Source organism: Dipodomys spectabilis, unplaced genomic scaffold, assembly GCF_019054845.1.
Source record: "Dipodomys spectabilis isolate Male_0828 unplaced genomic scaffold, ASM1905484v1 ptg000148l, whole genome shotgun sequence".
Classification (NCBI taxonomy): Eukaryota; Metazoa; Chordata; class Mammalia; order Rodentia; family Heteromyidae; genus Dipodomys; species Dipodomys spectabilis.
Window position 1 is genome coordinate 2293781 of NW_024870825.1, and position 71332 is coordinate 2365112.

The following is a 71332-nucleotide window of genomic DNA, read 5'->3' on the forward strand; positions in this document are numbered from 1 at the left end:
TGAGTCATCTGCAGATCTGAGAGGTAGGTGTCAGGAGGGAGGGAAATAAAGGGACATCCGTTGTCCTCTCTCATCCAAGAGAAAGTTGTACTTTGGTGAGCTGGTGCCGGCTGGTGCCAGCCTGGGCTCTGCGGGGTCACATGGTAATTCGAAGGGCCCCGTGGGTGTGTTTACACTGCAGAAAGCGACAGGTGCTGTCAATTAGGGCTCCCCTGCCTCCCCCCTCAACTCTGGAGAGGTTGTCCCCGACACTCAGCAGACTTTTTATCTTCCACCTGCCTCCTGTTCGTGGCCAGGGCTGACACTAGCCTTGAAGCCAAACCCTGGCCTCTCCATGCAGACACGGCCAGCACCTTGCCCACCAGGCCCACGGTCAGTGCATCTTGGACCCTGGGCCACCTTCTGGGATCCTGCCCTTCCCCCCCACCCCCATGCTGACCCCAAGCCTCGCAGAAAGGCCCTGTTCATGTGCCTCCCCGCCGCCTCCATGCTACGATGTTTATCAACCCCATGGGACCCCAGGGGTGGATCTCCAGTCAAGCTCTGACCCCCCAGGAATTCAGGGCCAGGCTGAGGCTGCCAGGGTGCTCTGGGTACCACAGGCAGCCGAGGCCCCTGCTTCCAGGGTCTGTGCAGGCTTCAGAGCACGGAGGAGCAAGCCTAGGGTCAGAGTGCCCAGCACTGGGGAGCAAGCCATGCGGGCTGTGGCGGGTAGACAGGAAGGCCACCCCCTGGGATGCCCCTGCCGCACCGGTGGCCGATGGCATTGCCCTTTCGGATCCTCTCCCGAGCCCCGCACACCTTTGGCCAAACGCAGTGATGGGAAGGTGTTGGCCAGCCAGCCTGCAGGTCATGGGGCAGCAGACAGCCTGAGATGGATCACAGGGCTGCAGGCTGTGCCCTGGGGATGGCCACTAGCAAAGGGGGCGAGACGGGCTGTGGGCACCGATCACGGCCGGGCACACATGCATCTGCCCGGGAAAAGGGACTCACATGCAGCCAGCTGCAGACTCAGCCCCAACCTGAGTGTCCCAAAGAAGCCCAGAGAGGGCAGGAGTCCCCGGAAAGGGACTGGGCACTCAGGCGGGGTCACAGCAGGGTCAGCCCTGGGGAAAGGAGACGAGAGGGCCCATAATTTGTACTTAACGTGACTAGGGCCAGCGCCGAGCCGCTGGCTACTCCAGCAACGTGTTTGTGGTCTGGAGATGAAGGGATGTTTTCTTTATTAACATTGAACTAATTAGCTTGTTTATGTCACTCCATCCATTGTCTATAAACATTGTTCAATAAACTGTCTTATGGCTGATAATTATCCAAACATTACCACAAACACGGGGCTTCTGCCAGGCGAGGATGCAATGCCAGTTGGGCAGAGATCCGCCGGTGTTTACCTGGCTGTCACTCGGTCCCGGGGACCCCTGTCCCCTGGCTGTAACCTGCTGCACTGTCCCAGGTGGAGAGATCCCAACAAGGAGCAAATTACCCCCACCGTGTGGGTGCTGAACACAGTGCCTTTGTTTCCTTCACTGGGGCTTGTTCTCCATGCGTGGGAGGAATTCCAGACTTGCGAATTCTGAATCCAGACCTCATGGATTTTTTTCTTCTTTCTAATGGAGACAACATGGCAAATGATAAAGAACAATAGCAGCCTGGATTCTACACTCCAAAAGGCTTGGGTCAAAACCTGACCTCTGGGGCCCTGGAGAGGATCCAACAGCAACTATTGTCCTGTGTTGCGAAGCTGGACCACAGGCCTCACCGGCTGACCTCTGCGGGCTTCTGGAGCCGGGAACAGAGCCGATGCCGGCCCACTGGTTTGCTATGGGGTAGAGTGGCTCTTCCAGCTTATTGAAGTCAGATGCACGGTGCTCAGATCTGCCCTCAAAGCAGATGGCAGCTCCACGCAAGCACCCTCTCATCGGAAAATTACAAGAGCCACAATTCCTCACAAATCCTCTGTGCCTGCAGACTGCATTTTTACCAACTGGGCCAGAGAAGAGCCTTCCTTCCCTTGCCTGGCCCCCGTGCTCTCAGGGGCCCGGCCCTGAGCCACTCCAACAGAGAGTTGAAAAAGCACAGTGCTGTCCCCTTATCCACACTCTCAGTTCCCTGAGTTGAACCAGATCGGACCATAGTAAGTGGAAAATTCCAGAGAGATTAACAACCCAGCTGTGATTTGCATGCTATTCTGCATAGCTTGATAAATCTGACTCCTTTCTGTCCCTCCAACCAGGCCACGAACAGTCCCTTTGCTCGGTGTATCCATGCTACGTGTATTTCCCACGTGTTTCTCATCCCTTTCTTTAACGAATCCTTTCTGTGAATGTTACCCACCCCCCATTTTAGTCATTTAGCAGCTGAGTTGCATTATCAGACTGACCACCAAGTTAGTGCTTGTGTTTAATCAACATAACGAGAAAACCGAGTGCTGACCACACTGCACATCCAGGCACTGCCCTTCCTGTCAGAACACAGGCTTTGTACCCACTCACATCACCCCCAGGAAAGAGTGAGTGCACACTCACATAACTTTTATCAGAGAGGACTGTACTAGCTTCTCTGTCATTAGTCACTTTTGCTGAGATCTTACTGTGCCTCATTTGTAAGTTTGTCATTGGTATTATCATTGGAATAGGAAAAAAAATAGGCACAGAGGATTCAGAATTTACCTATGGCTGCAGGCATCCCCTGGGGTGTCTTGGAATGCAGCCCCCATGGGTAAAATTTGCATAGTAACTAATTCTCTAGGAATTATCCTCAAGGAATCATCCTGAACATTAACACTGATTACCTCTGAGTGCATGAGTAACTAAACATATGAGTAGTTGAGTGTAGTAAGTAGTTCAACGAGATTGTATTCAGTCTTCAAATAGTATTTGACTTGTCATAAACAAATCCATAATTTTTAAGTGCGCAATATACTTCAAGAAAAACACTTTAAATCCTTAAATGCTACATAGGTAACTGCTTCAGTGGGTCCAAGTTTTAAAAATGTAATCTAAATTGCATTTTCTTTTAGATCTTCTGAATTAAAATTATGTAATCTGGCCAAAACATGAAGTTAGGGTAAGTTTGTTGGTTGGTTAACTTTTGAGATTTATATAAGTAAAGACAGATAGAAGATAAGTAATCTTCACTTTCCTTGGCTATGTAAAAAAAGAATCAACCTTACTCAGAGCTATTAAGAGCATGAACTGAGATTATTCATTTAAAGTACTTACCACAATAACACATATGATTCTGGATAAATTTTAGCTATCAGAGTTCTCTCTATATCTATCATCTAATCTATCATCTCTCTCTCTCTCTCTATGTATTTATATATATATGTGTGTGTATATATATATATATATATATATTTCAAGATAGTATCAAGATGTCAGATCAAGAAAGACAAATGAGTAGATACTAATTTTTTGGTATTGGGTTTGAACTCAGAGCCTCAGCTGGGCAAAGGCTCTGCCACTGGAGCCATTACCCTAGCCAGATACTAGTTCTATTTTCCAAACTTACCAAGGGTAGATGTGAATGCAAAGAAAATTTGAGAATCCTCCACCTCCACCAGCTCTTTCATGTCCTCACTGTGGTTAATGTATCCTCTGGGATGGCAGAAACTCATGGCTGGATGGGGCATGAGTGCAGGATGCTGGACAGCTGGACGGCCCAGTGAGGGGCAGGCAGCAAAGACAAGATGAGCTCCAGGACCCCGACTTCACTGCCAGTTCTCTTTCTTGAATTTTTAAAATTATTGTTAAGTAGTTGTACAAAGTGGTTTCAATCCAGTGCGCCAGGCTGAGTACAGCACACCTTGATCAGTGCCACCCCTCCGTCTCTCTCCCTGGCTGACGGTTTTCATCTGGGGAGAGGTCTGCGTTTCTCTACTTGCCCGAGTGCGCAAGCCCCATTCATCGATTCCGATTCCATCTCTCCCACTGCAGCTCAGGCCTGTGGTGGGGCAGGCGTTGGCTCCGAGGGCTGCTCCACCCTCAGATGTGTGGAGGTGGAGGATGGGAAGCCATTTGTCCCTACCATCAAGGAAGCTTCTAGATTCTGACCAGGGAAGACACATCAGGGCCTCCTCAGCCCGACTCTTCAGAGGGGAGACGTGTTTAACTTCATCCACGAAAGAATAAAGATCGGAACTTTAGTGAGCCAGTTCTCTGGGATCCAAATACTTCCCAAAGACAATCACCCCCTTAACCCCAGCTTACTCTGTGCTTAATGTCCAGAGCATGAGATGGATGACCTCAGATGACACACTCAAACCCGGACTCATGGTTCTACCCATCCTCCCCTCCTCCCCCCCACAAAGTGACCTCCAGCTTGGTATGATGCCCCTGCATCTAGCTAAGTGCCAAAATCCCTGGACTCTCCCTTACCTTCACCGCACAGCACACAGTCCTGAGTAACTCCTTTAATAGATGCCAGTTGTGGGGCCCCCACCTCTCCCACATTGTCCCACATCATGTACCACAGGCCAGACCATCATCAGCTCTCGCTTACATTTTACAGGAGCTTCTTAACAGGTAGTTTCCACTATTGATACTTTCGTGTGTGCTTAGCCAGAGTGCTATGCGGCTCTCTTTATGCACATATTTGCACGTGCCTGTGTGCGTGTACATGCACACCAGTCCTAGGGCTTGAACTCAGGGCCTAGGTGTCATACCTTAGCTTTTCCACTCACAGCTGATGCTCTTCCACTTATACCATATCTCCACTTCTGGCTTTTGGGTGGTAAATAAGAGATAAGAGTCCCATGGACTTTCTTACCCAGGCTGGCTTTGAACGGTGATCCTCAGCTCCCCACCTCCTGAGTAGCTAGGATTACAGGTGTGAGCCATGGTGCTGGGTTAGCAATGTACTTTTGTCTCACATTGGAGTTGTTTGTCCACCTCTGGATCCCCGTGGCTCTGAGCACTAGGAATGGGTAAGGAACAGGTACCGCTGCATGTTTTCTGAATCCAACAGTCATACATTTTGGGCATCAGTCCACAAGGCAAGAAGCATTGTACTCAAGGATCTGTTGATTTTTCAGAGACAGTTCTAACATTTTGTGAGAACCTCAGCAGAGACTCTTGGGAGAAGCAACAGCACAAGTAGAGCTTTGAGCAATGGAGAAAACAGAAATGACAGGGTACACCCACTCTCAGGACTGTTTGCCATGACCTTTTGCCAGGCGTGAGCGTGCCAAGTTCCAGGAAAGCACCAGAAGCAACTTTACTGGGAGACTGATTGGGCCTGAGCCACTCAGGTCACAAGGGCTGGCCTGTAGGCTGGCTTGTGCTAGTCATGCTCTCCTTTGGCTGTTGTTTTGAAGGCTGGAGCTCTACTACCTGAGCCACACTTCTACTTCCAGCTTTTGGCTGGTTAAGTGGAAATTAAAATCTCACCCACTTTTCTGCCTAGACTGGTTTTAAACTAGGATCCTCAGCTCTCAGCCTCTCGAGAGACTAGGATTAGAGTCATGAGCCGCCAGTGCCTACCTTGCTCTGCATTTTAATAATAATCCTTGATTCCCCAAGGACTTATTTCAAAAACCAATTAGAAAAAGAAAAGTAACTATCCTCGAAGATTTTATGTTTAAGGTAAAGAAACCTAACATGAAGGGCATTTTCCCTTTAATTTTTTTCTTGGGTTGCCTATCCTTATCATTGGATTATGCCAGGAAACCTACCCAACCCAATTCAAGTTCAGCTTTACAGAGGAAAAAAAGGCTACCAGCTGTCTGAAATCATTCAGGGTGCTGGGCTGAGGACTCATCAAGCCCCATTGAACAGTTCAGGGGAAAAGGCACTTGAAAAATAAAAATATAAGTTCATTGGGCATATTAAGAAAAGACTTGTCCAGATTTCTTATAAATGTGCATTGAAGGCTAAATATATTGCAGTGGAGCAAAGCAGTGTTCTCTAAACCAGACCTGCAGAGAGACCACTCACCACTGCAACTGAAAAGCCGGGCATCAGTGGCTCACACCTGTAATCCTAGCTACTAAGGAGGTTGAGATCTGAGGAACCAGGTTTGAAGCCAGCCTGGGCAGGGAAGTCCATGAGACTGATTTCCAAGTAACCAACAAAGAGTCCGTGGAGCTGGCTCCAGTGGTAGAGTGCCAGTCTTGAGTGGAAAAGCTCAAGGATAATGCTTTGGCCTTGAGTTAACCCCCCAAACTGGAACAACAAAATTTTTTAAAGGCCACTTAAGTGAGACATACGAAGTATCTGGGTCTTTTCTGCACAGAGGACTGTCTAGAAAAATCTCCAAATCACAATTCTATGGGCTCTCTTACCCTGCTTTCCCAAGCAGGGGTCAATTTGAGAGGCCATTTTCCTTGGGTGGTTTAAACTATTCTCAATGAGAACTTCTTGGTAGATTGATTCAACTATCTGTCACCATCCTTCCATTTCATCATGGAAACAAAATGTTTCATTTCCATAATGAAATCAGTTTGACCTCAGAGTCTGCACACCTCCTGGCCAGCACACAGAAAGCCCTGAGTTAACAAAAGCTCTTGAATTCAGTAGTTTCCAAATACATTCAGCCCCGGACACTGTGTTTGCTACCTTTTCACTGCTGTGACAGAAGAGGAGGACACAGGCAGGTCACGATGGGTTGATCCACTGCTTTGGACCTGAAGCAGGAGCAGACATCAAGAGAGCCGGAGCATGGGGTAGACAAAGGACTCTGCTCACTTACAGCCCAGAGAGGGGACCTGATACAGGACCTGCTCTGATGGTCTCACTCCTTCTAGTTAGGTTTCTCCCCCATCTCAATCATGCTGTCAGACTGTGAATCAGTCTGTAGACGAAGATGGCCAACCACCTCTCAAAGACTGGTATTCCTACTGGGGATCAACCCGACAACATGCAAGCTTCTGGGAGCACTTCCTGTCTAACCCATAACCTTTGCTTCACCCAAACTTGTTTCCACACTCGAGGTGTGGCATTTATTTGCCATCTGTATCCCTGAGGGAAAGGCCTGCACAAGTGCCAGCATTCCCTACCACCTAGCATGGGGTATACGCATAGTAGGTCTTCTTATGGATGCTGGTTGCTTTATTAGAGACTAAGCCAGGTGATTCCTTGCTTCCCTTCTGCATTTTGCAGTTCGAAGAGTCATTTTCAAGCACCGAGACAGTCCAGTGCCTATAGGATTAGGGTGAACCACAGAAATGTTGAATAACTCATCTGTTCCTAGCTGTCGGGGTGCCATCCTGATGCCACAGAAGTAGCAAAACCAGCGTGTGCCACCCCTCCAGATGACAAGCCACAAGCCAAAGCAACTCACTTTCTGCTGATGGACACAGCTGAAGTGTCAGAGTGGAAAACTTAGTGAGTTGACCTTGTTGTCGGAGACCAGCCGGTTTTACATACGGCATCCTGGGAATCAAATGAACGCTCGGCGATTCACCGCAGGATTGAGTGCAGCTTAGGGCTAGCCACAATTGCTAACACTTGGGGAGCTGTTAATTTCTTGCTGGCAATCGCACTGTAAACTCCCTTCATAAATTTCAGACGTGAGCTTGGCATTGCTTTCCAGATTGTACGCACACTTATTGGAGTACTGTATGCTGAGCAGGCTTACTAGGATGTAAATGGGTGGGAAGTGTACTCAGTGGGTTGTTTTATGATACGGCAAGGTTCCTTAAGCCCTGTGCTGCTGATGTGGGGGGCAGATGATTCTTGGTGTGGGGAGGAGGGATGCTGTTGGCACTGGGTGGGTAGGGACTAAGGCTACTGCAAACATCCCATCCCCAGAAGATGACAGTCAGTGTCTTGAGACCTGCAGTGTCCCCAGGGCAGGGGGCCATCACAGAGGGGAAACCAGTGGAGCCCAGTTGAGAACCACTAATGATCAAAAAACTCTTGGTAGCTGAAGTTCATTCTACACCATCTGTCAGAGTGAGTGGTCACTTATGGGATCAGACAATAGAAAGCAACGCTTCTTGCTCTGAATGTAGATAAACATTCCCTCTTTCCAATCTGTGTGGCAAGGGTCAAGGGACCCATCTCCCCCCGGGAACATCACCCACAAGTGGCTGTCACAAGCAGTAGTGAGGCGCATCCTGGAAACCAACACTCCTGCTTCCTTTCTTCCTCCTGCTGTTCCTGCCCCTCCTTTCCACTGCACCTCTCCCACATCTATATGGTGGGGGTTCCCTTCCCCTATGTTCTCCTTCTCCAGCACAGACCTCGAGGAGCCAACCTTCTCTCCAAACCCTTCAGGTGCTTTGGCAAACAGGACAGCAACAGTCAGCAGTGGATAAGACGGGGGCTGAATCCACCGCCCACTGAACTGTGCCCACACCACAGCAGGGAAAGCCCTGCCCCCCCCCACCATGAGTCAGGCCAGTCACAGCTTCTCCTTCAGTGTCCAGCCTGGTAGGACTGGACTTTGGCCAGCAGGGATAGGGGGGCCCTGTCTAGTTTTACAGTGTGGTCCACCTGCCTCCTGAGCTGTTAAAAGACCAGGTCCATATGCCCTGGCACTGCCAAGGCCTCTGCAGGGTGCACAGCCCTGGCTAGGCACAGAGGGTTACTATTGTGAGCGGGAAATGTATTCGTTGCAGGCTAAGCATGGAGGGTCGACAGAGGACAGATGGAAAGGCTTACGAACTGTATTTTCATTATAAAGGCATTATAAGAACATTACAAGCCATTTAGAAAAGCTGGGGAAGTTTGGGATCACCCAAGGTTCTAACACTCAGGACAAGTGGTTCCATTTATGTGTTCACTCCCAGGCCGGGGTCCTGCTGGGGGCTGTGGCTCCACTGTGGGGACTTCACGCGCCCTCTCAGCCTGAGTCCCTCCCTGGGTTGCATTGTCTTCCTCTTCTCATGTTTGCTGAGTGTTCAGCCCTTGAAAACAGTTTTCCACAAAGGAACTAACTGCCTTGATTAAGGAATACTTGGCTTCTGGTTTTGTGATTGTAAATCATCGAATGGGCAAAAAAGGTCCAGCTAAGTTTTTGTTTGGTTTCACCCTCAGGATCATTTTCTTGAGACAAAAAGCTCAAAATCTAGTAAGGCACTAGTATCTCATGTCTGTAATCCCAGCTACTCAGGATGAGATATGAGGATTGTGGTTAAAAGCCAGCCTGGGCAGAAAAGTCCATGAGTTTCCTATCTCTTATTAATCAGCAAATGCTAGAAGTGAAGGGGTGGCTCAAGTGGTAGAGCACCAGCCTTCAGTGGAAAAAAGCCAAGTTAAGAGCATGAGGCCCTGAATTGAAGCCCTAGTACCAGCACGCAGCAAAAGAACCTCAAAAAGTAGATTAATAAGTAAAAACTATGGGTAATTTCTACAGCTTTAAACATAATATTGTCAAATTATTTTAGAACGTATTTTTAACCATAAAGGCTATTTCTAGGTTATTACAACAAAACGATTATAAAATACGAACAAGTAGAAAGAAAAAGGCATTTGTAATCGTTTAACTACTACAAACATTTATTTCCTTCCTGCATCTGTATTTAATATATTCATGTATGTAAGTTCAGTCTTAATTATATTATCAAGACTTGGCTTCCTTAACGAGCAATTACACTGGGTGCCATCTTGACCTAAGGTGGTCAGAGGCGGTTCTAGTCAGCAAAACAGAAAGGTCTTGTTAGAATGCAAAGGTTGGATGTCTCCAGGGGGCCTGATTGGTCCCATACCCCCAGCAGAACGTACCACATCCTCCCATTCCAGCCTCCCCCACCCCAGCTCCCACCAACGGCATTGTCTCCCCTAGCAGGCCTCCACTGGTAACAGTGTCCAATCAGGATGAAGAATGGCAATGGCCCTGGTTATAAGAATATTAAACTTCTATAGGTTCAACTATAAGCAATAACAAAAGATAAAAACAGGGAGAAAAAGAAGACAAGAAGGATGAAAAGGAAAGAAAGAACTAGCATGAATAATGGGAAGAGAGAAGCAAGACACTGGTGGCTCACACCTGTAATCCTAGATATGCAGGAGGCTGAAACCTGAGGATCATGGTTCAAAGCCAGCTAGGGCAGACAAATCTGAGAGACTCTTATCTCCAGCTAACCAGAAAAAACTCTGAAGTGGAGATGTGGCTCAAGTGGTAGAGCACCTGCTGGCCCTTCCCTTTGCAATGTCTTTGCTCCGGCCCGTTCATCTCATCTAGTTATGTCTCCTGAGTGAGGGAGAATGGCTCTTCCCCTTCCCTGGGAGGCTTCCCCTGGCTCCAGCCCAGGGAAAGGCCATGGATGAGTGGGGCACACCCCTGGGCCAGCCTGTCTGCAGCTCCAGCTCCGACGGCCTGCAACCCAGATTTATGGATGACACCTGGTTAGAGCAGTGATGTAAACCCAATGTGAACTCTAAAGGACGCTGTCGTTTCTCTCTGTTTGGATTTGGTTTGGGGGTTTTATTAGTGACAGTGGATTTGATTAAACAAAGTTTTCACTGTAACCAACTCCAGCTGGACCCAAGCATCAATGGGAAACGAATTCCCCGGTGTCGTCTCTTTCATCCTGTCTACTCATGCTGACTTTCCAAAGCGTTTCCTCTGGCTGCCCGGGGTGAGGTCATGCAACCTTATTTACTTTAAGGACCATGCTGGCGCATCCAGCCAGCGATTCAGTAATGAAGGACTTTTGTATTACAGATGCTCCCGGCCTCTGTGATGAAATCATGGTAGCATTTTGCCAAAATCATGTTGTCATTGGGTTTGGGCTCAGCTCTGGAATCCACCCAACAGAATCAGAGCGAACAGACGATTGATACATCACCAGGACTGTCTTGTACAGTCACCGGAAGCCGGTTCAGTGAGGTCTAGGTTGTCATTCAGTGTAAGTGGCTATCCCCGTGGGCTTTGTCTCTAGGCAGATCTGGAGATGCCATCTCGCCAGCACAGGCTGAGGACTGCCAGGGTTGATTAGCACAGTGACTTCTTCCTCTCTCCAGCTCTGAGGCTGCGTTGTCTTTTCCCACTCTGGGCCTGCTCCATGTCACTTTCTCTCATTCTGCTCAGGCTTTTCTCCCCCTGGATGCTCTTGCTTTTATCCTGTCATCTCCTCTCTCCCCTCCTTGGCTTGACCTACTGCTCTGCCATCTCCCAGACCTGTTGCCTCTCTTTCTGCCTTTGTTCCACCCCCCTACCTCACCCCACTTCTCCCTCTCTTCTCTCTCCACTGGATCTCATTGAAAGTTCTTCTCCTCACTTGCTCTGTTCCCTCTATGTTGGATAAGACTTCATCAGGATCGCACAGACACCAGCTAGCCATTATCCTCCTGGTGCTGGCAGGGCCTGGCCTGGTCCGATTCTATCAGAGCAAGCCTCACCCGTTACCACAGCCCTCGCCAAGTTCTGGGCTGATGGGGAATGGCAGGCATCCACCCCTGTGTTCCTGACCTGAGTCTATCCCAGGCTGGGCCCTGCTTGGGAGTCAGCAGATCCAGCACCGGGGCCAGCACGAGCCAGTCCCCTACGGTGCTGCTGGGACAGGGCCAAGCTGCGCAGAAAGGCGTGCCTTTCTGATGAACTGACAGAAGGTCGCTGTATGCTGCTAGGTGACAGGCTCTGCTGGTGGAGAGCTTCCTGTCACCTTCATGCTCACTGCTCTTGAGATTCTACAAGAAGACAGTGACTGAATCTCTCTTTTTTATTTTTAATTTTAATACTGGGGCTTGAATTCAGGGTCTGAGCTTGTCCCTTAGGTTATTTTGCTCAAGGCTGGCACTCTGCTATCTGAGCTATACTTCTACTTCAGGGTGTGTGTGTGGTTCATTGGTGACAGGCTGGCTTTGAAAAGCGATCCTCCGATTTCAGCCTCCTCAGTAGGGAGGATGGCAGGCATGGGCTGCGGGTGCCTGGTTGATGACTTACTTCTGTTCAATGAAGCGCTCACAGCTAAGAGCTGGAAGCCTGGGCCGCTGAGGGCGTGACGTGAGGACGCACCATGGAGCTGCCGTGGGGACGCTACGTGAGGACGTGACGTGAGGACACGCGGTGAGGAGACAATGTGAGGACGTGACGTGAGGACGCCGTGAGGAGCTGCCGTGATGACACTGTGAGGACGTGACGTGAGGACGCACGATGAGGACGTCGTGAAGACACCATGAGGATACAACGTGAGGACGTGATGTGAGGACGCACCATGGACCCGCCGTGAGGACGTCCCGAGGACACCACGAGGGCGTGACTCGAGGATGCACAGTGAGGCTGCACCGTGGACCCACCGTGAGGAACTGCCATGGGGACGTCATGAGGACAACGTGAGGACGCACGGTGAGGCTGCACCGTGCAGCCGCCGTGAGGATTCGGAATTTGAAAAGCAGTGCTCCGCTCTGCGGTGCCCATGGCTGCAGCGCACAGCACATGGCTGTACAGCACGTAGCGCCCTCGAGCATGCGCGCAGCCCGTGCCTGCCCCCCCCCCCCCCGCCGCCGCGCATGCGTGTAGCCTGGGCCTGCCCCCAGCGTGCAGCCACACACGCCCTTCACTGCTGGAACCCAGAGCCACGCCTCCTTCCCGCCAGGCGCGAGGCCGGCTTAGTCCTGACTTTGGTCAGGTCTTTTTTTTTTTTTTTTTAATTAGTAAGAAAGACTAGTTAATACACCGGTATCGCCGCGTGGATGCGTGCTTACCTGGGTAGCCCTCTCCGCCCGCGGGCCAGCCACCGTCCTGACCAGGGAAGCACCTGCGGGGCACAGGGAGGTTCGGCGCATGCTCCGTCCCACGGGTGATGGCGGTGGAGCCGAGAGGCCCCCAGCCCCAGGCCTCCCTGGCTGGCCGTGGGGAAAGGCAGGTGCCGCGGAACCACCCGTGGCCACGTGCCTGCACGTGTGTGGAACAGCACAGCGCCACAGACGCTCAAATGAATTCCTTCCTGTGGCTTTGAACTTGGGTCGGGCACTCGGGACCTCTTGAGAGGCAGCCAGGTGAGTGGCTGGCTTCTCTGCCTCCCCCTTCCCTAGTGTGGAAAATTGCCTTCACCTCTGCAATTCCCAGTTGCCCACCATGCTCTCTGGTCTCCCTGGATCCTGTTAGCTCAGCGTCGACTCCCCCCCTGCATACCTCTCGTTCACCTCATGACCACATAAACCCTAAAAAGAAAGTCCAGGTGATCAGGACCATTCTGGAATAGAGCAGTAGGAGAATCCAGGGACCACAGGTTTCCATCTCCCCTGCCCTTTCCTCCTGAGATAAATGCGAGAGGTGGATGAAACGCCTTAACATGAACCTAACAGTGTTTGTCAGAGCCTCCAGAGCTCTCTGCACCGTGGCAGGCCGTCCCGCTCACCAGTCCCCGCTTGAGCCTGGCGTGGCACGAGCACACACAGGAAGCCCCAGACAACACAAAGCCCCTCACAGATCCACGTGGGGGTGAATCTCCTGCCCCTGGCCTCGGGTTTAGCTGGGATCTGCCTGTGAGCTGCATGCCCGGGCAGAGCAGGCCCGGTTCTCTCATAGTCATGCCTTGAGTCAGATTTGTGGGTGTGAGGTTAGCAGACAAGCCAGGAATAGTCAGCACAGAAGAGCCAGGGAGCTCCAGATTCCGTGGCATCTGTCACTCCAGAAGCACACTGAGTGGGGAGGTATCAGTGCATCTGCTGTAAGGTATTGGGCACCAGTTGTATGGTATAGGTTGCATGGGTGGGATGCTGGCTGGACATGTGTGGTGCCAGGTGCATATGTGTAGTGCTGGTTGCACATGTGGGGTACCGGTTGGTTGCACATGCGTGGTGCCAGCTGGACTGTGTGGTGCTGGGCAGATGTGTATGGTGCTGGTTGCCCTTGTGGGGAGTACTGGTCATGTGTGTGGTGGTTGGACTGTGGTGCTAGCTGCACATGTGCGGGGTACTGGCTGGACATGTGTGGTACTAGTTGCACGTGTGGTACCAATTGCAGTTGTGCTTGTGACCATGTGTTCTGGGTGCAGCCTGTGAGCAGTGGCTTCTGCAGTGATCCTGAGTCCAGCAGCTCAAACAGGAACGGCCTAGTGTTATGGACACTGTGCAGAGTAAGGCTGACATTTTATTTACACTCATGTCCCCAGGTTCACTCTTTTTCTGCCCTAATTGAAAGGACTCCCAGCTTTGTAAAGCCCTAGATTTGTAAAGCCCTAGATTGTGCATCTCTTCAGCTAGATTGTGTGCATGTGCGTGCGTGCGTGCGTGTGCATGTGTGTGTGTGTGTGTGTGTGTGTGTGTGTGTGTTTTCTGGGTTTTTTCCCCCCCAGGGCTACAGATCTTTAGCTTGTCTGAGTTTCTGAACTTCCATCTGAATTACATTATAGACTTAAGTGTTGTAACGTTTCTTGACCGAGTGCTTGGAGAACATGCCACACACTGAGTGGGGAAGGCAAGCTCCAGAGCAGCGGAGGAGATTTAATCCTGTAAAGCAAATAGAATGAAGCTCTGGAATCTGAGCTGACAGGCCCTGGCCCTGGGCTCTCTTGTTCATGCTTCTAGCCCCAGGTGGTGGCCTAAGGCCTGCCGTGGTCATTATGGGATGTAAACCCTGACTTCAGCCAGGGACACTGCTTTGTGCTCTGTACTGTGTCTGCTCTGAGCTTATTTTGCTTGTGTGTGTGTTTCTTGTGGTTTTTCTTGTGCATCAGTCAGTTGGAACTGAGAAGGTATTTTCTTAAGGTCTCAAGATTGTTTTTGGCATCCGATGTAGATTATAGATATATCATTAGGACTCCTAAGCTACAGGCTCCAAGGACTGGTATTTAGTAGTACATTCTCCCTCAAGCTATTCTGCCCTCAACCACGTGGCAGGGGCTGCTTTGTGCTTCTATGTCTTCCCTGCCCCCACACTAAGGTCCTTGCAGTTACTCATATTTTGAAAGTCTCCGTGGCATAGGCCACAACAGATCTCTTCCATGACTCCAGTCAGGTAAACACCAGCCACACTGTGGCAGGCCACACCCAAGAAGAAAGACCACACTCAGCGCATGGTCTTCCGTTCTCAGGTTCAAGGTCAGCTGACCACAGTGGCTTCTTCCTAGAACTGCCTGACTCTGGGGGAAATGATGAGAAAGGTTTTGCTCTGGGTTTTTCTTTGGTGCCAATCCTGGGGCTTGAGCTCAGTGACTCAGTGTTGTCTCTTAGCTTTTTCCCTCAAGATGAGCATTCTACCACTTGAGCCTCAGCTCTACTTCCAGCTTTTTAGTGGTTAAGAGTCTCATGGACTTTTCTGCTTGGACTGGTTTTAAACCATGAACCTCAAATCTCAGCCTCTGGAGTAGCTGCTGGCACAGGTTCCTGAGAAGGGTTTTGTAATTCACCCCACCGTCTCCTGGAGAGCTACCATGCCACTTGCTTTAAGGAACTTGACAAGACTTTAGAAGCAGTGCTGAAGCATCCCTCGAGGCAGAACGGGCTTCTCTGAACACCAGTGTCCTTCTAAGCGCTGGGGCCGCATGCGCTGTTTTCCTATCAGATATGCCAAACCACAAAACAGCTAAAACGCATCAAATCATCTCCAAGTGGCCCAAACTGAATTTTATTTTCCAAAAAAGAAGAGGGAGTATGACCAAACCTTGGGATCATACTTAATAAAGCTTCTGATGAAGCTAAAACTTAGAAAAACAGATTTGCAACATGAAGGACTTCATGGCCTCTTTCCCTCTGTATTGTAGACTCCCAGTGAGAAGCAGTGGCACAGAATCAGGGAGGACAGCTGCAGACAAGAACATCACAGCCACAGCACCAGAATTCACCACCCCCTCAGCAACCTGTTGGGCTTTTTGTTGGTGGTGGTAGTGGTGGTATTTTTGGTGGCAGTGCTGGGTCTTGAACATTTTTACTCAAGATTAACAGCTACTATTTGAGCCATACCTCTGTTTCTAGCATTTTGCTGGTTAATTGGAGATAAGAGTCTCTAGATTTATCTACCTTGTCAAGGCTGGCTTTGAAACAGGATCCTCAGTTCTCAGCCTTCCAAGTAGCTGGGATTACAGGCATGAGCCACAGCTCCTGGCAGTGCGTTCTTAGTGGCTGAGTTTCCCCAGCAGGTGGAAATGAGGAGAAAGGAAGCCATAGCAGCCCTGGCATCTCTGAGCCACGGCTGTGCTGCTGTTCTTGCGGTGTGCAGTCCAGAACGTCTTTGACGTCGTGCATCTCCAAATCTTTGGAACTCACTATGTTAGCAAATAGCCTTGTTAAAAGTAAGCCAACCATAGCTCCAATATCAAAGTACATTTAAGTGCTATGCAAAGAATACGAAGCCAAGTTTCCAGTTCACAGATGTTGATTGTAGCTAGACAGGGAAAGGCTGCGGGGAGGACAGAACTGCAAACTATTCTCATGAATCTTGATGCTTGTGTATTTTATATTTTCCAAAGTGTATTAATTTCTTGAACATTTCTCTTAGTTCCTGTGTATCCCAAGGACTGCTGCCCTCGGCCCTGGTTTTTCACAGAAATCTAGGGGGTATTACATGGGCTCCACATTGTGAGCCAGCCTCTCGGGAGTGGGGCCCCGTGCGACGGGGGTGGGTGGGTTAGGGACGGGGGAGACAGGAGGCTAAGCATGGTGGGGCACACCTTTAATCTCAGCTGCTCAGGAGGCAAAAGTAGGAGCATCACAGGCCAAAGCCAGCGAACACACAAAACCTTGTCTGAAAAGCAAACACAAAGCAAGAGGCCTGTAGACGCAGCTCGGGTGGTCCGGGCTGTGGGTCTCTCAAGCCTGAGGCCTGAGCTCCATTCACAGAACCACACACACAGTAAAAATTGGGTCCGAGAGGCCGAGCTCTCCACACAGCAGGGGCCTGCAGGGCTTGGGTTGGGGGCTGCTGGCTGGCAAAGTCGTCCATTACTGCTGTCCAGCGCTCGTCACAGACGGCCAGCAGAAGCACAGACAGATCCTTTCAACGGCTTCTCGGTTGGGTGTTTAATAATTAAATGGCCATCCATCTAAACTTCCTGGCTACCAGCCAGAACTAACCAAATGACCATTGACTCAAAGAGAATGCCGGGAGGTGGAGGCTGTAGACAGCTGTTGCACAGGCTTCTTCCCAGAGGTCTACCTGCACTGCTCCCGTCTTCCTCCCCATCCTTCAGGTATCAACCTGGAGTCTTCGGGGACACCTGTACTGCCTGTCACACCCTGCTCCCTTCCGTCCATCACAGCTGGAATCTAAAGATCTGTACGCAAAACTACAAGGCTCACTGAGAACAGACACCTTGTCTGTCTTATTCACTGCTGGGTCACTGACACCAAGAATTTCTCTGGCAGGTGCTCAGGAAATTCTGTTGGATGAATGAGTAAAGAACTTTCATATGCCAGGTTTACAGAAGTAAGAGAGCATGGAAGCTTCCAGAAAGGGAAAGTTAAAATCAAATAGAATGTTTCTCCCTGTGTAGTCTCCATGGCTTCTAGTTCTTAAAGTCTGGCTTTGAGCAACCTGGGTTGCAGATGTTTGGTTGGTTCTGAAGGGCTGGTCGCTGGTCTCTGGTCAATTGCCTCCGGGGTTCACCTACACTTTGACCCCCAGGGTCATTTTCTTCCCTGATGCCGGAGGTGGGAAGCGCCCCGGTTCAGTTCCTCACTCTGGATTCGAGGTGTGCTGAGCAGGTCTCTGCTCTGCAGCACGGACGGCTCCATGCAAGACCAGGCCCTAGCCATCCCAGTAACTGCACTCCAGCTCCCACTGGGCCGGATGCTGCTCATGTCCCGGACGCATCCCATGGGCCTCCCCCTCCCGCCGCATGGGGCAAGGGTGCCCCTCCCCCTGGGCCCCAAGGTGGAGGAGCCGAGTCTAATGCCCGCCCTCCTTCTCCACAGTGTTCCGGCCTGTGGTGGCGCAGACCCAGCGGCCGGATGGCATGCTGGACCCAAGCTCAGATCAGCATCCGGTCCCAGTAACAGCATTGCCAAGGGCACAGCTTTCAGTCCTGGACACTCTGAGGTGAGTGTGGAGGGGACGGCTCGCCAGGGTTGCTAGGCTGGGCGAGGTGGGACAGCTATGGGGGACGCAGAAGTGGGGAGCAAAACTTTTAGTGAGACCCCTTCTAAACCCATGGCTGGGCACCGTGGTACACAGCTGTGGTCCCAGCTACAATAAAATAGGAAGAATACAGTCCAAACCAGCCAAGGCAAGGAAAAGAAGACCCTGCCTGAAAGATAACCAAAGCAAAAAGGGCTGGAGACATGGCTCAGGCTTGAAGTGTCTCCTGGTATGACAGAAAAACAAAAACAAGGTTTCCAGCCCTGTGGCTCCTGGGGCCAAGTGGTCAGGACAGCTGGACATGAGCCGCACACAGGCCTCTGACGGACAGCTGAGCCTCCGCTACAGACCTCCGTGATGGGGTCACCGCTCCTGGCATGGTGGAGCCCGCTTAGCTCGTCTCTCCAGCCGCAAAATAGGAATGATGCAGCCCAGCCCTGGCTTGTTGCGATAGCTAGACGCCGGTGCCCGCCAGTCTGTACCACCCAGGAACCTGGGAGGCCAGATAGGAAAACAAGCACACACCCAATGTGGCACGGCAAGGTGTGTACAACGGAGTAGAAGCCCTGCTTTGCTGGCGGGCTGAGCTTGCTCGTCCCCTGTGTCACACCCGTCTCCCGAGCGGCCGGGGGTGGGGCAGCAGGCCACGGCCGCCACGGGCCATGCCAGCCCTCTGAGCCACGCACAAGGCCCATGACTCCATTACCTCCTGCGGTGGAGCCACGAGGGGAGTGAGCCCTGGAAAGCCACAGAATATTCTGCTGGCCTGGGGTAGGGTGAGGCAGGGCTGCCCAACAAGGCTGCATTTGAAGGCATCCAGTGGGCGTCTCTGCCCTAGGTGGTGAGCCTCCATCCTTGGGGAACAAGACAAATAGAAGTCACTCATACCTGGAACAGAGCAAGGCTGCTGTGTGAGCTCTGGCCGCTGCTCCCCGCAGCCATGGTGTTCTCGGAGCTCTCATCGGTGATGCACACCGCACTGTCCTCTGTGAGGAGAGGTTCCAAAGCGTGTCCTCAAAATAAGTGACCAGCTGGGCACCAGTGGCCCACACCTTATTCCTAGCGTCTCAGGAGGCTGAGATCAGAGGATCACAGTTCAAAGCCAGCCCAGGCAGCAAAGTCCATGAGACTCTTACCTACAATTAACTAGTAAAAAGCCAGAAGTGGAGCTGTGACTCACGTGGTAGAGCACCAGGCTTGAGTGAAAACACAAAGTGAGCGTGCAAGGCCCTGAGTTCAAGCCCCAGTACCAGAAAGAAACAGAGAGAACCAGGTCAGTGCCAACCAGATGGGCAGTTGGGTGAGTCTGGTGGACACGCATCAGCAAGGAGGCAGACCTGTTGGAGTGCAGGGTGCAGCCCATGGGACTCGCGCTGAGCCTGGGCGCAAGAGGCATGTGTGAAAGGGAGGAAGACGAGCTCCGAGCCGTCCTGGCAGAGGGCAGGGCCGCAGAGCACTTGCCTCCCCCTCCACCAGAACAGAGGAAGGCAGAGACCTCGCCAGGGGTGCTGAGCTGACAGACACACGCAGACCTCAGGAACACACCCACCCCAGCAGCAGTGTTTATCCTCCAGCCTTTGTTGGGGAGGAAACTAAGACTCGGCAGGATTAAGTGGCTTACTTCTGCCAGCAGGATTTGAACATTATATCCAAACAAAGTTCACTCACGCCAGAGCCAGGGCAAACGTTCTTGCAGGACACGGAAGGAGCAGGAAAGAAGACGGACATGCTGCCAGCCTCTTCTGGCCTTGTTCAGAGTTGAAAGACATGCGTGTGTGTGTGTGTGTGTGTGTCTGTGTGTGTGTGTGTGTGTGTATGCATACGCTGGTCCTAGGGCTTGAGTTCACTCTCACTGGTCTTGTTCTTGTTCATTCCTGGCTGGTGCCTTACCACTTGAGCCACACCTCCACTTCCAACTTTTTGGTGGTTCATGGAGATAAGAGTCTCACAGACTTTTCTGCCTAGGCCAGCTTTGAACCATGATCCTCAGATCTCAGCTTCCTGATTGGCTAGGATGACAGGCGCGAGCCTCTGCACCCGGCCCGAGTGCCGCTCCTGCAACATTGCCGGTGTCTTTTTGTTCTAGGCGCGGAGCGTAATGCCCATGTTGTTCTACGCTCTGCTCACTGCGTGTCTGATCGGCGTCCGGGCAGAGCCATCCCCAGCCAGCAATGCGCCAGCAGGAGACGCCGTTCCCCGCGCGCACTGGACCAGACTCCAGCACTCCTTGGACACGGCCCTCCGCAGAGCCCACGGCGCCCCGGCCGCCCCGATAGCTGCCCGGGTGTCAGGGGAGACGCGCAACATCTCTGTGGACCCCAGGTTGTTTAAGAAAAGGCGACTGAGGTCGCCTCGGGTGCTGTTCAGCACCCAGCCCCCGCCCGTGTCTGGGGACCCCCAGGACCCAGACCTGCCGCTCCCAGAGGGCTCGGCCTTCAACAGGACTCAGAGGAGCAGGCGCTCACCCAGCCACCCCGTCTTCCACATGGGGGAGTTCTCAGTCTGCGACAGTGTCAGCGTGTGGGTCGGGGACAAGACCACGGCCACAGACATCAAGGGCAAAGAGGTGGCGGTGCTGAGTGAGGTGAACATCAACAACAGCGTCTTCAAACAGTACTTTTTTGAGACCAAATGCCGAGAGCCCAGCCCCGCGGAGGGCGGCTGCCGCGGGATCGACGCCAAGCACTGGAACTCATACTGCACCACCACGCACACCTTCGTCAAGGCACTCACCACCGATGCCAAGCAGGCGGCCTGGCGCTTCATCCGCATTGACACGGCCTGCGTGTGCGTCCTCAGCCGCAAGGCCGCCCGCCGGGGCTGATCGCCCCTACCCCCCACCCCCCGGCCCCTACCTCAGCCTGTAAATTATTTTAAATTATAAGGACTGCATGGTAATTTATAGTTTATACAGTTTTAAAAGAAATCATTATTTATTAAATTTTGGAAGCATCCCGCCCGTGTGCTGGCATGTGCATGGTCTTTCCCCTGGGGACAGGCCGCAGGGAGACTTGTCCCAGCCCTCGCCGAGCCCTCTTGGACACCGGCCTCTGTCAGAGCCCATTCACCTGGCCACCAGCTTTCCTGTGCGGCAGCCTGGCTCTCCCAGCCCCAACAGCCTCTCGCAGGGAGAGAAGGCAGAGGCTGCTGTGCCATCACCAGAAGACTGGTCGGTGCTGGGCTCAGGGAGGCCCCAGCTGGCCAAGGCCTTCTGTGTGTGGTGGAAGAGGCTGCCCCGGGAGGACTGGAAGGGCTAGGTCTGCCTTGGGAACTTCCCAGGCTGCCAGGGGAGATCTCATTCTGTGTGGAGATTGCCGTGGCGCTCCACCGCTCCACTTACCACCCTCCCCCCCCCCACCTCCCCCCCCCCCCCCCCCCCCCCCCCCCCCGTGCCCAGGGATTCATGTAGAAAGACTACGTTACTCCAAGAAAACATGACGCCCCCACAACTGCCACACACCCACTGTCCACCAGCAGTGGCGTTTGAACTCAGGGCCCTTTTTGTTTGACTTTATTTTTCATAAGGATGTCAAGCCTTTACCTGCACCAGCCTCAAACCATGGGCCTCTGATCTGCATCAAAGAGTAACCGGATTATAGGATTACAGTTCAAAGCCAGCCAGGGCATAATGTCCCTGAGACTCTTATCCCCAGTTAGCCAGCAAAAGTAGAGCTGTGGCTCATGTGGTGGAGCACCAGTCTTGAATGGAAAAAGCCAAGTAAGAGTGGGAGGCCTGAGTTTAAGCCCCAGTACCTGAGCGCACGCACACATGCGCGCATGCACACACACGTGCGCATGCGCGCATACACACACACACACACACACACACACACACACACACACACACACACTGCCACTGGAGTGGCCTCATGTCTTCCCTCTGTCCTCTTTCTGTTCCACTCCACCCACAACCCAATCCAAAGCAGGCAAAGTAGAACAGCAGGGAGCTTTGGCGTGAGCACTGTGCAAGTAGGGTAAAAGCATGATCAAATGTGCCCTGGCTTTTCTATCAAAGCAACTGGAATCAGGTTTGTGTTCAAGAAGCACCATCTGGAACATTCTGTGCTGAGATGCTTAGTCAGATAAAGGCCTGGGCAAGGGGGCCTCTAGCGCTCGTGTCTGTGGGCTCTGCCTGACTCAAAGGCCGGCCTCAGGGCCCCAGGCCCTTCCCACGTGCGGCTCCTCTCAGGGCTGCGAGCCCTGCTGTGTCCTGGGTGCCCACAGGCCTGGAGAAGGAGAGGTTCGGGAAGCTTTCTAGCAGCCCTGGACATACTTCCCGAGCTGTGGGACTCATGGGGCATCTCAGAGGCATCTTGTGCCCCCTATCCTGCTGGGAGCACAGCCTGGGGGCCAGCGGGAGAGGCACCCCTTTTCCCATGCCCTAGGTCCTCGGCCCCCCAACCAGAAGGGAGGTGGCTCTGAGCGTGGGTACCTGCCATCCCGGCCCCCAAGCAGCCGGTGTTGGGGTCACTTGGCACTTTGGCTCGCCCTTGGTGGCATGGCTAAACCGCGTCTGGGGCCTGGCGTCCCCCACCCCCTGCCCCCCACCAGGCCTTTCACTTTGACATAATGAAAGTGCACAGCCCCAAGACTGCAGGCGGTAATTGCAACCATGTGTCTGTGCTGGCAGCCCTTCAAAGGGCTCCGGAACTCCGGCCCGGTGCGTCCTCTGATTGTAATAGCGATCCCGAGCCGGCTCCCAGCTTCGCATTCCTCCAGCTGCACCTTAGCCTGCGCTCCCGCCGTGAGCCAGCCCTGCCACACAGGCCTGCCGAGGGGCTCACGCCCACTCCCACCTTTCCTCAAGTGAGCCCTGTGGCTCTGGTGCTCAGGGGGTCAGCCACTCAAGAACCAGTGCCTTTGGGCAAAGGTGCTGGCCAGGTGACACTGAAGGGCTCTCTCGGGGTACTGCCTGGATCCTCAAGAGATGTGTCATTGGGCCGGGCACTGGTGGCTCACCCTGTAATCCCAGCTGCTCAGGAAGCTAAGGTCTGAGGATCACAGGGAGACATGTCTGTGAGACTTTTACTTCCAATGCAAGTGGAGCTGTGGCTCCAGTGGTAGAATACCAGCCTTGACTGAAAAAGCCAAGGGTCAGAGCCCAAGCCCTGGGTTCAAGCCCAAGTGCTGGCCGTAGGTAGGTAGGTAGATAGGTAAGTAAGTAGGTAGGTAGGTAGATTGACAGACAGACAGATAGTGTAGGATGCTGGGAGCATTTGGAATGCCGCATGAGACCCCTCATGGTCCTGAGTGGAGGCTCTGATCCACAAACGACACCAGACATTCCACTTACTGTTTGTCATATCTGAAAAATGTCATTTATAAACACTACTGCTATTCTTCCTCTCTGTAGTTCACTCCTTTCCAGGTGCAGGATTATTATTACTGAAATTATAATCTCCCCTTTAGTCTATTACATAGTAATGTCACTATCTGGGGCAAAAGATCATACACACAATACAAACGGGGTGTATGATTGGCCTAATAGGAGATAGCTGGGGGAAAGATGGTAACACACTTAAACCACCTCACATTTATGGGGCCAGACGGCCACTGGGTTCTGGGAATGGAGTTGCTCAGAGCAATAAAAATCAAAGCAAATGCCATCTGTGCACAGCAGTCCTGTGTTTGTGTCACGGGCGTGCTGGGTGCTTTCTACCTCTGTGTCTGTAGTTTACCTAGGACCACAGCTATGCAGCTTCAGGTGGTAAATATAAATTCTTTTGGAAAGTGTGTTGTTTCAGAGACTGAAGTTTCGTTGTTGTGATTATGTTAAAGTTTACGACAGAACAAGCTACACAGAACAAGAGCCAGAAGACAAAAATGTAGGTAAAAGTCCCTCTGAGTCAAGTCAAACTTGCTAGTTCCCTCCAGAGCCCCTGACAGGCACGGCCAGGACTTCCTCTGGGAGGGCGGGGCTTCTCTTTCCTGACATTCCTGCGCATGTTCCCTCTCCTCCCGTTAGCCAAGACTTAGCCAAGACCTCCCACTGGGTAGTGGTGGACATGCAATCGAGGCTGGCCAAGCCGACAAGAGCGCAGAGGTCTGCGGACAAGAGGGCCCAACATACATCCAAGGGCTGGGCCGGCTTGTGGTAAGAGAAAGCAAAGCTCTATTCATTGAGAGATTTATTCCACATTGATTTTAATTGTGGCTTTATTGGGCTGTGGTTTGGTGAATCACAGGACCTATTAAGAGGAAAATGCTTTTCAGTTGTTTCCTTCATTGTGAAAGGCTTTGTGCTATGGAAAGCAGTAAGGGTGTGATTAAACTGGAATGGCCAGATGCCACTGGAGTGACGGGAGGGCGTCACAAGGAGAAGCGGCTGCGGGTGCTCTAGTGGGTGAAGGAGAGTTTGTCCCATCACCCATGGACCCTGCCATGTCTTTTTACGAAGACACTGCACAGTTCAGGTGACAGGAGGTACAAGCTCCTGGGGGAACCGTTGAGCACAGTTGTCCTTAACATATTCAACAAGCCACACGCTCACTTCTGCCCCAAATTCCCGGGGTGGGGGGAGGGACCCCCAAACCCTACTGCATTCGCTTATATCTGCCCTATCTGGTGCTTTGTTTTGTCTATGAATGCTTATTTTAGTGGAGGAGAAGCAAGCGTGCCAGAGAGATGAGGAAGAGAGGGTATTTAAAAGCAGAAATTCTGGGTGAAATCCTGACTGCCAGCTTCACATCTAGGTGACCTCAAGCACCTTACCCATGTTTTTTTGTCCCTTCGTCCGGTGCACCAAGATTCAGTGTCTGCTCTCCGCAGGGCTGCGCACAGTGACAGCGGCCAAGACGGTCCGTTCTCCCACGCCACTGCTGTGGGACTTCACTCTGCAGAACCCCAAGCAGGATGAGAGAGGTGTGAGGACAGAAAAGGAACCCGCAAATCAGCACCAGCCCTGAGAGGGAGCAGCACAAAAGGAGATACAGAAGAGCAGTGCTACCGGGCACCAGTGGCTCCCGCTTGTCATCCTAACTGAGGCTGAGATCTGAGGATCCAGGTTCGTGGCCAACCCAGAGAAGGAAAGTTTGTGAGACTCTCATCTTCAATTAACCAGCAAAAAACCCTGAAAGTTGAGATATGGCTCAAATGAGAGAGCACCAGCCTTGGACAAAAAAAACAAGAGCAGAAGGGACTGTGCTCAAGCCCCAGGACAGTCACACACACACATACACACGCACACACACACACACACACACAGATACACATGCACACACCCACACATGCACACATGAGTCCTGAAGAAAGAGAATTCTGATTCCTTTGCCCCGTAGCTGGATCTAGAACGTTCCTCCTTGTGCCCAATGAAGGATCTTTAGCAGGATCTCCCTGTTCACTCAGGCCAGTCCCTGACCAGCCCAGGGCCATGCCCCAGGCCCTTTGTTATATGACAGATCTCTAAAAACAGCTATTATGTCTCCCATCAAAGTCTTTGCTTTCCCAGACTAAATGTCGCGAGTCCTCGTGTGTGGCAGGGTTTCAGCCACCATCAACCACTGTGGACACTCTAATTAGTCCATCTTCTCTTCCAGTATAGTGTCCTGAGGATACACAGTAGTCTGGGCATGTCCAATTACAATGGGACTGTCAACTCCTTTGATCCATAGAGAATATTATATATATATATATTATATAATATATAGATATATATTTCTTCTAGCGAAGCCTAAAATTGCAAGAACTTTTTCAACGGCCACAACACACTAGATTTGCATTTTGAATTTCCTATGAATTATAACTCCCTGGATTTTTTTGGTTTGTTTTCTCTTCTCATTATTATCAAAGCAGGATGGCCCCCACCCCCACCCCCAGCATGTTTGTTAGTGATTGCCTGTGATTGCCTAGCCTAACCATAGACGTTAGCTTGAGACCAGGAGTTGTCTAACTCATCATCATGTTCCAGATCCGAGCACGGGCCTGGCCCGCAGACACGTTAGCTCTGTCTTCTGGCTGCCTCCTCCCACCAGGACCACACAAGTAAAGGGATGAAGACAGCAGAGTGTGCTAGGCTGGTGCTCCCCCTCTTCACACCTACTTTCAGCATTTGCTCCAGAGTATCTTGGGACCCGGCACTTTTGTTGACTACAGGCCCATCGGATGGCAGATTCAGCTGGGGAAAAGAAATAAAGATAAGAAAAACAAAGCAGGGAATAAAGAAAAAGTATACAAAGAAATGGGAAAGCAAGCCAGGCGCTGGTGGCTCACGCCTGTAATCCTAGCTACTCAAGAGGCTGAGATCTGAGGATCTCGGTTCAAAGCCAGCCCGGGCAGGAGAGACCGTGAGACTCCGATCTCCAATAAACCACCAGAAAACCGGAAGTGGCGCTGTAGCTCAAGTGGTAGAGCGCTCGCCTTGAGCTGAAGAGCTGAGGGACAGCGCCCAGGCCCAGAGTTCAAGCCCCACGACCGACAAAAAAAAAAAAAAAAGAAATGGGAAAGCATTTGCTCAGTTTCGCACCATCAACCATGGCCTCACTGGGCTGGGAAGCCCGGCACCTGTCACCTTGCGCCCAAAGGAGGTGCCCTCGTGCTCCCCTGGAGGACGGAGCCTGGCTTGGTAAGCCATGTCCACTTCCTTGAGTGAGCACCGCCTTCCTTCTTTTTTTTTTTGGGTCTGGTCATGGGGCCTGAACTCTGGGCCTGGGCGCTGTCCCTCAGCTCTTTTAGCTCAAGGCTAGCGCTCTACCACTTGAGCCACAGCGCCACTTCTGGCTTTTTTCTTTTTGCTTATGTGGTGCTGGGGAATCGAATCCAGGGCCTCATGCATGCAAGGCAAGTGCTCTACCTCTGAGCCACCCCCCACCTCCCCGCCTTCCTTCTTCTCCAGTCTTGATCTGGTTCTCCAACATTCATCGATCCATTCCTTTCTTCATCCAAGGAACCACCAGAAATTCACTGGTGACAATGATCACACACGGGATTTCCAGACTCATGAGGGAGAGCAGTCATCTGCAAACGAATGGTGCAGTAGCCACAAACGTGCTACCGATAGGAGTGCCGGGTCCCCGAGCGCCACAGGTGAGCAGCCACATGAGGAAGGGACGGAGTCTCCATAGACAGAGGCCTTGAACAGAGGGCCTGGCACCAGAGGGAGCCCGAGGCCCTGGAAGCTGGGAAGAGGCTGGCAGGGCCAGAGAAGAGCCAGGCAAGAAGCATGGAGGAAGATGAGACCATGGGAGAGAACCACTTGGCTTGTCAGGAGACCTGTCTCCAGGGTAATTCTGGTCTACTGCCAGAGTTCCTCGCAATGGAATGTCAAATATGAGGGATCTAGCTTTTCCATGCATGTGTGCTTCTGTCTGCAAGTGTTTCATAGGCTACCTTGTCAAGTCCCTTGGTTTGGTGTGTGTGCCAGTACTGAGGCTTGAACTCAGGGCCTCATGGTCTTATTTGGCTTTTTTTTTTTTTTTACTTATGACTGACACTCTACCACTTGAGCCACACCTCCACTTCTGGCTTTTGCTGGTTAATTGAAGATAAGAGTCTCATAGACATTCCTGCCTGGGCTGGATTCATACTGGGATCTAAGGATCTCAACTTTCTGAGTAGCTAAGATTACAGGAGTGAGCGACCAGCAGCTAGCCTTAGTTTCCTCCCTGAAGAAACCAAAACATTATGTGTTCACACAAAGGACCTGACAGAAGAGCGGTTCTATCACAAGCTTAGGATAGTTCTTCAGCAGTTAAAAGTCTATTTCTTTGCTTTCCTTAAGAGGAAATGTTTAAAAGCACAGGGAAGAACAGAATGAGAAGCTAAAGGTGCCAAAGAAAATTAAAGTGGCTGGAAAACACAACCAAGTCCTTTGTGAGAAGACATGGACCTCCAGTGTCTTTCAACTTATTCCTTAAATGTCATAACGTTCAGAAAGATTGCCATTTGTTCAATGTTTTCCTTTATTGGTAAGAAACATCAAGTAGCACCATGGAACCTAAAGGCCATATCCTTCCATCCCAGGGCTATGGACTTACAATCCAGAAACAGTGGCCTTTATTCCAATTTTCTATCCATCTCATCACCTGTTCTTTCAACCAAAAAGCATTCTCTTATATACAGGAACCCTGAGAATAAGAATATTAATAGTACCGGGCACCTGTGGCTCATGCCTGTAATCCTAGCTACCCAAGAGGCTGAACTCTGAGGCTCGTGGTTCAAGGCCAGCCTGAACAGGAAAGACTGTGAGACTCTTGGGTCCAATTAACCACTAAAAAGCCAGAAGTGGAGCTGTGGCTCAAGTAGCAGAGCACCAGCCTTGAATAAAGAAGCCAAGTGAGAGCATGAGGTCTTGAGTTCAGGCCCAGGATCAACACCAAAAAAAAGAAAAAGGAAGGGAGGCAGTGATGGAGGGAGGGAGGGAAGGGGGGAGGGAGGAAGGGAGGGAGGGAACAGAATTTCCAGCCATGGAAGGCCCAGGCTCGTCTGGGGACTGTCCATATGTTGGGTGTGACACGCCTCCACACCGTCAGGACCCCACAAACAGGGAGCAGAGGCGAGGACAGGACGGAGGCAGTGAGCAAGTTTCCCACGCAGCTGGGGTCGCCCAGATCCAATTTCCTGCAGGCTGGAGGTTGCATTTTCAATGTAAGGAAACAAAACAGCAGCCAAAGAAAACTCACCCCGTTCGGGTTCAGGGCGTTTGATTTGCGTGAGCATTTCCTCTGCTGCACGCGCGTGTGCAGCCATCTCACCCCGACTCCCAGGCCCCGGGGCTCCTCCCGGGCCACCCAGGGCTGCAGAGCCTGGGGACAAGGGTTACAGAAATCAGCCACCATCCCCAGGGGCTCTACCCACAGCTACGTCAGCAGCAGCCTTGCTAACTGCCCCTCCCAAGCCTTTCCCATCACCAACCTGGCCCTAGGGACAGGCCGCACCAGGGCTGGGGGGTTGGGGGGCTGGGGGGCTGGGGTGCGGTTTTGGCCAACCAGGCTTGCTTCAGCCCATGCAGGAAAACCCAGGGCGTCAAGGCTATGTGCCCTCACAGCTCGTATTCAGAGTCTCCCTCAGCTCCACCGAGCAGGCAGTGGCCAAGAACCTCTGCTTAAAAGTTCTGAGTAGCGGGGCACTGGGCTCATGCCTGTCATCCTAGCTACTCAGGAGGCTGAGATTTGAGGATTGTGGTTCAAAGCCAGCCAGGGCAGGCCTGGAGGCTTGTGGGCTCTTCCTGACGTGGAGAGGGCAATGTGGAGAGAGGCCAGCCCTGCTCAGCACAGGCACATGGGGGATGGGAAAGGCGAGGGCGAAGGCGGCCACAGTATGTGAGGCGGGGATGGGGAGGTGGGGAGGCGGCTGGTCAACTTGAGATGTACATAAGGTTGGGCTTTCTAATATAAATTCCTGTTGTTTTGGAGTGTGTGACACATACACACCAGGATTGGGGCTTGAACTCAAGCTCTTGTACTCTTGCTTAGCTTTTTTACTCAAGGCTGGTGCTCTGCCACTAGATCCATACCACCATTCTTGGCCTGTTGTTGGTTAATTGGAGATCAGAGTCTGTGCGTATGCCTGACCAGCTGGCTTCAAACCTGGATCCTCAGATCTCAGCCTCCTGAGTAGCTAGAGTTTCAGGTGTGGGCCACCAGTGCCTGGCCCTATACATAACACCACAGGTGCCATAGATTAGTAAAATGTGGCCAGCCTTCTAGGAAAGCTCCCATGTTGCCCCTGTAATGACAGTTTAGCAAGAAACTTCTTACCACTCCAATATTCCAGGAGCAGGTTTGTCCCCAACAGTGTGTGTGTGTGTGTGTGTGTGTGTGTGTGTGAGCTCCTTTACCATTTCTGAAAAACTCCTGAATCCAATTTATTTTATGAGCAAAAATACTAAGCCCCAAAAGGTCTCAGATCTGGGCTCCCTTACCCCAAACCTGCTTCTGCTTCTTAGGAAGCCTTGCTGGGAGCAGGGCCACGGAGAGCATGGCCAAGCACCTGGCCTAAAGGGAGACAGTGGAGGGGAAAGGGGGTCGTGCAAGACCCTGGCCCCTGGGGGGAGGGGAGATCCCGGTCCTCGTCCCTGGGGAGGGGTCACCTGGCAGAGGACATCGGGTCTTTCACAAAACCCAGTGCTCGTATATGGCCAGTTCACCAACATCAGGTCATCTCACTTGAAGGGGGCAGATGTGGAGGCCTGGAGTTCACCCCGCCTGTGGGTTCCCTGCGGAGTGCCCAGGGCTGGACGCAGCCCACAGCCCTGCAGACGGAGCGCTAGTCACCACCAGAAAAGGAAGCCATGCCCCTCCTCGCCCTGCCAGCGTTACATAGCCTGCAGAGCTGACCAATTCCTGTCATTGTTTGGGGCTTTTTCCCTTTTTTGGTCCTTTTTCCTTTTTTAAAATCACTGCATACTTACTAGAAGTTCTTTTTTTTTTTTTTTAAGTAAAATAAAACACTTTGAAGGTTCAATTTGGAACACTTGATAAAGCAATCCTAGCAAATTTCTTTCAGCCCACAGCGGGCGAGCGGGTGGGGCTTCTCGGCTGCATCACGTTGTTCAGCCTGTCTCCTCCACGGGCACAGGGACACCACGGCAGCCAGGTGCCGCTGAGCAGAGCAGATGTCCTGGAGCAGCAGAGGGAGTTGAGGACAAGTAGGGGCAGCTCTGCTTTCGAGTGACGGAGGCAAGATGAGAAGCACAGATCTCTCGACTCCTCAAGCTCCGAGGAGATGGACGCCTTCAACGGCCAGGAAATTCCTACCAATTCTGCCCTGATCTCATCTTGTGTGCCAGTCCTGGGGCTTAAGCTCAGGATCTCAGGCTCTTGCTTGGATTTTTCTCTCAGGGTTGGCGCTCTACCACCTGAGCCGCAGCTCCTCTTCCTCGCCACCCTGCCAGGCTCAGAGGCCTGCGAGGACATCACATTGCCTGTGGCAAACTTGGGGACGTGGGGAGCAGACCTGGCAGCTGACCGATCCTCTATACCTGGGTTTCCTGTGAAGCAGCCTTAGTCTAAGCCATCTACCACACAGTCGTGGCCCGCTGGAGCTGAGGCCAAGCGTGGCGGACCCTTGCCCCGCTAGGGACGGCCTGCGAGCTGCCTTAAGGCTATCCTCAGGTCACTAATCTGGAAGATTCCTGGAGATCTGGGTCCTGCTCTTTCCTCCAGGGATACACAAGTGGTGTTAAACTGTCCCTGAGGGGGCAGAGGGCACGGGCAGGTCCCCAGGGAGAGGCAGTGGGCAGCAGACAGTGGCGCTGCCTCTTCCCAGAGCCCCTGTCCTCCACCCTGGCTTCCCACTGCTTCTTGGTGAAGAAACTACAGTCAGAGTTAAACAGAGTTAAAGCTGCTCTGTATACAAACACCAAGTTTTAAAATAGTTCATTGAAATGGATTGCCACGTTGGTTGAAAAATAGTTCTCCACCAAAGGAAGGCAGTCTTTTTCCATTTTTAAAACATCTGCTTGGATGTTTGGAAGCCTGAGCCATCCTAACACACTGCCTAGAAAATAATCGGGAGACAGAGGGGGCAGGAGTGTGGGTGACCCTCCCAGGAGTCAAGAGATTGACTCCCAGTCCCCTGTTTGTTGTTTGGCTTGCTTGCTCGTGGCCGGGACTCTACCACTTGAACCATACCTCCAGTCTAGCATTTGCTAGAGATGGACTTTTGTCGACTTTTCTGCCCAGGCTGACCTCAAACTGTGATCTTTCAGGTCTCAGCCTTCTGAGGAGCTAGGATCGTAGTCAGGATTCCTTTCAGAAATAAATTCTGATACTTTTTTTAAATTTAATTTAATTTTTTTGTGTGTGAACATACTGTACAGAGGGGTTACAATTACATGGGCAGGATAATGTGTACATTTCTTATCAAGCATTGCAGCCTCCTCCTTTGTTTACCCTTCACATCCCTTCCCAGCCTCCCTCCCCACCCCCTCAACTTTTTTTTTCCAAAGAAAATCCTCCCAAATTTACCCAAAACATGAAATGGTGAATCTGAGAGCTGCAGGGTCCCTGGCCAACCACAGCGGCTGGAATTTGCTTTAACTGTGCTCTTGCTGTATAGGTTTAACATGTATCAGTGAATCCCAACTATAAATTCAGCTCTGTTCTTGTATCTTTATGTAAGTTGAGTCCCACTGTGTGCACATACATGTGTGCGTATGCGCATGCATGTGTGTACTAGAGACTCATTTGTTTCCTCCACATGTGACTTGTCTCCATGCGACCTGTTCAGTGCTGCTTCTCTTCCCAACCCATCTTTAAGACCAGCTTCTTACAGGGTTTCCTGTGTGTTTAGCAGAGGTGTGTGATACTATCCGTGGATCCTATTCCGTTTTATTGAGCTTTTTCTTCTCCCACACCCGCACCACTATCTCAAGGACGGCGGCTTCTCATGCGGCTTGCTCTAGAACAGTCCCCACCCCCCACCTCCCATCCCCACCCCGGCATCTATTGCATGTACTATGAGGTGTACTCGTCTACACACACTTTAGAAACAGCTCACAGGGCTCCATAATCCTTGGGAGTTTTAGTAGCATCGCAGGGTTGACTCTGGGGAAATGGGCAATGTTGGGGTGTTCAGCTTCCCTACCTGTCTTTATTTAAGTCTTCCCTCAGATCTCTCCATAAAGTTTTATACTGCCCTCCATAAAGATCTTAAGAGATTTTATTAAATCTATCCCTAGAGGCGGGCTGGCCTTGGCGGGGGTGGAGAGGGGCCAGGGGGGCACTGGGAACTCTGTCTTGGAGAGGAGGAAGAGGAGGAAGAGCATGAAAAAGAGGAGGAAGAGAAGAGGAGAAGGGAGAGGGTAAGGAAGAGGAGCAGAAGGAAGAAGAGGAGAAGGAAGAGGAGGAGGAAGAGGAGAAGGAAGAGGAGGAGGAAGAGGAGAAGGAAGAGGAGGAGGAAAAAGAGGAGGAAGAGAAGGAAGAGGAGGAGGAGGAGAGAGGAGGAGGAAGAGGAGGAGGAGGAGAAGGAAGAGGAGGAGGGAGAGGAGAAGGAAGAGGAGGAGTGGAAGGAGACACCCTTCCTCACTCTGAACACAGCCAGTCACAGGCTGTAAATCACAAATTCAATCAACCCCAGTCCAGAGCGTCTGGGGCAGGGGAGGCGGGGGAGGGGGGACGGGGGGGCACCATCTGTCCTGAGCATGTTGGGGCCACTTCCTTGTCATTACTCCCTGAACAGCACAGCAGCGCAGCCATTCACCCGGCACGGCCTCCAGGAGCACACAGACCGTCTGGACATGGTCAGGCCCGCACAGCGGTGTGCACACACATGCAAACACTATTGGATTTATGCCGGGGCTTAAGCACCTACCGCTGTCCTGTGGCTCTCCTCGCACAGGCAGGAAAGTTCATCTTGGAGACAGCCGTGTCCATCGCCCCTCACTCACTGGCCCCAGGGAGAAAAAGCCACTTGGCTGCCCCATGCTCTGAGTCAGCGTGGCTTTGGTGCCCTCCTTCCTCTCCCGGCCCTGCCCTGAGGCACGGCTGGAGGACCCTGGCACTAGTGTTCTCCATGCCCCTAAGCCAGGTGAGCCTCAAATGCCCTGGATCTGCCCTTCCTTAGGTCCTCTGGGTGGCCACCGCCCTCCCCTGGGGAAGGCTGCTTGGTTCTGGGATCGAGGGATGAGCATCCCCTTCTGCATAGATGCAGCCCACAGCCCACAGAAGCAGTGCCAGGCCTCCACCTGCTCCCATCAACGTGAGAGGGCTCCCAGGGTCACTGAGAAAGGCCTCCTGCGGCTGCCGGCGGCCTCCTGGGTATCTGCTGCACGTGTCGGGGGAACACGCCTGATCTGCAAATGCCAGGTCCGTCACACACGATGAACCACGCTCCTCAGGCTGCAGACCATGTTCCGTGTGTCCACACCATCTCCAGACTTCCCAAATCCACTGAGGAAGCGTGGACCCTTCCACCACGTCTCCACGCCAGCTCTGTAACACCACCCAACCCCAGCCCTGTTCTACGCAGATTACATGCGGGAGGTCATAGCCTCTGTCTCTCTGTGTCCCACTGATCTCAAGGATCGGCCAGGTTACATCACACAGTCCCTCCTTTGTATACGGCTGAGTGGCAGTTGTGTGTGTGTGTGTGTGTGTGTGTGTGTTGAGGGAGCCCCCATGTTGTTTTCCATAATGGCTATACTAACTCACACCCCTGCCAACGGGGAGGGGCACCCTCCCCTCTGGTCTCGGGCTGCTGCATGGTGAGCAGTCGTTTTTCACAGGTAGAGGGCTGTGGCTGGTGGGGCGGGGTTGGGCATCCACTAGATGGGTAGTGGTGTTGAGCGCTTCATCTGTGGCCTGTTCCTATGTCTTCTGTGGCTTGGACCACATTTTAGCTGGATTGCTGCTTTGGGGGTTTTGTTTTTTTGTTTGTTGTTGTTGTTGCTTTCTGTCTACCTGTTTGTTGGTCTGACTCTGAAGGAAATAGAAGCTATTAATAAGCCACTCAAACCTTGATACCAGTGTGTTTTCTAGTTAGGTGTAGGCACTGGATATGCACACAATGGACTTTTATAGATCCAGAGAGAAACATATGAACATACTTACCTTGCAAACCTCTTTCATCTACTTCTAAAAATTGCCTATAGATTATTTTAGCTTTCTGCGCTGTGTCATTTACCAACTATACTTTCATTCCTTTCTTTTACCTTTCTAAACCTTTTAGGTTTCATTTATAATTCTTGTCTTACTTGCTAAGTCGGTCCTCTGATGAGATAATAAATAGAAGTGATGACAGAAAGCTTACAAAACCTTAGAGGACTTGTCTGGACATGGCATTTTCTTTTTAGGAAGATCTTCAAATACTCGATTCCTTAAATAGAGGAATCGAGTATTTATAACTTTGGAAACATTTTATAATGTTCTCAAGGAATTTTTCCCCTTCCCCCATGTTTATATATTTCATCGTCACAGAGGTTTTCATTTTGTTCTTTTATCTTTATAAATAGGTTCTGTTGTACCAGGCACTGATGGCTCACACCTATAATCCTAGCTACTCAGGAGACCAAGATCTGAGGGTTCAGGTTCAAAGCAAGCCTGAGCAAGAAACTTGTGAGATTTCTGCCTTCAATTAACCAGCAAAAAGCTGGAAAGTAGAGCAGTGGCTCAAGTAGTAAGAGCAACAGCCTTGAGTGGAAAGGTCCAGCAGGAGCCTGGGGCCCTGAGTTCAAGCCCCAGTACTGACACAAGAAAGAAAGGAAAGAAAGAAAGAAAGAAAGAAAGAAAGAAAGAAAGAAAGAAAGAAAGAAAGAAAGAAAGAAAGAAAGAAAGAAAGAAAGGAAGGAAGGAAGGAAGGAAGGAAGGAAGGAAGGAGAAACAAAGGAGGGAGGGAGGGAGGGAGGAAAGAAAGATTTCCTGTTGCTGTATAGTTATGTCTATATGCCATCTGCCTTTCTTATTAATATTTTCAGAGATTTTTTTCAGTTTTATCATTCTTCTCGATACCCCACCTACCCATTCGTGGTCATGGAGTTCCTTCCTTTTTGCTTGGTTTGGTGTTGCTTGGTTTTGTTATCTGTCGGCCTCTATATCTGCCCTCCTTGAGTGACATTTCATTCTTTCAATTCACTAACTTTCTCTTTACCTGAATCTAAATTGCATTGACCTCCTTATCCTCTTTGTGATTTCAGCGACAACTTCTATCTGGTTACTTTTCAAGTCCTTCTACTCGTGCTTTATCATATCTACAAACCTTTTGTGATATTTTTCAATGCCCTGTTATATTCCATTTTTGATGACCTTCATACCTTGTGCATCTGGTTCTGTTCACTGCCTCTTCTGATTCTACCACGTGACTCTGTGTGTGTGTGTGTGTGTGTGTGTGTGTGTGTGTGTGTGTGTGTGTGTGTGTATGGCTTCTCTAGGGACCTGGCTGGACCAATCCTGAGCTTTAGATGTCGGTCTGCAGTCTGGGAGTTGGTATGAATGAACACCTGCACAGGTAAGCTGGAGAGGCATTCTTCATCATACTTTTTAACCTCACCTTGCTCCGCCCAAATCGGAGCGAGGACAGCAGGACTCCTACTCCCGAGGACCATGTCCCAACCTGCATTCTCCGCAGGAAGAGGCTGCCTCCTGGTGAGGCCAGCCTCGGGCAGTACACGGCTCCCTCACCTCTCGCCTTACCTGGCTTTGTCTTCTGCCACTAGAAAGTCATATGCACTCTGGGCGGATGAGCCTCCTTCCTTGTTATTTTCCAGGTTTGAGGGTTTCTTCTACTCTACCACCATCTCAGCAAACATCTAATTAAAATCTCCAGCCATATCACCAATATTTTCAGCACACATAGTTCAAGACACTCTGAAGCAGGGCATGGTCACGGCGCTTGTCCCAGCACTCAGGAGGCTGAGGCAGGAGGTTGGAGCGTTTGAGGCTGCCCTGTGGTTCCCAGCTTGAAAATATCAGCATTGTTTGATATTTGCTAGAATAGCAGCCTCTCTTGTGTCACAGTGCTCAGCATAATAGGGCTCCCCTCCATGCTCCCTCTCCATCCCTCTATGTTCTGGCACTGGAATTGCTTCCTGGGGTACAGTAGCTTCCCCCAGCCCACTGGTGCCCCAGGAACGGATGCTGTTCTATGATTAGAGAACTGGCCGCTCGCTGGCCTCCAAAGGAGGCTCTGCCTGGCTTTCTGGCTTGCAGGGTCCTCATCTGATCAATGACACAGACATCAGGATTGTGTATGACTTTCTCCCCAGGAACTCTGTGCAGTGACGCTACAGGAAAGCCAGCCGTGCACAGGGCTGCCTGGCCCCTGCTTCCAGCGAGTGCTCAGGGACAGCCCCAGCCCCCCAGAACTGTGGGGATCCTCAGCTCTGGGACGGGCTGTGGGATCCTCTGCTCTGTGATGGATTGGCTGTGTCTAGAGTGGGGTTTGTCTCCTGGTCCTTCAGGAATAATTACATCACACGGATGTTTTGACAAGCTTTATCCACAACTGTGCGCCATATGCTATCTTGGACACCAGGTCCCTCTGCTGGCTTTCACAAATGTCACGAAGCTCTCCTGCTTCTTCACAGAGTCCTATTCCAGAGGGATCCAGGGTCCCCAGGGAATGAGGTGCCAGCAGGAGGGGTTCCAGGGAGGGGCTGATGCTCTGTGCCCATCTCCTGCCACAACGCATGGCCATCAGCTCAAACTAAGTGCGTGGGCTCAGAGCAACTTCCTCCTCCTCCTCCTCCTCCTCTGACCTGACCCCAGGCTGGGCCTCTCCTGTCCATGGTTCATGTCCACCCGTGAGGAGTCGCTGCTTGGGTGCTCTGTCTAAGGACCAGGCCTCCTCCGATAGTGAAGACCCTGCTCCCAGGCGAACATGGCTGGTGGAATGGCTGGAGCTCTCTCCTGCACTCTGGGACAAGGAGAAAACCCAGCCGGCCTCGAGGAGCAGGCTTCAAGTGTGTGGTGCGCCAGCCATCCTCTGGTCAGCAGGCTCGGTCCAGGGGCTCCGCCTTGGCCATGAGACATGAGGGCACAGGAGTTTTGGTAGCTCCCCAGGTTTCTGAGGACTTGTGAGGGAGCATTTGGCCTCTCTGCAACCTCCACCTGTGGATGAGCACAGAGGCACCTCAGAAACTTCTTCGGGAGTACTGTCAGCCACGTATGTGCAATGCAACCCCCCCCCTGCGCCCCTCCCCCAGATTAAATGTGACGTGAACTCTCACTTCCTAACTGGAGGACAGAGGACAGGGCCCAGCGCAGAGTTCGAAGGCACAGCCTCAGCCATAGGACGGGGCAGCATCTGCCACTCAGCAACTTTCCCAGATGAGGAGGCAGAGGCACCAGCGGAAGGAGAGTCTGCAGTGCGGAGCTCTAGGCTCCATCTTCAGACCTGCAGGTTCACAATCATAGATGACACAAAGCTTGCATTTGTGGATTGACTAATAAGCAATTGATTGGCAAATGAAGATTCCATGAGTAGACAGGAACAATTACGCAAAACCAACAAGAGAGGGACAGAGAGAGATTTTTAATTGAGGATAAAGTCGTCTGTAATAAGTAACAATAGTATATTGTTATAGCAGTGTAATCCGGGAAGGTCTAACTCTAGAGGTTCATTTAGAAAAAGATCTTGATGTCTTTAAAAATTTTTTAATGTGTTAACTGATTTTAAAAAACTGTCATGCTATTGGTCTAAATCCAGCTCAAAAGGTGTGTGTGCTTGTGTGTGTGTGTGTGTGTGTGTGTGTGTGTGTCCGTCCATACCAGGGCTTGAAATCAGGGCCTCATGCCCTTGCTTGGATTTCTTGCTTACAGGTGATGCTCTACCACTTGCTCCTCACTTCCAGTTTGGCTTTTTGCTGGTTAACTAGATGTTAACTAGACTAACATCTAAAGGATGTCTCTCAGGTTGGATCAAATCATGATCCTAAAGGTCTCAGCCTCCTGAGTAACTAGGATGATAGGTGTGAGCCACCAGTGCCCGGCCCAGGGAAGATTTTAACCTTCCACCCTCTACTCTGTAGACCCCTCTAGGGCTGAGAAGTCCACGCTGAAAATGCTAGGAGTGTGCATCCTCAGAGGAGAGCATCCAAAGCTGTCAAGGATCCAAAACAACTCAAAACAACTGCCAGGGAGGTACGATAATTTGCTGAGGGCTGGAAGTAGAGCATTATGCCTTGGAACCTTGAAGAATACCCCCTTTAAAGAGTTTTCATACTAAGGTGGTGATGACTAAATGCATACTGTGAGACCAAATTATAAATGCAGCCATGCGTGGCACTGCCCAGATTGCCACAGGCATTATGGGAGGGTGGAGAGGGAGGGTTTTTGTGGAGGGCAGGGTGAGGGGGATCTTCTTACTATTCCTTCATAGGCAACTTTATTGCTATAGGAGGCTGTCTTCAATTTATTTGCTTGCCTGCATCTGCAATTTTGTAAGGTTCTGGAAAAAGGAAGCCAGAGAAGGAGGGAATGTTATGTTTAAAATTAAACTATGAGGCTTAATAAACACTTTCACATATGTTAGAGTCTCCGAAACAAGCTGGGGAGGGGCGTTACACGGGCTTCGAATGAAAGAGAAGACACTCAGAGCCGTCAGCAGCCATGCACCAGTGGAGCACACCTGTAATCCCAGATACTCAGGTGGATGAGATCCTAGGATCCAGTTCAAAGCCAGCCAGGGCAGGAAAGTCTATGAGACTCTTCAATTAACCAGCAAAAAGGCACACCTGGAAGTGCAGTTCAAGTGGTAGAGCTCCAGCCTTGAATGAAAAAGCCAGGCACACATGTAAGGCCCTGAGAACAAATGCCAGTATCAGAAGAAAAGAAAAAAAATATCAAAGATAAGTAAGCTCTTTCCAACTTTCCTCCTCTCTCCTCCCCTCCCCTCCCCTCCTCTCCCCTCCCCTCCCCTCCCCTCTTCTCCCTTCCCCTTCCTCCCTCTTCCCTCCCCTTCCTTTTCTCCCCTTCTTTTCTTTTGAGACTCTTGGCCTTGCTCTGCAGGCTGGGAAGGCTGGGAAGGCTGGGCCTTGGCTGTGTGGCCCAGGCCGGCCGCAAGCTCACATCTTCTGCTTCCATTTCTGGAGTGTTAGGGTGCCTCGTGTGCCCCATAGCTGCCTCAGACCCTTCTTCTGAGAATCCAGATCCGTACATCTTGAGCCTGTCTTGGGGTGACGGCAAGCCTGACATGCCAGGATCAAGGTTAGGGTTAGAGTTAGGATCAGGGTGGCTCTGTCCTCCCAGCCCCCCGTCCTTCAAACCAGGCTTGTCCCTCGCCTATGAGGGTCACAGAGCCCCAGGCTGGGGATTCCGGCAGGCTGCACACACCCCAAGGCTGGCATCTGGACCTGGCCCAGCCTGGGGCTGGATCTCCATCACTGCCCAGCCGGGCACCAGGGCCATGCAGGCAGATGGCTCAGACCCGGCCCCGCCCAGCCCTGGCCTCCTGCTGATTCACGGCCTCTGCTCTCCCTACAGCTCACACATCCTGACTCAAAGGTGAATTTTGGTGTCCATTCAATCTTTGGTCAGCCTAAGCCCCGGGCCCTTCCAGGCAGAAATGGAAGACAGAACAAGTAGGATTCTATCCCACAACTCCAACCAAGACCTGGAGAGCTTCCGCAGCCCTGCCCGCCTGCCACCATGCCCTGAGGCTCCCTGGGATTTTCCCCAAGGGAAGCTTCTGGAAATCTTTTGGGAACTTCCCCTGGATCTCATAACACTCTGCGAGTGGCGGGTGATGGGGCACTGCATGCCATGCAGCAGGAGTGTGCTGGGGCCCCCAGGGGTGAATCTGCCCGCGCTGAGTTCAGCCACACAGGCATGCACACAAGGGCAGTGGGAAACGTGTGCAGAGTCGCTCACGATCCAAAGGCCCAGCTGGCCCTGGCAGCTTGCGCCTGCCATCCCGGCTACGCAGGAGGCTGAACCCTGAGGATTGTGGTTCAAAACCAGCATGGGCAGTAAAAGCAGGAGACTCTTATTTCCAGTTGACCACCAAAAGAGCCAGAAGTGGATCTGTGCCTCAGTGGTAGAGCACTGACCCTGAGCAAAAGAGCTAAGGGACAGCGTCTGAGTGCTGAGCTCAAGCCCTGTATCAGCAGAGGGGGAGGGAGGGGAAGGAAGGGAAGGGCAGGGAAGGTAAAGGAAGGAGGGAGGGAGGGAAGGAGGGAGGGAAAGATACAAAGAAAGAAAGAAAGAAAGGAAAGAAGGCACACATTAGAATAAAGGGCATAAAATATAAAATACAATTATATAATATAAAAATATAATAAAACATACAAATAGAGTTCACTATATAGCTTTGGATAGCATCATTAATGGCTACTGTTAGAAAAAAATGAATACAGAACTAAGAGACGTAAAACCTTTGTTTCAGTCATTTTGCCGTCTATGAAAAGAAAGAAGGGAAGGAAGGAAGGAAGGAAGGGAGAGAGGGAGGGAGGGAGGGACGGAGGGACGGAGGGACGGAGGGAGGGAGGGAGGGAGGGATTCACACACCCGCCCTGCTTTGGAGCAGTTAGGATTCCATAACTATATCTGCACCGTCACCCACTCCAGGATGTAATTCATCAACTTGGAGAATAGAAAATCACTGAAAGGCACTCTGGGCCGCCGGCCAGCTCCTCCTCTGTCAGTCTCTGATCATGGGGCCGGCAGCCCCTTCCATGGGGAAAATCAATACCAAGCATGGTGGTGAGACCATCTGCTTTCTCCCTCCCTCCCGCCAACTTGTCACTGCTGGTCCCCAGGAGAGCCGAAGGCGCCTTCCGTCTTCCTTCCACCCAGATCTGTTTTATGGAGCCTTGCTTCTTGCTCTTGGGGTTCTGAAGTCCAGGAATTCTGCCTTCTCCCACAGAGCTCTGATGACCTCGTGAGGTCACGTCTTCCCATGTCCACCATGGGCTAAATTCAGCCACGGCTCCCGGCCACAGCTCCTAGGCCTTCTGAGGCAAATTCCCTTCTTCTCTGTCAGGCCCACATGCCACCAAATAGTTCCTAAACTGTCCCCGAGTTTCAGATCTGCTGCCGTGTTGGGAACCCTGGATTCACATATGATTTTCCCTCACATTGCTCCAAGGAGCCTCCACCTCCTCTTCTGTTCATGACAGTGCCCGTCCTGCTTTGTGCTGGCCCTGCAACTCAGTGACACAAGATGAGTCCTTCTAACAGCTCCTCAGCCTAGACAGTGTCCGCTCAGCACTGCCCACGCTGCAGCCACCACCACCAGTGACCCGTGAGAGCGTGACATTGCACGCCAGTGAACTGGTCGGAGCCGAAGGTAGCAGGATTTCCAAGGGACTTTGGGTCCAAGATCTTGGATGAAGAGATCTTTTCTGGAGCAGTCGGGAGGACATGGCTCAGCCACCATGGCCCATTGGCTTCCTGTGACATCGCCCTGCATCCAGCACTTACAAATGATCAGTGCGGCAGAGCACCAGTGGCTCACCTGTAATCCCAGCTACACAGGAGGCTGACAGCTGAGGATCCCAGGTCCAAGCCAGCCTGGCTAGGAAAGCTCAGGAGACTCTCCATTTAACGGCCAAAAGTCAGAGGTAGAGGTATGATTCAAATGGTTGAGAGAAAAAGCTGAGGGGCAGAGCCTAGGCTCTCAGTTCAAGTCCCAGTACCAGCGCATGCACGTGCACATACACGCGCACACACACACACACGCACACACGCACGCGTGCGTGCACGCCATGTTTGAAGATCTGTTACAGGAGGAAGGGTGTGCATTAAACACAAGGGAAATGAAGCTCTATTCCAGAGTTGGGACCCTCAATGGGCAATGCGTCAACTCCATCTTACTGCCCCATTCCCCTAGGCAGTCCTGAGGTTTGAACGTGTGGCCTTGCACTGGCAGGGAAGGTTCTCTACCACCTAGACCACCCTCGTAGTCCTCCTGTCTTCCATTTTTGTTCCACATCCTTTGTGGCCCGGCCAGGGGTGTGATGTTCTTGCTCTTCTAATTCCCTTGATCTCCTCCGTTTTTGCTGAGCAAAGGGAGTTGAGTCTCAGGAACGAATCAGGGCCCACAAACCCTGAGAGGCAGTTTGCAAAGCGATGGATCCATGGACTGGTCCCAGCCAACATCTTCAGGGAAAGCTGAGAGACAGGCCAGGAAGAGGAAATCACAGTCCCATGGCCAACGGGCAGAAGACACTGAACAGGAGCTGGGCCAAGAGTCAGGCCCAGACAGACCGGCAGCAGGGTGGGGACAGGCCGTGGACCTGGTCCAGATCATTGTCTGAGGGAGGGAGCCAGGCTAGGAGGTGTGAGGGTGGCACCAGGTCCCAGAGGGCCCAGGCACAGTGACAAAGAGTCTTCCTTAGCCTCCTGCCCCAAGGAGACCATTTACTGTGGTCCATAAGCAGTTACAGGATATCCATAAAAGCACCACTGTGTGTGCATGCGTGTGTGTGTGTGTGTGTGTGTGTGCATGCACATGTGTACAAGTCCTGGGGCTTCAGCCTGGGTGCTGTCCCTTAGCTTTTTCCCTCTACCACTTGAGCCACAGCTCTACTGCCAGTTTTTGCTGGTTCACTGGAGATGAGGATCAGATTGTCTCCTGGGCTGGCTTTGACAGGTGTGAGTCACCAGTGCCCACCTTCCATTGTTCTCTTAACACCAGTCATTTAAGAAGCCTTCCCCCTGCTTTGAGTTTTTTGCTTGTGTACTTGTTCATCCAAGCTCCCATCTTCAGGAGGAGGAAGTCACCCAGCTCACAGCGGCGACAAGATGGACAGAGTGATGGGATGGATAGACTGTGAGCAGAGGGGTGCAGCCTGACCCTCTATGACCCGCATCTCTTTCTCCATGTGTGTTCCCTGGAAGCCCAATGCCATTGTGAGAGTCCACCCTGTGCTCTTCTGAGTGTTGGTTGAAGTACTTTAGCTAGACTCATTGTGCCAAGGACCAAAGCTGAATTCTCTGTTTAAATAGCAAAAAAAAAAAAAAAAAAAGTGGGGTGCTGGTAGCTCACACCTGTCATCCTAGCTACTCAGGAGGCTGAGATCTGAGGATCACAATTCAGAGCCAGCCCAGGCAGGAAAAACCATAAGACTGATTCCAATAAACCACCTGAAAACCGGAAGTGGCGCTGTGGCTCAAAGTGGTAGAGCACTCACCTTGAGCAAAAGAGCTCAGGGCCAGTGCCCAGGCCTAGAGTTTAAGCCTCACAACTGATACAAAAAATAGAAAAGTAAAGAACCAATAAGACTCTGCCCCAGGATATATTGATACCAAGGGCAGAAAGCAGGTTGAGAAGGACCTGTAACATGGTACCTACTGTAATGAGAGCCTTCCCCAACAGCTGGGCACCCATGGCTCATGCCTGCCATCCTAGCTTCTAAGGAGGCTGAGATCTGAGGATCACAGTTTGAAGCCAGCCTGAGCAAGAAAGTCCTTGAGGCTCTTATCTCCAATTAACCAGGAAAAAATAAAAGCCAGAAGTGGAACTGCGGCTTAAGTGATAGAGCGCTAGGTTAGAGCGCAAAAGCTTAAAAACAGCACCCCTGGCCCTGAGTTCAAGCCCCAGTACTGGCACCAAAAAAGAAAAGAGGAGCATTGGCGTGAGCTCTGAGCGCAACCCCCAGGAAGCTCCCGGGAAGCCAACTCGCCACAGCAGCTTCTGCGGAGAGCTGAAGAAGAGTTTGGGGAGCCGTTCGCCTGGTTGAGGGTTGCACTGTGGGTTGGGAGTTTCTCCCCTCCTGGCACTTGGGAGCCCTGGCGGCCCCCGGAGTAGCGCCGCCAGGAAAGGCCATTAACTCCCCCAGACTCGGGGGTAAGGGCTGGGCCCAGCCAAGAATCGTAAAATTTCAAACAGCTCCCCGTGAGCCAGCCTGGGCCTGGCTGACAAGGAGCCCATGCGCGGGCCGCACATGGAATGCATTTTGCCGTGAAGCTGCTTCTTTTGATGATATTTCCAGGGCTGAGCGCCGGCTCTGCACCCGCGTGGCAGGGCCTCCGCTCGTGTTTCTCTCGGCCTCAGCATCTGGTCAGAGCCCTGGGACTCCAGGTCAGCCACCGCCCCTTGGCCTTGCTGCACCACAACAGCGGCTCCTGGCCCTGGGCTGGAGTGCCTGGCCCACTCACCTATCTCGGCCAGACCAGGTCCACCTCCACAAGGACTCGGGACCCTGGGCTGGGCAGGCCACCTGGCCTGCGTGCACCCAGCCGCCTGCCTCTGCCTCCCCGCACCTGGCACCCTGTGGGCCTTTCTCCCAACCTGGACGTCTCTGCACCCCGCATCTGCCCTCCACAAGAACTCCCTTCTGTAAGCCCTTCCTCCCACCCTTCCCTCCCCCTCACTGTTCCATTTAACGCCAGATTCTCTGGGAGGAAGAACACGCCTGACACTTGACACGCTCCTGCTGCTGGAAACCCTGCTGTGCTCTGGTATGGCTTTGTCAGGGGTGGGGGGCCCGGCTGCCTGCCACAGCCAGGAGCCCTGGACCCTGGTCTTCTCTGCTCACATGCAGCCTCCTCTCTTCCAGGCACATCACCAATGAGTGTATGGAGGTGGACAGAACTTACCATGTGGTCACACTGACCCTTCACTGTAGGTAGGTGAATAAATGGATAGAAGGATGGATAAAGTGAAGGAAGGAAGATGGATGGGTAGATGGATGCATAGATGGATGGATGAATAGATGGATAGGTGGGTGGATGGGTGAATGAAAGATGGATGGATAGAAGCTGGATGATAGGTGGGTGGGTGGATGGATGGTGGAAGTATTGAAGGATGAAAGGATTAAAGGGTGGGTAGATGGGTGGGTGGATGGATGATGGATAGGTGGGTAGGTGGATGGGTGGATGAATAGATGATGGGTGGATGGATAGATGATGGATGGATGGATGATGGAAATATTGAAGGATGAAAGGATGGGTGGATGGAGGAAGGAAGGATGGAGGATAGATAGATGAATTGACTGGACTCCTAGCAGGTCCTGGACCTAGTGTAGCACTAGCATCCTGTGTTAGGTAGAAGAATCTTAACTACTGAAGGAAGGTTCCTTTCTCTCGCCATGAGGCCAGTCAGGAAACTGTCCAACCCTCAAAGTACAAATAATAGACAAAGTACAAATAATAGATGCTCTAAACAAAGCAGTGGGATGCCCTGCCCTGGTCTTGACCGGGCCTGTGCCTGGGCACCTCTCTGATCGGACCGAGAAGCCTCCTCCTTGGTTAGCTCAGCTCTTCCCCGGCAGGCGCCACCTGCTCCCCCACACACACACCCCAAGGCGCCCTCACCGCTCCAACCTCCGCCCCCACCCCCACGCCGCTGCATTTCCCACAGCAAACAAACTTGCTCATTTTAAATGCTCGTCTGTTGGCATTTTTTAAGATGGAGGAGGAGAGAGTTAGAGAATGTAAACATCATGCATAAACCACCAACCACAGAGAAGAGGAAGGAATTTTTTAAAAAAGCAAAGCCTCCACACATAAGGCTCACAGAAGGTACCAATTAGACGCATGGACAGCGGGACACGGGCAGGCAGCCACCGAGGGGCAGGTGGCAGCCAGGGGTAACCGCCTTCATTTTTCCCCAAGCTAATTTGTCACTTGCCACATTCCGGGCAGCCCAGGAATGAGGTGAGGAGGCTAACACGCCGGACTCTACTGTATCGTAGCAACTCAGGAGGCTAAGACCTGAGGAGCAAAGTTCAAAGCCAGCATGGGCATGGACGTCCAAGACTCATCTCCAGTTAGTCAGCAAAAGGCTGGAAGCGAAGCTCTGGCTCAGGTGGTAGAGCACTGGAAAAACTAAGTGAGAGCAAATCTGGGTCTGAGATCTTACCCCAAGGACCAGCACAAAAGAGTCTTTCTGCAGAGAGACTTAGCCAGTAGGAAGAAGGCACGACTCCTAAGCCTTCCCAGCCCTGATGAGGGAATGTTTGAAACATTCTGACCAAACTCCCCAGGCCCCGTGGACAAGATGGAGGCAAGAGCCATCTTGAAGAGGAGGGGACTCTGGTCTTCAAGGTGACAGCACAGCCCCTTCCCAGCTCCCAGCCATGTGGGGGTGGAGGATGTCAGGACACGGGACAGTGGCCTCCCCGGAGGTGTCAGCCTCCTGAAGCGGGGATGGCTGCTGGAATGGAGGGCAGAAGCAAGGCCGCGGGTCAGGTGGGTTTCTGGAGCTGAGAGTCAGGAGCGCAGGGAACAAGTCCTGATGCGTGCGGGAAAGCTGCCTTTCAGGAATTACAGGTAGATTAACGAGGCTGAACTTCACAGAAGACGTGTTTCCAAACATATTTGCCACAGGCCAAACATCTCCTCGGTAGAGCTTTATTTTTAGAAGAGCTTTCAATGTACTTTCTTCATCGTCTCGGGACGAAACTCAGGCCCCGGGATTATCTGAAGCTCTGTGTGTTGAAACCTTTTGGGCCAGGACAGCCACGGGGCGGTGTCACCAGGGAGGTGCCACAGCACGGCGGGCACAGGTGGGAAGAACAGTCGCCATTCCCCGTAGTGGAGAGGGCGGGCGCAAGCCACGGTCCTTATCCCCCGGCCTCTCCCGCCCTGCAGGGGACTGAGTTCCCCTCGGGCTTTGTCATCATTGTGGGCATGTCCCAACTCTTCCAAGTCTCTGTTTTCCTGTTCATGTAAAAGAGGATCTTAGAAGCCCATCTCCTTCTCCCTCAGAAACTGCTCTCAGAACCTGAGCTTCATGCCACAGGAGCGTGGCCTGACTTTACACGCAAGATGAGCGGCAGTCACACTTAGAGTCCGTGTGCCCCAGGAAGAAAGCATCTCATGACCGCCGTTCCAATCCTGCCTACTATGTAGGTGACACGGAACAAGAGGCTGGGACTCAGGAGACTGTGCCTGTGTGTGTGTGTGTGTGTGTGTGTGTGTGTGTGTGTGTGTGTGTGCTAGTAACTAGGGCCCCAACTCAGTGCCTCACACTGTTGCTTGACTTATTCCCCACTCAAGGCTAGCACTCTACCACATGAGCCATGTCTCCACTTCCAATTTTCTGGTCTTCATTGGAGATAAGAGTCTCACAGACTTTCCTGCCCAGGCTGGCTTCAAACTGTGATCCTTAGATCTCATGCTCCTGAGTAGTTAGGATTACAGGCGTGAGCCTCCGGTACCCAGCATCAGATTCAATTTCAACAAGATTCCCCCAGTGCAGTGAACATGTCATTACTCATGGATAACTTCATTACTGAACACATTTTCTACCCAATTTGCCATCGCAGGATAGCATCTCCCACCCACAAGGGCTGAAGGGCATCCTCGCACCTGTCGATAGTCAGCCAGGACTCAGCACTCATGAGATTTAATATCAGCCAAAACACAGCATAGATAAACCTGCTATTCCTCACCCCTCCCCACCCTGCTTGTCCCCCCTCCACCACCTCTCCCCTCTCTCTCTCTCTCTCTCTCTCTCTCTCTCTCTCTCTCTCTCTCTCCATACACACACACACTCCAAAGCTAATTCTCTGTGATTTGGGAGTTGTTTGTCCTTTGCCTTGCTAGGGATTCTCCCTCCCTGTTTTCCATTTTTCTGGCTTGAAGAAGCAGCGGCAGGCCTTGGCACTCCTGCCGTGGGGATTTTAGGGCACCGACCTGGCTCTCCACAGCTTAAATCTGGGCCGTATCAGAGACCCACAAGCAACTTCACATTTGCATGACGCCGTCCCTTCTCTTCCCTTCCCCGAGCCCCAAGACAGAGCCTGTCACCAGGGATCTCAGCTCTCAGCGGAGACCTGGCCAGCCCTGCAGGCCAGGCCTCTGGGCTGCCTCCCTGACCACAGGACCACAGAGGTCTCCCTGCCTTTCTGCAGAGGGCTTGGACCCAGTGCCTTCAGCATTCCAGAGTGTTCCGGGACAAATCCCATGCACATAAAGTCAAACTCCCCTCCTTTCCCTTCTCCACATTTATTTTTTCCAGGACTGGAGGTTGAACTCAGAGTCCAGGCACTGTCCTTAGATTTTTAGCTCAAGGCTGGTGCACTATCACTTGAGCCACCCCTCTACGTCGGGCTTTTGGTAATTAATTGAAGATAGGAGTCTCACGGACTTTCCTGCCCAGGCTGGCTTTGGAGCTCGGCCATCTGAGAAGCTGGGGTGACAGGCGTTAGCCACCGGCACCCGCCAGGCCTCATAGACTTTTGTCTGTCTCCTTTTTTGCTGCCACTGGCTGATTCTCGGGACTGCTGCTAGACTGTGGCTAAATTAGAATTTCTCACCTTCTAGATTCTAGAAGATTCCTCTGTGTACTGAATCTTCTCACCCTGGGTCTTCCTAGGAGTCCTGTGCCTGTTTATTTCTCCTTCCTGAAGGAAGGCAAGGAGCACACGCTTGTGGTGCTTGTCCTTAGGCAGAAGAAGAAGAAGAAGATGACGACAAGGAGGAGGAGGAGGAGGAGGGAGGGAGGGGAGGAGGGGGAGGAAGAGGAGAAGAAGAAGAAAATAAAAGACTCTGTACCATTCACTCCAATTTTAAACATCACTCAGATCTTAAACATCACTCAGATGTTTAAACTTTGAAGAACTCACCCAAATTTGTGTCTTTGCAAATGTGCTCACTCTCTGAGGCAGGCCGGGCCCAGGATCCCAGCCCAGGACAGACAGTGGCCATCAGTGTGGTCAGCTGGCTGATTGAGGGCAGCCCCGGGGGGAAGGGAGGGGGGAGGGCGGGGGGGGGGGGAGAGCCTAGCCAAGCCTCGTTGAAGAGAGGAAAGACAGCAACTGGCGCCCTCCAGGGCCATCTGGGGAAAACACTGAGTTCAGGTTGAAGTTTTCAGACAACAGTCTGACCCCAGCTGGCCCATCTCTTGAGCACCCAGGCAAAGCCGTTCCCCAGCAAGACACTTCATGTTTGCAGGGTCATGGGGGGCTTGGAAGACTCCTCTTGATAGTTTTGCAGCTTTCATAAAAGAGCCAACAGACAGATGTGTGCAGTTGGACCCAGGGACGCATGCTTTAGCGCGAGAAAAAGCTAAACAATTATGCAGATGTTTCTGGATTTTACATGGACAGAGAGCCCTAGGTTTTGATCCACAATAACAATGTGTTCCTCTTATAACATGGCACCAGAGACAGGGACTGGAAGGGAAGGAAGTGTTTTTTTTAATATGTCTTTTTGTACCTTCTTCTCCTTCCTTGCCTTGAGGTGGTGGGGGGAGCGGGGAGCACCCCCTGGGCAGGAGGAGCCAGTACCTCGCAGGAGCACTCTCCAGAAGTGCCCATGACAGTCAGTGAAAGTTTCTCTCAGATAGTTCTCCAAGCTTCTTTTCTCTACTGTCTGTGATCTCACCATTAGAAATCTAGTTCTTGGACTTAACGGACAGGTTCTGTACATGGAATCATCATAGAATCCTGTTAAATTGAACATCTCTGGTCCCATTCTCAGAAACAGATTCAACAGAACTGCGCTGTTCCGATGTCCAGCAGTCACAAGCCAGGCTCGGCCCTGGCCCCGCAGGCCGCAGAGAGAGACATGGTGAAGGCAGAGAAATGAGATTTTCTCCATGGCAGCCATGGGAGGACAGCACCCAGAGCACCTCCACAAGAAATACACACACACACACACACACACACACACACACACACACACACACACACACACACACACAGACCACCCCCACCAGAAATACACACAGAGACCACCTCCATGAGAAATACATACACACAGACCACCTCCACGAGGAATACACACACACACACACAGACCACCCCCACCAGAAGAATACACACACACACAGACCACCCCCATGAGAAATACACACCCACAGACCACCTCCACAAGGAATACACACACACACACACACACACACACACACACAGAGATCACCCCCACCAGAAATACACACACACAGACCAACTCCACAAGAAATACACCCACACACAGACCACCTCCACAAGAAATACACACCCACAGACCACCTCCACAAGGAATACACACACACACACACACACACACAGACCACCCCCACCAGAAATACACACACACAGACCAACTCCACAAGAAATACACACACACACAGACCACCTCCATGAGAAATACACACAGAGACCACCCCCACAAGAAATACACACAGACCACCCCCACAAGAAATACACACACACAGACCACCCCCACAAGAAATACACACACAGAGACCACCTCCACGAAGAATACACACACCACACACACACAGACCACCCCCATGAGAAATACACACACACACACACACACACACACACACACACGCACAGACCACCTCCACAAGGAGTCCATACACATACACAGACCACCCCCACGAGGAATATACACACATACACACACACAGACCACCACCATGAGGAATACACACACACACACACACCACTCCCATGAGAAATCTCTTCTTTCTGAGGCCACATGGGCAAGTGCACCCCATGACACCCTTGTTATAGACAAAGTCGGTGTCTAGAGCCTGCGATCAGATCTGAAATCCTTTGCCTTAGGGAAAAGTCTAGTGATGAATTTCTTGACAGCCGAGTTCTGTGTCGGCCAATAACATGATTTTCCTAGGGAGCCACAGGAGAAATGCACTTGACAAACACACCGGCCGGTGTATTATTGCTTCTGGGGAAGTTCTGCAGGGCGGAAGGGCTCCCCACCTTCCCTTCTGGAAGGGCCTCCCTGGCTCTGCTCCAGGGCGGGGTCGTGGCCAGCGCACAGAGTGGTTTTTTGGCTTTTGTGGAGCATTTGTTATTGCTTCTAAGTGCCCACAACGCCACTCGTTCCCATGAATTTCGGGTTCAATTAGGAGATTCAGACTCCTGACAGTGCACAGTGAGTGCACAGCCTCCAAACCAAAAGGCTGTGGGGGGAAAGAGGGAGGGGGCAGGGCAGCGAGTGGGGAGGGAGAGGGGGGAGCGGGCCAGAACTCCTTCCATGTTCAGCTGTTCTTCTCAGGACAGGGGCCATTTCCAGACTGGACCTGCTCCAGGGTCCTGGTGGGAAAATCAGTGGAACCGCCATGCACAGCAAATGGCCCACTCGGGATGCTCCTCTGGTGTTTCTGTCACATGGGGGCCGTCTCTGAAGAGGTTCCACGAGTGTGTCACGAGGAGGGCGGGGCCTGCAGTGAGCCCCAGCCCAGGGCAGGGGGCGGGAAACAGGGCTGCCATGAAAGCTCGGCAGAGCTGCATGCACCGAGCTGCATGCACCATTACCAGGCCGGCTGGAGCAGCTCCCTCCTTCCCGGTGAATGACACACTGTGTCTCTGGGAGCCCTGTAACCTCCCTGCAGTTTCTGCTTGAGCAGAGGCTTCCCATCCAGAGCAGAGGAGCGATCGGGCCAGATAGCGCAGCAGCCGCCGGCCGGGAACGAGGACTGGGCAGGAGTCCAAGAAGAGAAAAAAAAAAAAAAAAAAACAAAGCCAAGACTCATTTGACCTCTCCCGGTAACATCCTGAAGAAGCCCTTCCCTCTGGTTGCTTTCACGTTCACCGCTGCTCAGTCAAAACAGACTAAAACCAGAGGTCGGATGCTGGTGGCTCACGTCTGTCATCCCAGCTACTCAGGAGACCAGATCCTGAAGATCACAGTTCAAAGGCCAGATTGGCAAGGAAAGTTCATGAGACTCTTAACTCCAATAAGCCACCAACGAGCCACAGCTAGAGCTGTGGCCCAAGTGGTAGAGCACCAGCACTGAGCAAAAAAGCCAAGGGACAGCACCCAGTCCCCGTACTGGTCCACACACACACACACACACACACACACACACACACACTTAGAGAGGAAGAAGAGCTTCCGATGAAGAATACAATCGTGTCATAATAGCGCACGCTAGTTGCACAGGGCTCTGATGTCGCCACCTGTGCAAGCATCCTAGAACAATCTCAACAGGTCTCGTTTTCTCCCATCCTTCTTTCTTCTTGCCTTGGAATTAAGTCCAGTCCAAGCCTTCTTTGTCACTCACGTAGAAGAGGCACCTTTAAAAATAACCACGGAAAGAAAGGAAAGTGATTCAAATGGGGAAGAAAGAAGTTAACTTGATTGCTACCAGAAAGTTTAGGGCAACTAAACTGACCCCAGGTTCTTGCATCTGGTACGAGAAGGTATTTGGGCATGATGTGAACATAGTAAAGATGACAGGAAAGTTTATTAGAAAAGAAATAGGGCAGAGAAAGAGAGCACGTGGTATAGCCCACAGCAGCCCAACTGTCCCAGCCGCCTCGGCGGTCTTCAGGGTGACTGAGCACTGGGGTCTTTTCAGATGGCTTCCGATTTGAGTTTCCTTTCTGTTTCCTGTTAGGCTGTGGTGCGGAGGACTTGCTGTCTGTCCCTCCTGCTGCTTTGGTTCTTCGCACATCCACACTCCTTGCCCACCCCGCCCCGCTGCATTGGCAGGCAGTCAGGTTTCTCAGCCTGCCCTGCCTCAGGCAATTTCTATAGGCAAAGATTTCCTGACTGTTGACTTCTCCACCAACTCCAGCCAACATTATCCCTATTTGCAGACCCGATCCTATACTTAGCCAACCCTAGAAATCCCACCAAAAAAAACTTCTAGATCTGATACACCCTTAGAAATATAGCAGGATCTAAAATAAACACTCAACACCAGTAGCTTTCCTATACGCTAATAATGAGCAAGTTGGGAAATAAATCTGGAAAACAGTTCCACCCTTAGAAATAATAAATGCCCATGTGTTAGCTTAAAGTAGGAAGGGAAAGACTTCTACAACACAACTGTCAAATCGTGAAGAACGAAATCAAAGACAGCAAGAGGTAGAATGACATCCCATGTTCGTGGATGGGCAGAATTGGCGTGGTGGCAATGATATCATTACATTATTACGTCCAAAGTGGCCTACAGATTCCATACAATCCCCAAAGCGAGACAGACAGTCAAGGAGATGGTGAGACTGTATTATTTTATCTACATAGCAAAAAAGTTGAAACCAATAAACAACTGAAAAAGTAGCTAAGCTTTCGCTACCATGCCTGCTTCTAAATGATCAGTTGCACAGTTAGGAGATACAGGAGGGCCTTCCTAGCTCTGCTCTCTCCTTTGAAATGATGAAAAGTTAGGGACACTTCATAAATGAGAGGAGACAGAAATAAAAAACAAAACAGCTTTGTCTGGCAGAAGGAGGTTGTGAGGTGCCTGGGTATGGGGCACCTCATCCATCTCGCCACCCAGAGCTGGGGCAAGGAGCTGCGGGTGACATGGCCACGTGATTCTCAGCTGGGAAAGAACCAAAGCTGCAGACAAGAAGCTCACGTTGTGTCTTTAGCTCCCACTTCCTGCCACCAGGAAACGGCTCCCTTTTTCATTTCTCCCCACTTCAACCCTGTCAGGCTAAAATAAAACAAATCCCCGCTGTGGAACGTCCTCAGATGCTTGTCCTGCGTGGGTCTCAAGGACCTGAAGTTTTGTGTGGAAAAGCTGAGGGAACCTCTCGGTCTTCCTCCGCTGCCATACTCATCAACATCCCATTGCCATTCTCTACAGAAATATAAGAACCGATCTAAAAAGTCACGTGAAACAATTTAAAAACACAATCTCCACAGTGGAGATAGCATATCACAACACAAGACTTGAAATGATGCTACAGAAATCGAGCCATGGTGACACACACAGTCCAGCCCTGGCACCAAACCCAACCCAAAGACCAATGGGCGTGGTGGGAGCCCCAAATGTAAACCCACACAGCCACATCATCTAACTTTTGATGACTGCATACACTGGAAGAGACGGCCCCTCTGACCCACGGCACTGGAAACCTGGCTAGTGACATGCAAGAGACCAAAACCAGACCCCTGCTCTCACCCTGTATGAAAAATCAACACCATATGGGGGAAAGCTCTAAATGCAAGGTCAGAAAATACCACAGGAGGACAGAGGGAAAGATCTGGAGGACACAGGAGCAGGTGACTTTTCTGAATAAGACTCCAAGTGCCTGGTAAATGAGAGTGAGAATTGACGGAGGGCACATCACAAAAACAAAAAGGTGTCTGCACAGCAGAAGAAATAATGATCAGAATCAAGACCCAGCCCACAGAATGGAAGAAAATCTTCCCCAGCCACTCAACAGATAAGGGGTTCATATCCAGACCACACAAAAACACTCAGATAACTGAAAAGCAAAAAACAAACAAAACAAAAAAAATGCACAAATTATCCACTTAATATCTGAACATGCAAATTGAGCAAACAGTGCTCTTGGAAATGGAAATGGCTAGCATGTCCCAGGAGAAATGTTCAACCTTCTTAGCCATAAAGGAAAAACAAATCAAAACTGCATTGAAGCCAGGCATGAGCCTGTAATCCTAGCTACTCAGGAGGCTGAGATCTGAGGATCACGGTTCAAGGCCAGCCTGGGCAGAAAAGCCCGTGAGACTCTTATCTCCAAAGAACCACTAGAAAACCAGAAGTGGCACTGTGCTCAAGTGGTAGAGTGCTTGCTTTGAGCTCAGGGACAGTGCCCAGGCCCAGAGTTCAAGCCCCATGACAGACCAAAAACAAACAAACAAAAAAAACCGCTGAGATTCCATCTCACCCCAGTCAGAATGGCCATCACCAAGAAAATAATAAATGCAGAAGAGGGTGGGGTTGAGGAGGGGCCCCTCATCCATGGCAAGTGGGGTGTCAGCAAGTGAAACACTGTGGAACTCAGCAAAGTTAAAACTAGACCTACCTTATGACTTTGCCATCCTACTGCTGCAAATGTGTCTGCAGGTAACATGCAAGAAAGTGACCTGCATGCCCATGTTTGCAGAGGTGCCCATGTGTATGTACGTGTGTATGTGTGTGAGTGTGTGTGTGTGTGGACCATGTGCACCATGGAGTATACAGAGCCATAAGAGAAATGACATCTTGTGATTTGTGGGACAATGGCTGGAATTGGAAAACATTGTATTAGGTGAGATAAGACAAGCTTAAAAAGCCAAATATCATGTTTTCACTCATCTCTGAAAGCTAGACCTACAACACATCCATGCTTATGGATGGACATGAGCATACACATGAGCATACATATATACATATACATAAATTGATATTTGTGCACACACATGATTCTATCTGTGGGCCTGGCTGTGTGGGGAAGGGTATGTGGTGGGGGCTGGGGGGCTCAGCGAGGCTGTGGCATTTGTTTGCAGGTAGAAAAGTAGAGCAATGAAACCTGTTGAGATTGTTTTAAAGAGGAGTAGGGGAGGGAGTAGGCGTGATTGAGACATGGTGTGTACTTGCATGGAAATGTCACAACTAATGTGTGCTGGTAAAAAAAAAGTAAGTGTGCCCTATTTCTATTTATTCTTTGATCTTTAGATTCGATTTACCTGGGTGCATTTGTTCTTTTGAATTTTCACTTTATTTCTCTTGGAGTGCCAAGTGTAACCAACATGGTTCTGGTATTTGGAAAACAAGTTAATCTCTGTTAAGCCCAGGATTTACAATGCTGACATTATGTAGACGATGAGGGAAAGTTGGCTCTTGGGGGCTTTGGCGTGAAAAGGCTGGGGCTGGGGGTGGGGGTATGCAGAGGAGGTGTGATGGTCTCGGCAGTCACTGAACTATTTCCTTTGTTCTGTAAGGACATTTGTCCTTGCCTCGGGGAGAATGGAAAACTTCTGCCCAGCCTGGGCTCTGGGCTTTCCTGAATAAACTCAACCAATGCCAGCAGCTCCAGCCCCAGGCAGATGACTACACCCGCTGGAGAATGAGCTCCTGCAAGCCAGGAAGATCTGGGGACCTGAACTTGTACCAGTCCACATTCCTGGCTGTAACCGCACCGAGGTGCGCTGGCTGCCGCCCTGGGTATGCCCAGCGTCCTGTGCACAGCCTGGTTGTCCAAGCAGATGACACCCGGATGAAGAAACACAGACGGCTCGACATAAACATCCAATAGGGCCTCCTCTAAGTCTGTGATCTACCGTCACTGCCAAACATCTGGATGAAAGATGCAACTGTGTCAGGAAGCTCGCTGCTCCTCTGAATTGTATAAACCCAGCAATTATAACGGTTGCACCAACTTATCTATGTATAATGATTTACAACTGTGCTGTGCACCGTATGTGAGAGAGAGACAGAGAGACAGAGACAGAGAGAGAAGTGTGGATATAGATAGCCTCCTGCGATCCCTGTATCTTGATCAAATTGTCATTTGCAGAGAGGAATCTGAGAGTGTCAGTCAAGCAGATACTGAGCTCGAACTCACCGCCAGCCTCACGATGTCTGAAGAGGAAAGGAGCCAGGCTCCGGGAGGCTGGAGCCCCGCAGGGACCCAGTCACACATCAGATAATGCCGCTCCTGGGACTCGTCCAGCCCTGCTGGCACCAAGTCTCCACAGTGCCTTCAGTAAAGGCATTCAGAGCACTGCAAACACTCCCATTTTCTTTCTGTCCATCTTCTTCTCAACTACAAATTGTTCCTGTATGTGTTCGTCAGTATTGCTAAGACCTAAAGTAAAAGAAGGAGGCAACATGTCTTAGAAACATCAAGGTCTCTCACCTGTCATCCCAGCTACTCAGGTGGCTGACATCCAAGGATCAGAGTTCAAAGCTGCTAGGGCAGAATAAATCCAGAAGACTCTTACCTTCAATTAACTACCAAGAAGCCAGAAGTGGAGACATGTCTCAAGGGTAGAGCACCAGCCTGGGTACAAAAGCCAAGTGAGAGGGTGAAGCCTTGAGTTCACACTCCAGTACCAGCGCGCGCGCGCGCACACACACACACACACACACACACACACACATCCTATCATGAAAAACTGGGAGAAAATGAGGGAAGGAGTGACACTGTTCAAAAAGAAATGCACTCATTTCTTTGACGTATATTACTGTCACCCTCTGCTCATCATTTTTACAATAAATTTTTAAAAATTAAAAACAAAAAACCCCATTACCAGTTCCTGGTGAGCGGGGCAAGGAGGGGTGGAAGCCAGATCACCCACCCAGGTGTAAACTGTGTGATCTGCAAACCTCAGGCCCAAAGCCCTGCCAAAGGGTCTCCCACCAGAGCCCCAATGGCAGACTGGGCTGTGTGCATCCGCAGTCAGCCGGCGCCCAGGAGACTGGCCGGGGCCGAGGGCCTCGCCGCAGGGACAGGACAGCCCACAGGCCCCGTCCACAGGCCCCAGCCCAGACCCATGTTCCACCACAAGGCACGAGGCTGGTTCAGCCAGCTTCTCCCAAATCTGGTTCTAAAGGAAGCACACAGTCCTGCTGAAAACACATCCATCCGCTCCTCCTATTTGATCTCACGCCCGCATGCCTTTTAGATTAATGCGGGCGTTTCGAGTCCATCTGTTTTCAACTCTTGTCTAGAACCACCTGAGCCCTGACCCTGCTCCTGGGTTAGTGGCTCCCCCTCTGGGTGAGTCACTGAGGGGGAAGGGAGCCTACTGGAGAGAAGCAGGTCTGCTGTGTGTCTATGTCAGGGGCCCAGCTGGGAATGGTGACCTCCTCTGCACCAAGCACTGAGCTGCTGTGCAGCAGCTCAGCACACTCCCGAGCTCCCCGGGCCCGACCTCCTCTCCGATCCCACCCCCACCACGCCCGGGGCCTCCTTGCTCCTCTGTGCCCTGTGCCCAGGCTTGCTCAGCACCTGCCCTCCATCCCCCAAAAGCTCTCTCCTCAGAAGGATGAACACCGCCCCCCCCCCACTCTTCAAATCTGTTCAAATATCACCTTCTCCCCAGGAGCTGGAGATTCACACCTGTCATCCCAGCTACTCAGGAGGCTGACATCTGCGGATCGTGATTTGAAGCCAGCCAGGGCAGAAAAGTCCAGGAGACTCGAATCTCCAATGAACCATCAAAAAGCCAGAAATGGAAGTGTGGCTCAACTGGTAGAGAACCAGCCTTGAGTGAAAAAGCCAAGTGACACCACAAGCCCCTGAGTTCAAGCCCCAGGACTGCAGATGTAAATAAAAAGAAAGAAACTCTCAGATTCCTTCCATGTGAGACTCAACAAATCATCTATGCTGGAGCCTCTCCGGCAGGCATCTGGGAAGAGCGAGGGCTTGGCAGGAGGGGGATACCTGACTTCAGACCCGGAAGTTAGTCCCAGGAGGGGGGAAGACATCTGGCAGGCTGCCTTTGAAGTCCTTTTCACAGTCTAGGGTTTGGAGAAGGCGGAGGCCATGTGCTAGAGGCCTTCAAGTACCTGGGGTGGGAGGTCAGAGGCCCTTGGGTCAGCTCCTTGGGACAGGAGTCCATGTGGGATTTAGATGAGAGAAGAAAACTGTTGAAAATTCCAACAGTTAACAATCTGTGCGTCGAAGGCCCGGAAGTCCTAATCCACTCATGAAAGACCCAGCCTGGCTCATTTACACCGAAATGAATGGCTGCTCCACGCAGGCCCCCAGACACAAGGGGGTAGCCCGGAAGCCATATGTTTATAAAAACAAAAAACTGAAGAAGCTCAGAGACCGCTGGGGGCCAGAGGGAGGGTGGGGTGGGGCTGCGGTTTTTCCAGGAATGGGATGGATTTTTTAAAAAAAGAACAGAAAACCCCTCCAACCTCTCCTTTGTAAGCATCGCACACATATGTGACCAAACCCTTGGGCCATGAGGAAGAGGGACCTGTGACATGCCACCTCCTACCACAAACGTGTGCGCATGCACACACACACACACACACACACACACACCATGGCCACTCCCAGCTCCCCAGTCCCACTGTAGAACCGCCAATGCATGGGAAGCGTGTCTTCAGCTACATGTAGAGATGCCCTCGGCCGTCTCAGTTTTATCTTTCTGAGTGGATGGCAGCCCCCCGGGGGGGTGGAGGGCCTGATCAGGTTCCAAACCTATTTCCTGGAGTCAAATTTTAAAAGGGAAGGTTAAGGACGATGTCTGCAGTGAAGCCGAGGGTTAGTTTCCATCGGGGCTGGCTCTCTGGTCTGCAGCCCCCAGGACCAGCCCCCCGTCACCCGCCCGAACAGCTCCAACCCCCAAATCCACCCCTGGCCCTGTACTGCTATCAAACTAAGAGATTTTGAGGATTTTTTTTTTTTGAAGAGTTCATTTGTGGGACAACAGCGCCTTGATGCTGTAACGCCTTCATTGTTTTTCTGGTTGGCGGTGGTGATGAGATTTCAAGCCACCTCACGTGAAAGTGTCACTGGGTTTCCCTGACATGAACCATTCCTCTGTCCCAGCCCAGGCTCCATAAAAAGAGAGCAGAGCTAACAGTGCTGTGCTCCCCGCCCTGGACTCACCTGGACAGAGGACCCCGGGGAGTGCCGGGCTATTCAAGGCCCCTGGGCTAGGCACCTGCTCCCCCATCCTCTCACCCCGCCCCGGCTGCTCTGAGCACTAGCCCCTTGGTCCTCTTCCTTTGGATGCTAGGTTTGTCACTCTTGTCCATCAAGTGACTCCGGTGGGAAAGCTGGGTGGGAGGAGGCAGGGACGCCAGCAAGCTGAACCCAGAGGCCTTCCTACCACAGTGCACAGGCCTTCCTACCACAGTGCACACGGCCTTCCTACCACAGTACACAGGCCTTCCTACCACAGTGCACACGGCCTTCCTAACACAGTGTACACGGCCTTCCTACCACAGTGCACACGGCCTTCCTATCACAGTACACAGGCCTTCCTACCACAGTGCTCACGGCCTTCCTACAGCAGCGCATGCAGACTCATCATCCAACGCCCTCCACTGCCAGTAAGATTATCGAGATGAATGCAGAAACCAGGGCACCATTTTCTGAGACATCTCTCCTGAGGTCACACATCTAACTCCTGGCAGGGCCAGGAAATGAAGAAGTACTTCCAGTTAGGGTTCACCCAGCCCACTCTGGCCATGCGGCCTCTGCTGGCACACAGAACGCTCTTCCAGACACCAGGATGGGTGTGGTTAACCATCCTTCATCAGCACCAGGTGTGTGGTGTGTACTTAATTTAACGCATGCATCTTGTCTCCATGTCTAAGCCCCCTTCTTTCATCCTTTCTATGGTCTTGGGACCACGCTTTTCGAGTCCAGGCCCAAACTCCAGGAGTCCCTGGTACCAGGTCCAGCTGCTCACCTAACATGCCCAGCTGCAGGCATCTTCCAGGGTGCAGACATCAGCCTTCGATTACACAAGAAGGATCCAGAATAAGGGTTTAGGAGGCAGGCAAGGCACAGAAAGGTTCCCAAGGTGGCCAGCGGGGGCGTCGGAGGTGGTCTGACAGCCCACATCTCGGCATGGTTACAGTAAGAGCCATGGCCCTGGCCTTCCTGGCTTCTGAGGTGGCTTCAAAGCCACTGCAGAGAAGAGCTCAGGATGAAGCACAAAATGGAGGCGGTGGCGGGGAGGCTCAGCCTTCACCCTGTCCCAGGTCATTCATGGGCCCAAATAAGGACTCAATGTGTGTGTATGTGGTGGTGGGCGGGGGAGGAAGTTTTTAAGCACCTCTTATAGTGCTTATGAAATAATCACAAATCGTTTAAATAGGGATACAGGTGGAGCCATTGCAACAATGAGATGTACAAGTCGTTATGTCGAAAAACGAACTTTACAACTTTGGGGGGGTAGGGGAATGTGGGGGGGTATGGGAAGGGATGGGATGGGGGAAAAAAGGAGGAGGCAACAATGCTTGATAAGTAATGTATTCATTATCTTGCCCATGTAATTTTAACCCCTCTGTATGGTATTTTCACAAAAAAAAAAAAAAAGTTCAACCATCAGTACTTAGTCATCTGCACATTTCTGGTAAGGATAAAAAAAAATAATAATAATAATCAACAGCCGGGCACCGGTGGCTCACACCTGTAATCCTAGCTACTCTGGAGGCTGAGATCTGAAGATCATGGTTCAAAGCCAGCCCAGGCAGGAAAGTCTATGAGACTCTTATCACCGGTAAACCACTAGAAAACTGGAAGTGGTGCAGTGGCTCAAGTGGTAGAGCTCTAGCCTTGAGCTGAAGAGCTGAGGGACAGACCCAGAGTTCAAGCCCCACGACCAACAAAAACAAAAAAGAAATAATCAACATTGAATACAAATAAGAGGGGGGGGTGGGAAGCACAATTTCAACCAAATATTTACTGAAGATCTCCAGTGTGCAAAAAGCACAGTTGGTGTCTATCTTTGCTCAAGAAATTCTCTAGTTAGAGCAGAAAGGCTTCCGGTGGACGGGGCCTCGAAGCCGTGAGACAGAGGAACCTGAGCAAGCTGGGCGTGACTGTGACACACACACACACACACACACACACACACACACACACTCATCACTGCTAAAAATAGCAGCTCGGGACCTTGGTTCAGGCAGACGCAGAACTTCCCGGAGAGCCCAGGCGTGCACTGTCCTTCACCTGTGTCCTACGTGGTTGTTGTCCTGGGGAGGCAGAGAATGGGGAAGGGGGCCGGGGAGGGAGCCCACGGCGCTGCTGTTCTGAGAAACACAGGAGAGAGAGATCGGGAGCGGTGAGACGGAGTGAAGACGAATAAGAGCAGGGCCAACCGAGGTCAGCAGCTGCAGGATGGATGGATGGATGGACAGATGGGCAGAAGGAAGGAGGGAGGGATGGAAAGAGAACTCTGGCTCTTTCCCACCCTGGGAGGGCACTGGAGGCAGCCCCTGGTGACAGGCCAGCCCTTGTCCTATTGTTTCCGTCTTGGTCCAGAAGCAGTGGCTCACCTTGGTGAGTGAGCGTGTGTTTTCTCTTTCAACCAGATGTACTGTGGCCAAAGTCCTCGGGGACCCTGAGGGGACAGGTCCTGAGGGAGACCTTGAGTGGCCGTGATGAGTGTGAGAGACACACTCCCCGTCCAGCTCAGAGGACGGGCGGGGAGGCAGCGGCCAGCGGCGGGGTCTGTGTGACAGCAGCACACTTGCTCACTACAACAGCGATTCACACCTGGCGCATGGGGCCCTCCCCAGCTCCCCATTGGTGGGGATATGGGGGGACATTCAGTCCAGCTCCCCATTGGCCGGATAGTATGGGGTATGCACTGTGTCCCGGCGTCCCCTTCCTTACACTACTTTCTTCCGGGTAACGAGCGTGAGCCCCTCTGGAGGTGGGGTGAGCGCAGAGGTGGCTTTGGCCCTCTGCACCCCCCCTTGTCACTTGTGTAGGGAGGATGGCGGGGTGCGCTTGCGGGCACGCACCTTCCCACCCGCTCTCTCTCTTCCGTGCAGGCCGTTCCCCGTGCTGCTCGGCCCTCCCAGCCCACCCTGCTTCTCTGCGCGTGGGCTTTCCACTGCACGGGCCTTGTCACGTCGGCAAGCGCGGTGCACGCAAGCTGCTGGCCAAATTCTTTGTCAGGAAAATGAACCCCTGCGGACCGTATTTCAACACTAAGAGTGGAAGGCCCCCGGTCTAAGGGAAATACGGGTTAAAAATAACACAAGAAAGTCACTGTGTGAGGCCATTCCACTCATCCCTGACTTCTAACTCAATTACATAACACTAACACCTAATGCTCTATTCAGGTGGTGTTTAACATGGCTCAGACCTGCTCTATTTTTATGTGATTTAACTAATTTAATTCCCATAAGAGCCATGTTATTGTTCCCCCTGCTTTCCAGATAGGAAAACTAAGGCACAGATAAGATAAGTACCATCCTAATGAGGTTCAGATGCAGCGGTCACCACCTTGCTAAGAGTGACCGCAGGCCGGCCAGGAGGAGGGGCAGCTGTGGCCCCTGGCTGGTGGTAGAAGCAGGTTTTGAGGCCCAGGCCTAGGCAGTCCCAAGCCAGGCCTGGCCCTGGCCCCCGCAGGCCACATAAAGAGACGTGGTGAAGGGCAGAGAGAGGAGATTTTCCGTGGGAGGACGGTGCCCAGGGCATCACCAGTCCTCTGGGTGCAGACATCGGGCTCAGGTGGAGTGGGGAGAGTCGGGGCGGGGTGAGAAAGGCCCTCAGGGTTCACACAGGTCATGGGGCGGCCTGCCTCCTGGAGGCAGTGTCCTTGCCCACCCCCCCTCCCCTGGGGCTGCATAATCACCAAGGGGGGGGGACGCTCTTTGTGAGCCTGAGAAGTCAGCATCCACCCTAGCGCACAGCATGGTCAGTGGTGACCAACGGTGGCAGGGACCTCAGCCTGCAAGGAAAAACTGAGGGGCAGAGAGCCCACAAGCCTGGGGGGACAGGAGCCCCTGCGGGAGGGTTCAGGCTCTGGGGAAAGGTAACAGGAGCTCGGACGGCCATGTCTGCGGCCAGCGCCTGGACCTCTTGGAAATTGTTTTTGGACCCAGAATTCTTAGCACTATATTCACCTATTAATAGATTTTCCTTTTAAACAAAACCAGTTGAGTTCTAGTGAATTCTTCTGCTAGCTTCCTAATCTTCATTTATTTATTTAGTATGTGGCTATTGGCACAATGTTCTAGACCAGAATGCCTCAAACTTAAACAGGCCCATAAATCACCTGGCATCTGCTAAAAATGCAGATTTTGCAGTCTTCCTCCATCCTTGTGTGTGTGTGCGTGCATGCACGCGCACACTCACATGTGTGCACACACATGCAGTGTGTGCACGCGGCTGCACCACTACTGGAGCTTGAACTCAGGGCCTCCTGCTTGATTTTTTCACTCAAGGCTGGCGCTTTATTACTCGAGCCACGCCTCCACTTCTGGATTTTTTGCTGGCTCATTTGAGATCAGAGTCTCATGAACTTTCCTCCAAGATCTGGCTTTGAACAATGATCCTCAGATCTCAGCCTCCTGAATAGCTAGGATGACAGACATGAGCCATAGCGCTCAGCTGCTACTGGTCCTTGAACCATCCCTGGAACTTGGCGTAGGCCCCAGCACTTTCTCCCTCCTCTTTGATTAAAGTTAAGTGCATTCATTTATTCCAAGAGCACCAGTTGCCCAGAGCGGTGGACTAAGTGCTGTGAGAGGAGATACACAAGAATAAGATATGATGATACCTAGACAGCCTGACAGCCTGGCTGGGTGGAGAGGCCTGGCCATCACAGAGTCAAAGCACAGCCCCACCCCTACCCCTACCCCCACCAGCCACAAGCCCCGGGACCAGTGGTCTCTGGGACTGGACTCAGGCAGAGCTCTGTGCTGCCAGACAGGGAAAGTTAAGTAGACTGACAGGTTCACCTGACAAGGAAACATTCCATTCTGATTCACCTTTGGTCCAGAAGGCTTTAAAGTTCAAACACTCACCCCACCCACCCCCCCGCCCCCCACCTTGAGAACCAAGAGTTGTTCAGGTTACAGCTCTGGGGGTTTTTGATGTATGCAACCCAGATAGCTGTCTGGAGGGACTCCCGGAGTGGGGGGGCAGCCCCCTCCCCCAGACTCTGGAAATGCGCACTGATGGTGGTTCCAAAGTTCAACCAGGTTACCCGAAGGTCGTGAGGTCTTCCTGCCAGAAATGAGCTTGAATGTGTCCCAGAAGAGACAGGTTCCTTCTCTGCTTGTGAGTTCTCCTTTTATGGACTGCAATTCGAGTTCATAAAGCAAGTGGGCGCTGCCAAGAGAGGCTGGCATCTCCGGCTTGTGGTTCTGCAAATGCCCAGAACTCAGGCCAGCCCAGGAGCTGTCTTGTATTTCAGGTCCGCCTGGACCCGAGCAGAGAGCAGGGCACAGGCTGGAAACGCAGGATGGCCGTGGACCACTGCCCTGCCAAGGCCCCCAGGGCCAGGCCCCGCGACACACCCGCTTTCCACCCGCTTTCCAGCTCGGCCCCTCCCGAGCGCCCACTCCGCTCCTCCGCCTGCTTCGCCACACACTGCTCCCTCCCAGCGGCTGCACGGACTGACCACTAACGTGGAGCCTGGCGGTGGTGTGGCTGCTCTCCATCATGACTCCACTCTCGCTGGGCGGGCGGGAAGATCCAAACCAGGACAGCAAGGAGGCCTCCATCCCACCGCCAGGCCTGGAGGGGAGAAGGGGCTCGGGGTCTCCGTGGTGACAACGCTCCCCTGGGAGCAGGACGGGGAGAGAGAAGCAGGTGGGCCTCACCTTCTGTTCACTCCATGCAAAGGCCTCCTGCCTGCCTCTTGTTTACTTGCTTTCTCTCTGTCTCTGTCTCTGTCTGTCCCCACCCCTCCCCCACTTTGTTTTTTCTTCTTCCTTTTTGTGCCAGTACTAGGGCTTGAACTCAGGGCCTGGGCACTCTCCCTTAGGTTTTTTTTTTTTTTCCAAATTTTTTATTGTGATTAACTGCTTATATAATTTCTCAAATTTCACAGTATTGTGGGATAGTGATACTCAGTTAAAGTCACAAACACATTCTAACTTTCCTGGAGCAAATTGTCTATCACATTTATGAGTTCTGTGAGCTTTGCGATACAATTATTTCTTCCACATTGGGTGATATGTGCATTTCTTTTGTTTTCATAGCATCAGCTGTTCCCTCTTTCCCACTCGTTCCCTCCCTCCCATCGCTGCCATTGAGTTGCTTAGTTCATTTTGGTCAATGTCCAGTGCAGCTGATGGGTCCTGCTCTCCCTTAGCTTTTGCTTCGCCCAAGACTGGCACCCTGCCACTTGAGCCATAGCTCTACCTCTGGCTTTTTTACTAGTTCATTGGACATAAGGGTCTGATGAGCTTTTCTGCTTAGGCTGGCTTTGAACCATGATCCTCAGATCTCGGCCTCCTGAGTAGCTGGTATTGCAGGCGTGAGCTGCCGATGCCTCGCATGGTGCCTGCTTCCATCCCCACACAACTCAGTGAAGCAGAGCAGGGAGGGGAATGTTCTTCCTAGCCCCAGGTCAGCTTCGCCTCCACCAGCCACCACGCCTGCTCCATCACCACCACACCTGCTGCCATCAGCCACAATGCCTGCTCCCGTCAGCCACACCTGCTCCCATCAGCCACCACGCCTGCTCCATCATCAGCCACCACGCCTGCTCCATCACCACCACACCTGCTCCCATCAGCCACGATGCCTGCTCCCATCAGCCACTACACCTGCTCCCGTCTGCGGTGGGTACAGAAGCCACAGCAGGCCTCGCAGGCAAAGGGAGGGCAGTGATGTCTTGGACAGGGACACATCCCCTCCCCCCCCCCCCGACCTGTGCTGATGGCAAGAAGCAGAGAGCAGCAGACCCGAGGCCATCAGCGATTCTCCCGTCAGAGCGCGTGGATGCCTCTCCACCCAGTGGGCTTATCCATAAGGTGGCACTCGGCATCCAAGGCAGGCTCAGCAGTACAGGCTGAGCACTTGCTGGAGTGAAGCGAGCTGGGGTTTGGGGGTGACGAGTGTCAATGCCATGTCGTAACTCAGCTGCCAGGGCTGCTTCTCACAGGGCTGGCAGGCTGGCGTGTACGCAGCATTCATCGCCTCTGAGACCTGACCGCCCGCCCTGCCGGGTCCCACATGTGCTCCGTGGCTGCCCAGTGAGCAGCGAGGACTTAAATCGTTCCACATTTTTAATAAATGAGCTGCGACCCCCAGGGATGGCCCCCATTGACCCGGGAGCTCCCCGTAGTGATCACAGGAAGAAGACGGGGCTGGCATGCCAGGGCCAGCGTACGGGTAGGGTGTTTACTACGCCACACAACCCAGCCCAGCCCCTAGCCCCCCCCCAGACCAGACCAGCCCCCACCTCCCAGCCCTTCCAGACCAGATCAGAGGGATCTATGTTCCCAGGGCCCACCAGAGAAGCTCAGCCTGAAGAAAAGTCCAGAAACGCTTGTGGTCTGTAACAGCTCAGCTGGGAGTTGTGGTGGAGAACTCGAAGCAGGGAAGGAAGGAAGGAAAGGAGGGAGGGAGGGAGAGAGGGAGGGAAGATTTTTCAGGGCCACCTGCCAGGGGCAATGAGCAAACCACTGGGGACCCTGCCAACTTCTTGCTTCTCTCCTGTGAAGGAGGAGAAGAAAAGAGGAGGACAAAAGAAGGAGGAAAAAGGAGGGGGAGAATGGGGAGGATCGGGAGGAAGAGGAGGAGGAGGAAGAGGGGGAGGAGAAGAAAGACAAGTGGGAGAGAAAAGAAAGGAGAAAAGAAAAGAAAAAAGAAACTTGTTGGCGGAGCCGTCCTGCAGGAGTTGCTTGTGACTGGGCCTGAGCGTGTGCAGCGGTCGGTCTCAACATTCTGGCCTGGTGTGGACCACCAGAGACATCATGTCCATGGAGATCAACTCTCCTCTTGGGTGTTAGAGAAACATGGAAATTGGTAATGAGCAGCTCCTCAAGGCCTGGTGACCCAGCTGGGAGTACAGTACACGCAGGGAGCCACGCACCCCGTCCCTTCCCCATGAGACACCCCTCTTTTCCCCCATGCTGCTACCAGTCGAGGAGGCTGAGGAGGCAGAAGAAGGAGGACAGGGCAGAGGATGGGCCTCAGAGCCCGTGGAAGGAACATTTTCCCCAAATAGGAGATGGGCTGGGGGCTGGGGAAACTGGGACCAGGGGCCGCCATGCCTTGTAGAAAGGCCCTGGGGCCTGAGGAGGTGAGCATGCTGAGAAACTGAAGAGAACAAAAGGCAGGGCCCAAGGGTGACAAGCCAGACATGGTGGCTCACGCCTGTCATCCCAGCTACTCAGGAGGCTGAGATCTGAGGATCGCAGTTTGAAGCCAGCCCAGGTAGCCTGTGAGCCTTTATCTCCAATGAACCACCAAAAAGCTGGAAGTGAGGGTATGACTCACGTGGTAGAACACCTGCCAGAGAGAGAAAGCCAAGTGAGCATGTGAGGCCCTGAGCTCAAGCCCCAGTGCCAGCATTTGAATTAATAAGTCATGCTTTAGTGCTGAGATACGCAAGCCTGGCGACTGTCTCAGAGCGTCACTTGGATTATCCATGCACAAACCATGAAGGCAGAATAAGCGTGCTGTCAGCCCAATAGTGACTGACCCCGGACAGCGTCCAGGGGTCTAGGTGCAGGGAAATGTGCCGCTGTGTGGATGAGCTACCAGAGCTGAGTGGGCAGGAGCAGGATATCCGTCCCTGGGAGATGGTCCAGGCTCTGGGAAGCAGGGGTGCTGGGCAAGGGGCGGTGTGGAGCAGCGTCTTTGACTAAACTGACTTCTACTAAACACAGGGCAGAAAGAGTCCTCCCCAGGTGACCTGGGCCCCTCTCTCTGCCCAGGGCAAGGCCTGGCATGGCACCGGTGGCACTCCGTGCTGATCAGACAGATGATTTGACTGCAGGTGCCCATGGGTCCGAAATCCCAAGCGGCTAAGAATCTAACTAGGGCAGCCTGAGCCTCCAGACCAGGCGTGTCTCAGAGGCTGGGGTTACCCCGAGACCTGGGGGGGCCGGGCGGGAGACACTTGGGGAGGCTAGGCCTCAGGGCGCTCTGTGAATCACCTGCCCTCCAAACCAGGACATGTCTGAGGACCGCAGAGCCATGGGCCAGCCGTTCTTGGGGTCTGAGTCACTGTTCCTCCCCCCCCCCCCCCCTCCGGGAGGAGGGGCTGTGTTTACATCTCTGCCCACACTCTCACTAGCCAACATGACTCAAGAGTCTGCTCACGTTTATTCAGCCCTCTCACCACCCCGCCCTGTCACTTGCCAGTCCAAGAGGAAATGACTCTCCACGGACAGGAAGCAGGGCTGCCGCCCGCCCAGGCCCCGGGCGCTGCCTGGCTGGCTCCCCCAGACAGCCGCAGCCACGTGGCTCCTCACGGAGGACAGTTGAGGTCTGACCTGAAGAGACTTCCGCTGTAGTCCCAGCTGCTTGGGAGGCTGAGATCTGAGGATCGCTGCTCGAAGCCAGCTGAAGCAGGAAAGTCCATGAGGCTCTTATCTCCAATGAACTGCCGAAAAAGCAAAAAGTAGAGATACAGCTCAACTGCTAGAGCATCAGCCTTGAGTAAAAGGGCTAAAGGACAGTGCCCAGGCCCTGAGTTCAAGCCCCAGGACTGGCACAGACATCAAAAACTTTTTGTGAACTTAGGAAGCTGAGAGCTAAAAGATTGTGATGCAAAGTCAGCCTGGGCGGAAAAATCTGTGAGACTTCATTGCCAATAAACCAGCAAAAAACAGGGCTAGAGGTGTGGCTTGAACGATAAGAGTGCCAGCCTGGAGCAAAGGAGCTGATCAAACAAGTTGAGTGGGCACAAGGCCCTGAGTTCAAACTCTGGTACCAGAAGAAAAGATAATAATATAGCCAGGCGCCGGTGGTTCACACCTGTAATCCTAGCTACTCAGGAGACTGAGATCTGAGGATCAAGGTTCAAAGCCAGCCCGGGCAAGAAAATCCGTGAGACTCTTAGCTCCAATAAACCACTAGAAAACCGGAAGTGGTGCTGTGGCTCAAGTGGTAGAGTGCTCGCCTTGAGCTGAAGAGCTCAGGGACAGCGCCCAAGCCCAGAGTTCAAGCCCCACGATCTACCAAAAGAAAAAAAAAGATAATTATATTCTACACATGGTGAGTGAAATTGCAAATAAGCCCTTTGAGGATCATCTTTATATCATAAATAAGAGCTTATCAGAAGAACACAAATATATATTTTTTTTTACAGTGAAAACAGGGGTTATACTGTGAGGGAAGAACACATGCAAAAGAAACAAAAGAATCACATAGTGCATTTTAAGTACATTAAAAACAATAGCAAGAAAGAAAAAACCACTTTTGTTCCTGTCTTGGGGTACATTTTGCTTAACATTGTCTCATATGGTCATATGTACATACCCTTTGACCTTCTCTGCTTGTCCTAGACATGTACGAGTCATTGCAAACAAGGGAAACCATGGGACCTATGTTTCTTTGGGCCTGGCTTAGTTCACTTAACATAACTTTTTCCAAGTCTTTCCATTTCCTAACAAATGGGCAATGTCATTCTTTCTGATGGAGGCATAGAATTCCATTGTGTATATATAACACATTTTCTTGATCCATTCATCTACTGAGGGGCGTCTGGTTGGGTCCATATCTTAGCTATGGTAAATAATGCTGTGATAAACATGGTTGGCTGGTAGCTTTGGTATGACCTTGTTTGTGATCATTTGGGTAAATGCCCAGAAGTGGGATTGCTGGGTAATAAGGGAGCTCTATGTGGAGTCTTTTGAGGAAACTCCATACTGCTTTTTCAGAGTTGTTGAACAAGTTTTACATTCCCACCAACAATGCAGTAGGGTTCCCTTTTGGCCATATCCTCTCCAGCATCTGTTGTTACTAGATTTCTTGATTATAGCCATCCTAACTGGAGTGAAGTGTTATCTCAACATTGTCTTGATTTGCATTTCTTTTTTTTTTTTTTAAAGAACACAAATATTACACACACACACATACACTTTTTTTGAGGATTGCAGTACTGGGGATTGAGCTCTGGGCCTTGCACTTGTTGGGCAACTACTCTTCCATTTGAATCACACCTCCAATGCTTATGTTTTTAGTTTGCTTTCCAGGTAGGGTCTTCCACTTTGGCCTAGGCTGGCCTTCCCCTACCTCCATCTCCCAAGTAGCTGGGATTACAAGAGTGCAGAACCACACCCAGCCCCCCAAATAGGACATTTCCAAGGTTGTAAGTTGCTTCCTTTATCTTTTTTTTTCTCTCCTTCCTGCCTTCTCCCCTCCCTCCCTCTTTCCTTTCTTTCTTTCTGTAGCTTGGAATAAAATTTCTAGTTGACAGGCTTATTATACATAATCTCTAACAACATCCATGGGAAAAGATGCAGAAATACGCTGGCAAACAGTGTCCATCAAGTCACAGGATGGCAGCCAGGAAGCTGGACCCAGATAGGAAACATAAACTCAAGGAGCTTGAAGGAAACTTTTTTGAACTGTGAGCAGGGGAAAGCCTATTACTCTGGTCTTATATGACTCCACATACTATGCAATCTCAAATATTTTTCTAATTACATTAGGTGGACACGTGATGGCTCTGGTCACTGCCTTCCATCGCTGGGCGATGCTGGGGGCCGGCCCTGGGCTGGGGCTCTGGGAGCAGAAAGGAACTGTGGGGTTTTGTTCTCTCCCTGTGAACCTGCTTTCTGAGCAATTCCCGTCAGGTGACCATTATGTGATGTGGTGTGATGCTCTGTTCACATCTCTCCTTCGTCCTACGTTTAACTTGTGGAAGCTTTGACCTAGTCTGAGTCTGGAATTGTTGAGTCTCTGCTTAGAATGTCCCAGGGACAGATTCTGACTGGCTAGGTCAGGGTCAGAGCTCAACCCCAGAGTTGTCAACCGCCAGCATGGCCACACTTTAGAGACCCACACTGCAAGGGATTATCCAACCACCCTGCGTGCCCAGCAACCCAGTAGGACATTTGGAGAGAG

At 51.9% G+C, this 71332-nt stretch overlaps 1 protein-coding gene across 1 annotated transcript; it reads left to right on the plus strand.

Annotated features, from left to right (window-relative positions):
• The first annotated feature begins 17752 nt into the window (after nt 1–17752).
• Nucleotides 17753–20860, plus strand: Ngf (nerve growth factor). The gene is made up of 2 exons (XM_042692339.1): nt 17753–17868; nt 19994–20860. Exon 2 carries the CDS (start codon nt 20006–20008, stop codon nt 20729–20731), a length of 726 nt encoding a protein of 241 aa, XP_042548273.1. The 5' UTR covers nt 17753–17868; nt 19994–20005; the 3' UTR covers nt 20732–20860.
• The last annotated feature ends 50472 nt before the right edge of the window (nt 20861–71332 follow it).

Excerpts from the sequence above, each read along its gene's own strand:
- Ngf (XM_042692339.1), top strand. The coding sequence starts at position 20,006 with ATGCCCATGTTGTTCTACGCTCTGCTCACTGCGTGTCTGATCGGCGTC.